At 40.0% G+C, this 72089-nt stretch overlaps 1 protein-coding gene across 2 annotated transcripts; it reads right to left on the bottom strand.

Moving 5' to 3' along the window:
• Positions 1-22343: 22343 nt before the first annotated feature.
• jag1a (jagged canonical Notch ligand 1a) lies at positions 22344-57902 on the bottom strand. 2 transcript variants are annotated; one of them, XM_026931801.3, is made up of 26 exons: positions 57395-57902; positions 56005-56313; positions 49692-49749; positions 46376-46633; positions 45781-45841; positions 44701-44831; positions 44421-44540; positions 41877-41990; positions 40723-40836; positions 40235-40348; positions 38849-38895; positions 37123-37296; positions 35256-35406; positions 33436-33600; positions 33104-33217; positions 32627-32740; positions 31938-32051; positions 31715-31831; positions 31141-31168; positions 30727-30812; positions 29728-29841; positions 29529-29638; positions 27281-27505; positions 26541-26672; positions 25859-26012; positions 22344-25372 (listed from the first exon to the last, which is right to left on the bottom strand). In XM_026931801.3, exons 1-26 carry the CDS (start codon positions 57464-57466, stop codon positions 24903-24905), a joined length of 3666 nt encoding a protein of 1221 aa, XP_026787602.1. In that variant the 5' UTR covers positions 57467-57902; the 3' UTR covers positions 22344-24902. The 2 variants fall into 2 exon arrangements, with proteins under 2 accessions (XP_026787602.1, XP_026787603.1); XM_026931802.3 differs by having other exon boundaries at positions 25859-26009.
• Positions 57903-72089: the final 14187 nt, after the last annotated feature.

Genomic DNA, 72089 nt, shown 5'->3' with positions numbered 1-72089 from the left:
GAATTTTTCCAGAGTTTGTAAATGTTACAGAAAAAAATGTGAATATAAAAATATACTGCGATATCTCAGAAAAGATATCAATTATCTAGTGTAGGATGAACAAAACATAAAAACTTTAAAAAAAAAATAGTTTAAAAAGTGAAAAAAATTTGACTGTTGTGAAAATTAAAAATATTAAAGTTGCGAAAAAAGAGAACGTTGTGAAAAACGTAATGAGAAAGAAACAAAAATATGAACATTTTTTGGAGGTGGCTCATTTATACATTCAGAGGTTATGGATTTCTTGGTTTTTCTACTGAAGTTTAAAGTGTAGCTGCTCCTGCATCTATCTGCTGCCTCATCCTGTTCTGTTTGTGAAACTCACGCAGCATGCTCTTCAGTATTTAATACTAAGACATTAATAGTGTTTGTGAGAGGAGCAGGAAGAGGAAGCCTACAGGTGCACTCAGTCTGTTATTCCTTCGTCTTGGTCTCTCTCTTCTTCTTCTTGCTGGGTTCGGGGAGAGGAGGCAGCGGCGCAGGAGACACGTACGACACGATGCCTGGCTCGGGAGTGTAGTCGTCTCTGTTCTGGCGCAGGAGCGGATTTGATTTGATCGAGTACCAACCCCAGTGAATGAAGCCGAGGCCCGAGCCCATCACTATCAAAACCTTGTTACTGTGCCAGAAGCTCCGGAGTCTGCTCATGTTCACGGCTGTGTGTGTGAGAGAGAGAGAGAGAGAGGGAGAGAGAGAGAGAGAGAGGGAGAGAGCATTGTAGAATTCAGTTTAAGCACACTTACTTTACTGAATTACTCGGAAATCTTCATAATTAACGTGTGATCTTCGACAGCGTTTAAGATTTATCTGTAATACTGAGTTGACTTGCTTAGTTTTACATGCTGGAGTCTTTTCACTTTGGGTAACATCTTCCTACATTACCCACAATGCCGTTCTACCTGCTGATAGTAGTGCAGTGGGATTTAACCGCCGTTTCATTTCTACCTAAAAAGAGAGCGATGCAGCGGCGCTTTAGTCCTTTAGTCTGTCCAGCTCTGTCACTTCCTCATCTGTACACTCTGCTCGAACAGATCAGCTTCTAAAGCTTCAACTTTCACACCAACATCACCGCCTACACCATCGCGCTCGTCATCCCGTAGATCAATAACTAGCTGAGCCGAGTCTCTACCATAACTCAGTGTCACATAGCTGCATTGCATTCTGGGAATTTGTGCCCAGTGTTTGCACTGACAGCTCCTCTACACCGGATTTCTCATTAATATGATGTCGCACTTGCGCTTTTGTATTTAGGAGCGAACATGCCACACCTGACTGTTATCACTTATGTGTGAAATGGCTGAATATTTTTTTTGCTATACAACTATACATATATAATTTTTTTGTTTTATAACTGTATATATAACTTTGGGGTCCCTGGTGGTCTAGAAGCTAAGGATCCCGCGCTCTCACTGCCACAGCCCGGGCTCGATACCCAGGTGGGGAACCAACCCACACAGGGAGTGCGCTCTCAGTGCCGGTCCCAAGCCCAGATAAAATAGGAGGGTTGTGTCAGGAAGGGCATCCGGCGTAAAAACCTGGGCCAAATCAAACAAACAGACCAATGATCTGCTGTGGCGACTCCTCACACGATAGAACATTATATAGAACATATATATCACATATATACATCACACGATAGAACATATATATATAAAAATAAAACTTTTTCCTCTTTATAACTATAGCAATAATAATGCCCCCCCCCCGTGACGTCAGAGTGACACACGACCAATAACTTCTCACAGGAATAATGAAAATATAACACCAACAAACAAACTATCAGCAGACCCATTAAACACCTGACAGATATTTCAATATAAACATATTTAATGCGTTTCAGGTTGGAGTTTCTCTTTAATATTGGACTAAATATCCACAATAGTGCACTATAGAGGATACACACGCACAGCATTGCACTTGTATAAGGAGTAAAGAAGCATTTAGGGTTTAACTTTACAACATTCCTTATATTTCTGTAGTTCTAAGAAATAATTTCAGATTATTTCTATTATTTAAGTTAGATAATTAATAATGTAAAGTCTGGGAATTACGTAACATTCATTTAGCTCGCGATCTAAATGTTATTCACAGTTATTCACGCTTTCGTCACTTATATGATTTTAATACATTTTTAAATAAATAAGATGTAATTCAAGCTCACCTTCAAGTCTCAGTTTTTTCTATGGCAGCCGCCATTTTGGGGTCCTTCACTTCTTTTCGCTTCCGCATTGCAGCAAGTCCCGCCTCCTGCATGGTGATTGGTCATTACTTCAGCAGGGGACAATTTACAGCTCGCTGATTGGGCAGTTTTCAGAAGTGCTAGCCAATCTTCGAGCAGAAGGCGGGTAGTATACAAAATCTCTTTACGTTTTTTTTTTTTTTTTTATTGTAGGTTATGTAAAATAAAATTCACTCATATATTCAATTTAAAGTTCTAAACTCTATCCGTGAAAATGAATTTAACTAGTGAAAAAGTTATTAAAAAAGTTTTGTTTCTATTTTCTGACAGGCAATCGATTCGGGCACACGCGTGTCATTACAGGCTGCTTCTAATTTATACACTGTATGATAAAACTTATAGTGTTATTTTTGGTAAATGTTTAAGATTAGGATTAGAAACAGTAACCCCAATTTTATGTAAATTTCCCCATACATACACTATATGGCCAAAAGTATGTGCACCCCTGATCATCACACCCATATGTGGTTCTTCCCCAAACTGTTGGCACAAAGTTGGAAGCACACAACTGTATAGAATGTCTCTGTGTGCTGTAGCATTACAATTTCTCTTCACTGGAACTAAGAGGCTGAAACCTGTTCCAGCATGACAATGCTCCTGTGCACAAAGCGAGCTCCATGAAGACTTGGTGTGTGAAGGTTGGAGTGGAAGAACTCGAGTGTCCTGCACAGAGCCCTGACCTCAACCCCACTGAACACCTTTGGGATGAACTGGAACACCGACTGAACCCCAGACCTCCTCACCAACATCAGCGCCTGACCTCACTAATGCTCTTGTAGCTGAATGAACACAAATCCCCACAGCCACGCTCCAACATCTAGTAGAAAGATTATTATAACAGCATTATTAGAGCTTATTTTAACAGCAAAGGGGGAATAAATCTGGAATGAGATGTTCAACAAGCTCATGTGCCTGTGATTTGGTGAAGTGTCCACATACTTTTGGCCATTTCTAATCTATTTATATATATATATATATATATATATATATATATATATATATATATATATATATATATGCGTAATAAACTTTGAAGAAATTCAAATAGGAAATTAGGCATTTTATTTACACAATTTTTTTTTTTTAAATAAGAATAAAGAATGCAATGATGTTGAAGATTTGGTCATGTATTTCTATTTACTGAAAGGATTTAAGGTGAGACAGAGATAGAGATAAAGAAGAAAATGTGAAGCATTTCTTTAAATAACATTTCTGTAATGTACAGATATAGTGCACTCTATCTGACCTAGGGAGTCATGTGAGAGTTTGCAAAAGTGAAGGGTCCTGATTACATTTTCTCCCCCCTTCAGAAATTAGCATGTTGTGCATGTTTCAAACAGCAGGGGGAGTCATTAGATCACCTTTCTTTTTTCTTTTCTTTTTTTTTTTCACTGATCTCACTGCACATGAAGGCAGCTTGAAAATATCTGGATATAAATATGCACTCTCACACACACTCAAAGCTGAGAGAGAGTATGATCTACACACAGAAATCTCATTTGTTACATTTATCAAATGATATAGAATGATAAAGAATGAAAGAGTGAAAGAGTGTGTGTGTATGTATGTATTGTGATACAGTTGTGTGTGTTAAACTGGATACAGGATTCATATATGGATTCAGTCAGTAACACACACCCTGTGCATTCCAGGGCAATGAAAAAAGTTGAGTCAGCAAAATTAGCATTCAACATCAGAGAACAGAGAGAAGTGTGTGTGTGTGTGTGTGTGTGTGTGTGTGTGTGTGCATGTTTTAAAAAAAAAGAGAGAGAGAGGCTCTGAAGTTGTTCCGTAATCTCCATAATTTACTGTGCTTCCTGGGGACGTGTTTAATTTCAAAGAGCCACAAAAACTCGAGCCAGTTTTGATTCGCACTCGGCATGCTGGGAAGGTGGAGGACCAGCGGTGCCCTGGGGCCGAACACATCTGTGGGAGCAACATCTGTGGCCACGGATAATAATGTCAAGCTCTCTCTCTCTCTCTCTCTCTCTCTCTCTCTCTCACACACACACACACACACACACACACACACACAGTCTCTCTCTCTCTCTCTCTCTCTCTCTTACTCTCACTTGCTCTAGAATTCAGATAAAGCAAAAAGGCTTTTATCAAGGTTTATGCTCTGTTTTAAGAACTCTGTGTGCTATTTTCAATGTTTTGTCGAATGTTGTAAGACGTCAGTCAGCTTTTTTTTTTCCTTGAGTTTCTGGGTTCAGGGCAGCCAAGGCCAACAGTGTCTCTCACATGGCTCTGTTTGTGTGAACACAGCTGCACAACTGTTTTGGACAAGTGATCTCTCTCTCTCTCTCTCTCTCTCTCTCTCCTTCTTTCCCTCTCTCCCTCAGCCAGCATCTTTCCCACACATGAAATCTGATCAGGATTCCAAGCTGTACCCTCTGGATCCGTCCCGAATCGAAGTGGTGCCTGCCGTCTCGCACTTCTGCATCCTCCTGCCTGTGTTACGCAAGACAGACACATGGAACAGTGCATTTCCCATATCTGCCTTCTGAATGCCCCAGCCCGCACATAAACAAGCGTGTGGTGATAGCACTGTTGTGCACGAATAAACTTGTTACCTTTAGCATGACCTGCAGTGTTGATCATACCTTCTGCGGTTTGTATGAATTCTTCAGATGATCAGAATCAGCGTATTTATTCTCCATGTATGAAACGTTATTGGATTTTTCTACTTGGTGCGTGTGTCAACAACAATTCCGGTAGAATACCAAAATATGGTGAACGAAAGCAAATTTATGCTCTTCTCTAGGAGAGAGAAGCTAGTCATTTATTGCCTAATCTCAGTCTTTAAGGTTCTGAGATTAAGGTTTCGGTTAATACCAGTATTTAAGTGTCTCACTCTTGGTTAGTCTCAGTCTGTGAGGTTCTGTATCTTGGTAAGTCTGAGTTTTTAAGGCTTTCATTCTTGGTTAGTCCCAGTCTTTAAGAGTCTTGCTAAGTCCAGTCTTTAATGGTCTCTTTTTGGTTAGTCCCAGTCTTTAAGGATCTATGTTTTGGGTAGTCTGAGTTTTTTAGGTTCTCACATTAGGCCCAGTCTTTAATGTTCAAAGTCATGGTTAGTACCAGTATTTAAGGTTTTGCCTCTTGGTTAGTCCTAGTTTTAAGGTTCTCACTATTGGCCAGTCACAGTCTTTAAGATTCTCCCTCTTGGTTATTCCCAATCTTTAAGGTTCTATGTCTTGGGTAGTCTGACTTTTTAAGGTTCTCACTTTTGATTAGGCCCAGTCTTTAATGTTCAAAGTCATGGACAGTACCAGTATTTAAGATTCTGCTGCTTGGTTAGTCCTAGTTTTAAGGTTCTCTCTATTGGCCAGTCCCAGTCTTTAAGATTCTCCCTCTTGGTTATTCCCAATCTTTAAGGTTCTATGTCTTGGGTAGTCTGAGTTTTTAAGTTTCTCACTCTTGACTACTCCAAATCTTTAAAGTTCTTACTTTTGGTTAGTTCCAGTATTTGAAGTTTTCATTATTGGTCAGTTCCAATCTTTAAGGTTCTGCCTCTTGGTTAGCCTCAGTAGTTAAGGCTCTATTTCTTATCAGTTCTTAGTCTATAACCTTTCAAGTCTTGGGTAGTCTGAGTTTTAAGGTTCTCACTCTTGGTTAGTCACATTCTTTAAGGTTTTAAATCTTGGCTAATCCCAGTGTTTAACATTCCAAATCTTTGGTAGTTCAAGATTTCATTCTTTGTTAGTCAAAGTCTTTTGGACTCTCATTCTTGGTTTGTTCCAGTTTTTAAGGTTCTTCTCTCAGTTAGTTTCAGTCTTTAATGCTCTCCCTCTTGGTTAGTCCCAGTTTTTAAGATGCTCACTCTCTGTTAATCCCAGTCTTTGTGGTCTTCAGTCTTGGTTAGCTCTCCACTCATACTGGTACACCAATATTCTGCTTGACAGTCTCCAATGTTCTGTTATCACAAAAGGAAACGGTATCACACTGGTATCTGTTGCTTAAAGACCCAAATGTGTCAGTATCTTGCATATCATGACTACATACACTAAGATGTTTCATATCACCAATATTTTAAATAATAAGGACCCAAAAGTTCTGCCTACTGAAAATCCAAATTTCTAATGTTTTGCCTTTCAAAGACCCAAATACACAAATACAATTTCTGTTGAAATGAAGAGCCCAAATACATCAATCAATTCTTTTCCCCTGAGACCCAGTTGCAGGTAAAACATGTAAAGGCACTTAAACCATTTAAATCCTATCCTTTGAGGACACACCATCCAGGGGAAGTGGAGCTTTGCTTGTGTGCGTATGTGTATGCGAATGCACCACAGACACTTCCATTAATTCTGTTTCTGAGCCTCTAATTACTATGTGGGCCTAACACACTGCCTTTGTTCGAACAGGCCACTGCTCCTGGAGTTCTCACGAGAAACGCCCACACACGCTTTAGCAATGACCAGGCAAGCCGCACTCTCCATGGATAGATGTGATTTGCAGTTTGTCTCAGTTGCTTACATTTCAGGAGTGAGCATCTGTGCTCTTAAAATGATACCGCTGTCCATATTCCCATACCCTCCTCTCCTTTCATCTTTCTCTATTGTCATGTTATTGTAATGCAAAGTAAAAGCTCTGTAGTGCTGTCCTGGTGAGGTCAGTGTTCTTTCCCGGATTTCCAAATGTATGAATTTTATGTCTAATGTATGACACTGACATGATGGTTAATCATGAAATTGTTTGCTAAGACCTCGAACACCTTGTATACCTTTTCACAAGAACTCACCGTTCTTTAAACCAGGGCTTCTCAAACAATTTGGAGCAAATTGAACACAATAAATGTCTTGTTGTTGTGAATAACATTTATTAGTCTTTGTTTTTTTGTCTTAAGGGTGTGCTGTATAATGTAAGAAGAGGGGAGGGATCGACTGGATGGTAAACGCATTGTGTGTGTGCGTGTATGTGTTTAAGTATTTGATTAAACCCTTCCATTATGTCTAAGTAATTATCTCTCTGATTGAGACACAGGCCTAATCTGGGTGTTGGATATGTGTATTGGACATAAACGACAGTCTTGTGAGCAAGCTTCATACATGTTTCAGAACAGTTGGATTTGTACAACCTAAAGACGCAATGTGTCATCGGTGTTTATAGTGGTGAGATGAGACAGGATTCCCGTCAGCACTGTGTGGGAGAAGAGAGAGAAGCTTGTCCTTTTTTTCCCTTTTATCTCTTTTTTTTTATTGAGGTGTGACTCTTTCCCATGAGAGAGGAAGAAAAGTGGGAGAGGAAGAGGCTTTGGGCTAGTAGTCTGGGTTTAAGAACACACACACACACACACACACACACCTCTCTAAGCAAGGAGACCCGTCTGGGTGACTTTGCCTGTCTGCTGCCCCTCAGGCTAAACCAATCTCCCCTTCAGTCACACTCAGGTGCTCCTGCAGGACGTGCTTGGACAAGAGGACAGATCATGACCATGTACGCTACGTCATTATCCCAATCCCAGAGCCGGAACACACACACACACACACACACACGTCACCAGATTTCCAGACAGCTGATCCAGAGCAAAGATCCAATAACAATCCATGAGTCAGAAGAGACAACACCGTCTCTGTCTCTGGGCTTAGCCGAATAAATCTTTAAAAGTCTCAGAGATTGATGGTGCATGATCAGTATCTGTCCATCATCCCATCACGTCTGAGCAAATAATAATAACAAAAAAACAGGTTTAACATAACCATAAAAATAAATAATCAGCAGCAGGGTGGGGTGATGAATCAGTTACCACCCTGAAGTTGATTATTTTCCAATAACAGCATTTCCTAAAGTGTTTCATCCCTCCCATAACACAATAATTTGATTAAAAAATGTGTATTATTTAAAGAATTAGACGTCCTACATTTTATCTGTTTACAGATACAATTAATGTTGTGGAACGCCTGCGCAACAAGTTCGTTCACGTTGCAGCTATGAACAGTCGTTCTCTCACCAGCTTCTTGCTTTATTGGAAGACTTACTGACTGTTACAAAGCGCTGACACTGGAGACTCCTTCCATAAATATTACATAAACACTTTTCTCCTTACAGAAATCTTCTATCATATCAACGATTATAAAAGTGATTATACGGTGATATATAGAGCGTCCATCGTACACGTCCCTGTGAATGAGCTGTTGCTATAGAAACGATAACGTATTAGAACAAGCGCATTAATATAAACTTGTGATTTGGAGCTGAACTACTGTCAGAGCTGCTGTTATAGAAAACTAATCAACACCTTCTGACCAATCAGAATCCAGAATTCAACAGCGCCGTGGTGTAAAGAGCAAATGTGAGACAGAAAGACTATTCCTTTACATTTCTTGAAATAAATGCTTGAAAAAAACCAAAAAGCCCAGTTTAAGCTTGAAAGGAGTAAAAAAATGTCTAATAATTAAATAAATTCCAGAAAATTTTAATATGTTATCATTTTTCGCAGCGCTATTCATGATGCATTCAGAGCTAGCCTTAGACAAAATGGCGTCCAAGAAAGAAATAAAAGCCACTTGAGAGTTAGAGGACAGAACGACATGCAGGGTTGTGTTTTTATCTCTTAGTTTGCTCTCACTTGCTAGCTGCTAGCTAGCGTTAGCTCATTAGTCTGCCGAGTTATTATCATATAGCTAGCTAAACACAGTGTAGTTACAGGGATATGGTAGCTAGTCCTCCATCTGCTAATAAACTTCACAATATTCACAAGTGAGCTATCATCATAATTCATGTAAATTCATCATTTAAAACTTTAGATGGATAACTAGCATGCTAAAGAATGCTAAATATGTTAACTTATGTGTTCACAGTTAACTAGCTTCACAGCACAGTGGATAATAATACACAGAAAGACTAATGTTAGCTTAATATTTAGTTAAGTTGCTATTGTATTAACCAGCCAACAAATCCTGGCTAGCTAGATAAGCTGAGATTTCATGCTAGCTACACTTTATGTTAGCATGTTCTTTAGATTCTTACGGTGAGGCGTTTGGGATTTATACTCACACACACACACACACACACACAGACAGACACACACAGACACCTCTGACTATAGTGAGTGACTCATCATGGCAAGATCTGAGTAATGGTTACTCAGGATTCAGCTGGGAAAACGCTGATGGTGCGCAATGATCACCTGCACGATCTGTCGCCTTGTAAAGCTACTGCAGAAAGTAAAAGTTTAGTAGTAAAGAGAGTTAACCCTTTCACACTTTTGCATATGTATTGTTGCTTTTTTTTTTTTTTTTTTTTTTGCATGACCACATTGTAATTTTTGACAGTAAGCTTATTAAGTATATATGCAGAACTTGCTAATGATAATATCACAATTCCTTACGCTATAGTTGGAGATATTAGTCCATTAAAAACAAAGTTAACTAAATATAACTGAATAAAAAAGGCACACAGAGGCACTGATGCCTCACCTTCTGGGATCTAGAAACATTCCCTATAGGTAGACTCACAACTCTAAAATGCCTGTGTTTGTGTGTGTGTGTGTGTGTGTGTGTGTGAGATTGTTATGTCATGTCTTAGAGTACTGTCACACTAGCTACTTTAGATTGAGTTTTGGCACTTTAAAGAGTTTTTGTAATGATTTACATTAATGTCCCTAACTGCATCAATTAACATGAACAAATCATGAATTTCAGCACTAATAAATTATTAGTAATTAAATAGTAATTAGTAATTAGTAGTTAAAGTGAGGTAATGGGTATTAATGTTTGTTTAATCCATGACTAAAAATCTACATAAACAATTAAAAATGAACTTACAGCATGTTCCTAAATGTTGGATAATTCTTTCAACTCTGGTTTCCAGGTGTAAATATTGGAAAGTGCTTCAGCCTCAGGTCTGAATTTTGCCACTTAACATCCGCAGACATGTTCATTAAAGTGTTCGTTCATGCTACATCTATGCGTATTTCTCCCAGTTTTGATACTTAGGTTAAAAATTCAATATAAATGTGCCTATTTGAAATGGATACGTGGCGTTTTATATCATTCTTTCAGCAGAAACAGGTTCATGACGCACACAAACGTTGCTGAATGACCAGATTTATGATTGGTGTAGGGATTGAATAACAAAACGTATGACTGGTCTAAAGGTCTTGATGGAAAGACGTGGGGCTGCTGCTTATAGGACAAATAACATATAAATACCAGCAAATAAATATCAATACCAAATATTTTTTATTGCTAAACTGTGAATCTGTGTGTGGCTTTGTAATGTCTTGTTAAGCCATGGATCTTTGTGACAAGATGCAAGTTAAATTAAGTTTCTACATTAAATAATTGTTTAATAATAAAAAACTTATTAAGTGATATGTAGAAAAAGATTTTTCTTTCACAGCACAACCTTTAATATTATATTATATTATATTATATTATATTATATTATATTATATTATACTAAAGATACCCTGAATAAAGGAAACATCTCATTTTGAGATTATAACACATTTCTAGACATATTTACTACATTTTCTTATATACACACATATAAGAGCGAGCGAGAGAAAGAGAGAGAGAGAGAAATACTATATATTATAGACAATATAGACAAATTCGACATAGTTGTGTGTTAAATAAAGAGGAAACCTTCACTGCAAAAAAATATAACATCTTAGCCACTGAAAATATCTTGAACGTAGCCAAATTTATCTAGTGGTTCTTATGAAATTAGATTATTATTTTATTAAGATTATTACCATTTCTAGACATTTTTACTCATTTCTTATTGTATTCCATGAAAAAACGCTACAAATTAGCAACATTATCCAACAGAATGAGACGATTTCGAGGTAGAAATGAGTAAAAATGTCCAGGTTTTGGTTAATAAACTTATACTTGGTTTATTTTAATTTTATGATGGGATATATTAGCTAAATCTGACTTTTTTGTCCGAGTTTTTGTCTGGTTTGTAGTTCCTGTGCAGAACTGTACAACACTGAGTTTCCATTTCACACACGGTTCCAAGTACCAATAAGAATAAGTTTAATTTCTACAGCACCGTTCTCAAACCTGAGATTGCTTTACAATTCGCAGAAAAGTATCCAAACAACACATTTGTGTACCCGATTTAAAGAATAGAAGGAAAAAGACTGATGCAGCCTGCTGGCTACTGGAAAATGTAGATAAACTAGCTTGCTAATAGCTTCGCCTGCTTTGTTCCTCACACACTGAGGCGTGATCAGCTTTTGTCGCGTCAGCTTTCACCATTGACAGATTTATACACAAGCGGTTGATCCTGTGTCAGCTTTTGACAGTGTCAACAATTCTCGTTACAATGAAAAACAACTGTTTTGCTGGTTTTATTTTTTTCATGTGTGTGTGTGTGTGTGTGTGTGTGTGTGTGTCTGTGTGTCTATGTAGGGTGTGTTTGTTCGTGCATACATGCATATGTGTGTGTGTGTGTGTCTATTTAGGGTGTGTTTGTGCATGTATGTGTGTGTGTGTGTGTCTATGTAGGGTGTGTTTGTGCATGTATGCGTGTGTGTGTGTGTGTGTCTATGTAGGTTGTGTTTGTGCACGTGTCTGTAAGTGTGTGTGTGTAACTGAGCGTGTTGAGAATGACACACCTGGCAGCTCTGCTTTGTTCCAGCCTCGGCACCGAGGCGATTTCCCAGACTAAAACATCAATGGCTACTAATACCCGTGAGAGACCTCACTCTTTCTCTCCTTCTCTCCCTTCCTCTCTCTCGCTTTCCTTCTCATTTGGACTCTTTCTTTCTTTCTTTCTCTCTTTTCATCTCATACACTTTTCCCAGGTGATCGTCATGCAGCCCAACTTTTTCGGCCTTGTTTTGGGGGGGGTGGGGGGGGGGGGTGGGTTTGTTTGGCAACGTGCAGTTTTGTTTTGGATTTTGAGATTGACTCAAGATTATTCACACGGCACACGCCCCACAGCCGTACCTGCAACGACAGGTTAAGAGCTGAAGGTGTGTGTGTGTACGTGTGTGTGTGTGTTTCACACACCCCATTCTGGCGGCTTCTGCTTAAGCTTGGTGTGTAATGTCATGCCAGGAAAATCCAGCCATCGGGGCGAGTGACATCATTGAGGGGAACCACTGATGGGCTGGGATGGGTTCTGGGGGTGGGGGGGTCATAGTGTATTTGTATGTGTGTGTGTGTGTGTGTGTGTGTGTGTGTGTAGGAGGGGAGGGGGATCACTCTTACTAACAGCTGTCAATCAAAGTGATTGTCACATTGCAACTAGACACTTCAGTATGTTGCATGTAACATATGTCGTGTGTATGTGACGAACTTCAGGCAAGTTGCTGCATCAGAACCAGAAATGTGTGTGTGTGTGTGTGTGTGTGTGTGTGTGTGTGTGTGGGGTATGTAAGTTCGAAACGCCTCTATATATTACACCCTCTGCGCCTTGTGCGTCTGTCTCTGTTGCTCCTGGCCTCTCTCCAAGCTTTTCTTCAGCCTGCAGAATGGGAAAAGTAAATTCCCCTCCGCAAAACAGCTCCAAGTCTCAGTTTCGCTGCTACGCCCTGTTCACCGAGTGCATTGCTTTATGATTACGTTTCCAAACAGGGTGGGGAACCCAGACTCGGCTCCATTGAAGAACCGATAACGCCGTGCCAGGAACCTAGCGGATCGAATTCACGATAGCCTTATCGATTATTATCGCTGGTCAGAGCGATCGGCGTTAGCTTTAATGCATTTTCAACACTCGGCATCTTATCGGTGATTGTAGCAGACACACGCTGTATTTCCCCCCTCTTTTCTCCCAGATGGTTCATCTAAAATCCAGCCAGTCTGGACTGAAGCTGCGTTCCATTGTACGCTGAAGTCGGATATTTCCGAGTCGGACTTCCATCTAAATGCGTTCCAGAGCTTCTACTGCAAAAAAAAAAAAGAAAAAGAAAAAAAACATGGATGCCTCCAGTGAACTGATGTTTCCATGTTTATATGACAAATTGTGGAATCCTGTAACCAAAAGCACAGTTACTCATCACTAATGCAGCACACCACAATAGTGAGAGGGCTAGAAGCCTACTGCATGGTTAAAAAATGCAGAAATCATCTGGAAACGTGTTACAAAACTTTTTCTTAAAGCTACTTTTTGAAGCTGTTTTACACATTAGCACAGGCCTATTGGCCATTTTCTGGCGAGCTAGGCTTTACTGACTTCTAGTTTGCAAAAAATGTTCAAATTATGAGAAGTGTAAAGGGAATCATTTAAAATAAACCCACAGTAAATTTCCTAAATTGGAACTTTTGCGATCGTTCCCACAGACAAGTTTCGAGCACAATGCAAATAAGATGCGTTAGCTGCTTTGATTATAACTGCCATAAAAATTTCCAGATTGTTCTACGTAAACACCGACAAGTTTCCTGATCAAATCGTTTTTCTCAAAAACAATCATTTAAATGTACGCTTGACACGTAAGCATGGTCAATGTTATCGGCTAAGCTAGGCTTGATAAGTATATGCTAAGTGCTAGTTTTCAAAACATGTTCAAATGAAAAGGAAATAGTTTATAAAGGAAAATGGCAAGTCATGATTTATAAAGTAAAGTTTGATGAAAAAGGATTAATGAGAACCGTTTACCATTTTGACGTGGCTGCAAATTCAGACTTAGATGATCGCTTTAGTGCCATATTAGCTAAGATTGTTAGCTAAGATTAGCACAATATTCTGCTACAATATTTGGTGATTTCCAGATTACTTAAATACAGGTGGGTTTCCTCATCAAATTATTTTTCTCAAAAACACTTTGTAAACATATATGTTGACGCATGTGCAGGTTTAATGTTACTTCCTAAGCTAAGCTTTGCTAAGCTCATGCTAGTTATCAAACCGGACTAAACCAGCATTACTACACATTACATTTCAATCTAAGAAAACGGTTTAAATCAAGATTAACGAAATCTCGTTATTAACCTCAATCCAAAGCAGTGCTTTTTTTTTTTTTTTAAATAAACTTTACACTGTTACTCACACTGTTAGTCAAAGATTTTCAATAATAATAATAAGAAGCAGGAACAGCTAGCATGTCACTGACCTTTAAATAAAGCGCTAAACTCACAGAGGTGCTTGTGTGATGTGATTTTTACAGGACGATTGTGGTTCAGTGAACAGCTGGTGATAGCTAGCTAGCTAGTTTGGGTTTTTAAAACGGTGTTACATGGACTGAGGAACAATAGTTAGCAGATTTTTTAGCTTTTGCAGAAAAGCGAGAACAGCCTGTTGTTTTCTGTCCACTTAGGGTTAAAATTCACTTGGCTGTTACTTAAAAAAAGTGAAATTAAACACTAATGGAAGCGAATTCCTTTTTCTCATCCGTGCATCCTTTCTCAACCTTTCCTTCTGCGTCCTTTTTTTTCCCAGACAGACCTCTATTCAAGCTAAGTGCTCCTTCAGGCTTCAGTCTCTTCAGAGGTTCAAATCCCACCTTAATTTAATTTAGCTGAAGGCTGTGAGTTTAAACGGACGCTTGAGGAACTTCTTTAACACACGGATTAGATTCTGCTTTAAAGAAAGAGCGTTATGATAAGGATTTTGACACATCGAAGTGCTTTCGAATGTGAATTTATTTAAGAAAAGTGAAAGAAGTATACATATTGGAAAAAAAAGTTTACGCAGTAATTAAAGTGCTCATAATCACTTACTTGACACTGCTGCATCTTTCACCGTCTTTGTGCTCCAACATGTTTCGTGTTTTCTCAGGCAGTACAAATCGAGTGTATCGCCCTGAGTGAAGGACACACACTGTGATCAGGGAGCAGAGCCAATCACAACACAAAAAGGAACGCAACGCAGCTTATAAAGGCAGACGAACCGTACGTGATGCTGCACAAACTCACTCTGCACACCGTTACATTATCGCTCATTAGTTAGTCTGCTAATTGGATAGTCGACTAGTTAGTGTAATGATAGAGTTATTGGCCCACACACACACACACACACACACACACACTCACACACACACGCGCACACACATTTAGCTAAGCGTATGCTATGTATACAGTACCCAAGTGGATGTGTGTGTGTGTGGTTTAAATATGTGAGTTGATTATGTTGATGTATTGAGTGTCAAGCTGAACCTCGAAACACGGCATGATAGTTCCTTACTCGCTCGGATTTATGATGATTTACAAAACACACACACACTTACAGTCCCAAAAGAGGCAGCATTACGCCCATGTTAAAAATACCGAGGTTTCACGATGGAAACCCAATAAACACGAGAGCTTTTTCCATTGTCTCTTCCATTTTTGTGCTTCTGACATAGGCCAGGCTGTGTGTGTGCGTGTGTGCATGTGTGTGTGTGTGAGAGAGAGAGAGACGGAGAGAGTTTAACGACATTGCTGTCACTTGAACAAGCTCAATAATGCTTAGCTTGAAAAAGAAGAACAAATGAGGGGAATCTCAGCAGACCAAAATATCGATGAAAGCGTGAAATTGTTACAGCGTGTTTTACCTGTCAAGGTGACAGACGACCCGTTTGTGTGTGTGTGTGTGTATTTGTGTGTGTGTATGTGTGTGTTTAGTTCTGGCTCTCTTCCGGATCAACCCTATATTCCCAGGGCCCCTAACGCTCCCTCGTTAATATTTTCTCGGAAACTGCCTGATGTTTCTGGGACCCCATGTTGCCTGAGTGTTTTCATACATTTGCGTCAGTCTTCTTGCTTTTATAGTCATTATAGTAATTTTTTTTTGATAGATAAAGTGAGTTTGTGTGTATGTAGCTAGCTTATAAACTTAACATATTAGCATGGAAGCTTTCATTGTAAACATTAAGTTGTGGCTTCCAAATATTAGGTAGATCATTAGCAAGAGTATAGTGTGTAAAAGCTAACATTAGCTTCCTAGTCAGCCATCTTAGCTATGATATTGTAGCTAGTAGTTAGAAGTCTAAAGAGATTAGAAATGCACTGATGTAATAGCTAGGTGAGTTTATGTGTTTCTAGCTAACTGATAAACTTGGCGATCTAGCCATAATGAATTCGGTAATGGGTTTCCGAACATTAGCTAATTATGTAGCCAGCTACCAAGTGTCGCAGCACTGCATATTCTGTAAGACAAGTGTGTAGAAAAGCTATATACATGTCTACTATGGATTTATGTGTTGTAGATAGAGGAACATTCGGTTGTGGTTTCCAAACATTAGCTACATAACTAGCTAGAATACAGAGTGTCAAATCTAACATTAGCATGTTAGTGAGCCATCTTAGCTATCATACTGTAATTAGCTGGCTAAACAGACGACGAGCATGCAGATATAGTAGCTAGGTGAGATTATGTGTTTCTAGCTAATTAATAAACTTGGAAATCAGCCATAATGAATTTGGTAGCAGTTTCTGAACATTAGCTGAGTAATGTGTGTGACACCATAGCAGATTCTGTAAGGCAAGGGTGTGGAAAAGCTGTATACATATCTAAAACAGATTTATATGGTATGTGTAGTGGAGCCACCGAACAGAATTTAGCTGCAGGCATGGGGTAAGCACATTTCACCTCATGGTTTGATTAGCTCCGTGCAGTGCAGGTGAAAACACAGCTATTTGATTTTTCACTCTGCATGGAAGTGGCCTTATGGGCCACAACAGCCTTCGACTACGAACAAAAGGATATTTTTCTCTCTCCTTATTGTTGCTCTGTCTCTCCCTGTTTTTCCCCTCCTTCCATTCTCTCTCTCTGAATTGTGTTTTTAATGGCTCCTCTTAAAGGTTCTCAGTTTTCAGAGTGATTAAAAGTGGCGCGCTACGAAGGCGGTGTGTGTTCCTGCTCTCTGATCTCATCCCGCTCTCACAGCGCTCAATGGAGGGATACAGTACTGTTGTGGTTACCAGTTTATGTGGTTTTGTGTGTGTGTGTGTGTGTGTGTGTGTGTGTAGAGGGGGGATTCTCACTGAGCCTGTGCTTGTGTGTTCTGTCTTGGCTTACGCAGCCAAGTTAAAGTGGGTGTGTGTATGTGTGTGTGTGTGTGTGTGTGTGATTGTGTATCAGGTTTAGATATTGCACTGACACACCGATGCAAAGTGTGGGAAAGTAGGTCTCAGTCGTCTGTAATTAGGACCGTAATGTCTGCGGCGCTGGCCGCAGTTGTGAGAACGGCCATCGTTTTTTTATTTACAACCTTTTCTGTCTCTCTCTCTTTTCCCATCTGTCTCTCTCCCTGTCTTTCTCTCTTGCTCCCTCATTCTGGACATGTCCCAGCCTAAAGGAAAATTGACATCATTCCTTTATGTAAGGGCACTTTGCAGTCCCCCCACCACCACCCCTATACACACACACACACACACACACACTCACACACACTCACACAGGCTGAGTCATGGTGCAGTTTTAACTTTGAAAAACACAGAGAACACCCTCCTCTCCTCTGACAGGGCGCGGCCAGAGAAACAATTCTACAGGAATGAGCCTCAAGAGGTCTCAGCATGTGTGTGTGTGTGTGTGTGTGTGGGAGAAAGGTAGCGAGATCATATAGTGCTCAAATATGCAAAGGCTGATTTGTAAACCTGCCCAATTTGTAAACCTTTGAAACCTCTCCTGACCTGTGTTCAGCTCACAAACATTCAGGTGTTGCAGTGTTTATTGGAAGCACACAAGGTCACACCTGACAGACTCGTGACTTGTGAGACCCTCAGGGTTACATGCTCAAATCTGTGAGCTACTTTGTAAACTGCCCAATGTACAAAACCTTTATGAAAGCTTTTCTGATCTAACCGCTGTGTTTACAGGGATCATGTGACAAACTGACACATGAGGTGCTCAGGTTTAAATGCTTATGCTCAAATATGTGAGAAATACTTCTACTGAGTGACACTGCCCAATTCTCAAATCAGCCAGGAAAATTTTCACACACATTGTTTGTATAAATGTGTTTATGGGGACCAGATGACTAACTTGTGAAGTCCTCAGATTTAATTATGCTTGTAGCTGAGGGTTAATTTATAATATTGCCCTATTTGTAAAACTCTAAAATCTTTCCTGGCCTAATTTGGGCACAGGGACCATGTGACAAACTAACTTGTGAGGGCTTCAAGTTCACATTTTGTTCATATCTGTGAGGACTAATTTGTAAAAACTGCCTTATTTGTAAAACCCTTGAGCTCAAATCAGGCCAGTATGAGTTCCCACACATTCCTGGAACCACATGATTATCTAACTTTTCTTTTTTTTTTAAGATAAACTATCCTCATATACACAAATATGTGAAGGCTATTTTGCAAAATTGCCCAGTGTCTAAAACTGAAATCAATTTGAGCTCACACATTCTTGCATTATTGTGTTTATTAGGACCAGATCACAAAGTGACTTGTGAGGACTTCAGATTTACATGTATATGGCCATCTATGTTGTTATCCATATAAACGTACTCAATATTAACCATATATAAGCTTACAAATATGTAGTTTACGGTGACCATGTGACCTGTAGACTCCTCCAATCTACATGCATACTTTCATATGTGAGCTTTAATTTATAATTCATAAATCTCTGACCTCATTTCGGACCAGGAAATGTTTCATTCATTGAAACAATTCATTGTTGTATTGTTATGTTTATGAACACACCATCACAAACTGAGGTCCTCAGATTTCACATTATGCTCATATATATGTGAGGGGCTCATTTATAAAATTGCCCATTTTTTAAAACTCTGAAATCCATTCCAGCTTGATTTTTGTTCACACACATTCTTGTATTATTGTATTTACTGGGACAACATGACAAACTGCCTTATAAGGACCTTATATATGCAGTATAAGAAAGCTACTTTGTAAAGTTCCCCAATTTATATGTCTGAGCTCATATCGGGAACGATTTCTCAAACCTATTTTTTTCGTATTGCTGTGTTTATGGGGACTGTGAAAAATTGATTTGTCCTCAGATTTACTTGTTAAACGTTAGAGCATGTAAATGTAGGTTTTAGTATCTCATTTTACTGTATTCGAGAGAAAACTTGAACTCTTGAACTGGCATCATTCAGACACACATTGAATGGTTCCTCATGGGCCAAAACCAAAATGAGCTAACTACAGTCTACCCTATTCCCTTATGAGGACCGGGAATTTTGTCGCCACAATGTCTTTTATTGCCATGAGGTTGGTATGTGAACAGGATGCTGCCCTCATAAGATGATGAATACAAATCCATACACACTTAAAACAGAGTCCCATGCACCGAATACTGGTCCTATGCCTCTAAAACAAAGCATATTTATACCATATACACACGCACACACACACACACACACACACACTCATACACGTACACCTCTGAAAAATATCTCTTTACATGAGGGTTTTCATAATATTTCATGGCCCCGACTGTAGCTCTGCTCAGGGTCGTGTCTAGTTTCTGTGACAAATTCGTTAATGTAATGGAACCATTAACGTCCGAGAGGGAGGTACCCTCATAGCCACACACACACACACACACACACACACACTCTCTCTCTCACACACACACACACACACACACACACACTCACATGCAGTTCATTTCTCTGCAGGTTTGGTGCATTAGATGTCAGCGTAAAGACACTGATTTAATAACATAGGTTTCAACTGTTGTACGACTTTTCTTTAAGAACCTTCATATGAACAGAATCCGATCTCAAATTTTGGAATATTTTGTGCCACTAGAACTTCGATTTGAAATTATTTTACAAATTATATCATTTTGGTATGCACAGCTTTAAAACAATTTGAAATTTGATTTTAGACAACCAAATGTTTTATATTGATATTGCAGTTTCTGTTGTTTTTATGTTTGACAATTTGCATTATCATATTCTAGGCTGATGGACAGAATACGTGTCTATTTTTGTCTTTGCTGTAAGATGAAGTCACATTTCTTTCTTTCATTCTTCCTCCGTCACCAAAACATAATGAACCGAATTTAAAATTTTGCCAAAATTTTTAATTCTATGATAACTTTGGTTACCTTAAACTAGAATTCGATTTGTTTTAGTTCAACTTACACAATTTTTAACAAATGATAAAAAAAAAATTAAAAAGTTTTACAAACTTCAAAACCAAATTGTACTGAGAGAAATATCATCATTTCATATCAGATTAGCATTCTAAGCAAACATTAAATTTGTCTTTGTGTATTAAAGTGGTAGGATTTTAAAATTCTAAAGCTACACAGACACTAAACTTAAATGCAAACACAAAATGTTATGTTTGATTAGACCAGCATTTCTGCTAAGTATTATGCTAATTACTTCATACAAACAGGTGACTATAGATAGCAGTTACTCTTTAATACTGAAAAGATTATACCTGATTTTAATAATACAATACTGCAGAAATTTCTGTTCTTTTTGTCTTCCTGATCACCGTTTTAGTATGTGCCCCAAAAATGGAACCAGAAGTGTTTAAACAAAAAAAAAAAAAAAAATCTTGTTTGCTTTTAATACAAAAATACTCATCATACATCAGTATAAAATTTCCGAGTTATCAGTGTGACAGTTATGTCATGCTTACTGGGGAATATCTAATTTCTTTCAATTTGTTATTGTTTCATATGAAACAAAGCCAGATTTTTCTTCTTCCAGAATAAACCAAATGAGACAGCAAGTCCCGTGTCTGACTCGATCTGTACCGAGAACACGCTCATTACACACTGACGTGGTTCTTGAGGGAAAATGGGAGCTAGAAGACGTCCTTTGTGTGACAACTCGGAAAGCACATTTAGGAAATCCGTCTCACGGCCTCAAGTCCGAAATGTTCCCACGACATCAGCGAGACAGCGACGAAATCTTCCATAACGGCTCTCACATGCTCACTAAACTGAGCCAAACATCCACACACACACACGCACACACACACAAGGCCTGTTACATTGGGGAACTGGTCAACAACCTGACCCACGGAAGCCATTGCAGATCTGAATTAAGTCATACGCTACCACTGGGCCTCCTCAGAGGCACTGTAAAGGGGGAGCACGCAATGATTCCAGGCAGCGTCTTTAGGGAGAGACCACGGGGGGTCGGGGGGGTTCGGGGAGGTCGGCGCTTTCTGGCAACAGGAGGTGAAGCAATCATTTGTGACGTGAAGTGAGTGGAGCAACAAAGTTGAGCAAAATTTAACTTTATGCAAATGAGAAGCGATGCCATTTGGCGACTACCAATAGAAGTGAGGGACAGTGATGTGTGACCCCCACCCGCCCCCTATTGAGAAACATTATCTGTTTTTTTTTTTTTTTTTGGTTTCACATATTCTTTCCTACTCAGAGACTCGCTCAGCTGCTACGAGCATGAAGTGTTTCATTCACCCAAAAACAGAACAACGTTGGCGTGTTCTGTTATTAAAATATACACTACATGGCCAAAAGTATTTGGACACCTGACCATCACACCGATATGTGGTTTTTTTGTCAAACTGTTCCCACAAAGTCAGAAGCACACAATTGTATAGAATGTCTCTGTGTGCTGTAGCATTATATTTTCCCTTCTAAGAACTAAGAGGCCCAAACCTGTTCCAGCATGACAATGCCCCTGTGCACAAAGCGAGCTCCATGAAGACATGGTGTGTGAAGGTTGGAGTGGAAGAACTCGAGTGTAAGAAGTACTCGCAATTGTAAGACTTAGTCGTAGACCGGTTTTAATGTCACGCTATATGGTTATATACAAGTGTTTTGTTTTTACAGTTGCTATTTCTGCTGGTTAAGTTTTAATAATTGACAGTTATATTATATATTATACTAATGCTCCGATCTACATAAGGTTTCACCATATAATAACGGTATTATTGCTACATTATCATTCACTGGCGTGTTCAAGTCGGTGACTGTTTTCTTACCTTGGTAAAAGTGTTTGCCAAGTAAATAAATAAATGAATAAATGCGTGTTTAATTTAAAACTGGATAAGGTGCATTAGCTGATGATAATGTTGATTATATCTTGTTTTATCGCTTTAAATACACATTATTATGTAGTCTCGGATTCAATAATGGCTGTAGATTAGGTTAATTAATTTGCTTTCTCATAAACGTTTTGACATTTAATCTTTTATATGTAAAGCTCATAGATTTTACAAATGAAAAGATTTACAAGTAAACATTATTTTAAAAATAAAAAAAACGCCACATCAAACACATTGTTTCTTACAAAGAATTTAATAAATATTACTTTCAAATGACACAAAAAAGACAAGACTCCTTGCAAAAAAATAGGAAAAGTTCTCAAGTTTAACACTCATGTAAAACCGAAACTTGTCTCGTTTTTTGTTCAGAGAGGCCTAAAGAAAGTGTACGATGTCAATGCTGGCCAGCATCACTCAGAGGAAAGAGTTCACTTTGACGGACCTGCCCTTTTTTCTGTCCTAAAATTATTAAGAAAATAACGACACTTTACAAAAACACGACGATTGGACAAATCATATAGAGTTTTGACTTTTCCAGGAAAGTGAAGCTCTTTGAATTTTACGCTCTTCTTCTCGTTTCCTCAGTCGTTTGGGATAAACAAACTGCTGGCTATGAGCTTTAATTTCACCTCACTACAGAAATACTGCTACGGGAAGTGTTGGTTACATTAACACGGTGACAGAACATTCTAGGTTGATTTATGACAGAATATAGAAATACACCACTGCAGAAATGTCTATTCACTTATGTTTGTCTTTGTTGTAAGACGCGTTAAGTCACGTTTCTTTCTTTTCCATCTTTCTCCATCGCCACTTCAGAACGTTCCAGAAATAATCCTGACCAAACCGTCGAACTATAAATGTGTTTCTTTTTTTTTTTTTTTTTTCTTAAACAAAACTTTGTACAGCGCATCTCATTTCATACAGTTAGAATAAAAAATAAAACTATTCTTTCAAGAACACTTTTGGCATATTTTTTTTTTTTTTACAAAATGTTTTTTTGTGTGAAACAAATGTTTTCTGTCAAAAATAAGGAAGTAGAAAGCTTACAAAGCTGTCGAACCTTCGAATCTAAATGAAGCACATAAATAAAAAAAAAAAAAAAAAAGGAATGATAGGCTCTCGAATATTAAGTTAATAAATCAAATATACACAATGATTAATTAAAAAATATGTACATACAAAAAAAAAATCTACACAACATTGATGTCATAGTAAAGTCGACAAATTAAATTCTTCATATTGCAAGGGACTGAAGTTTGACCTGCCGCCTGCAAAACAAAACAATAAAAATGACAATAAATAATAATAATAATAGTAATCGTAATAATAATAATGAAGTTTTGGTTGTTGTGGTTGTTGTGGTGTGGTGTAGCAGGAAACTTCGGGCTAACAGAATGTTTAATGCGGGTTTCATTCAGGGGTGGGCGATGTGATATGATGATAAGATACAATGATCACAATACACTTAGAGTATCGTCAGTGTTTTTATATACCGTGAAATGAGCAGCTGACTGGAAGTTCATCTGTTTTTTTATTTCCTCGGTTTGTTTAATTTGCCTTGTCATTCCTTGAAATGAAATTTTGTCAGACATTTTGTGAAACTGTCTTCAAGTATCACAATGTTAGATTTTTTTTTTTTTTTTTTTGGATAATTGGCCCACCCCTAGCGTCAGATCCAGGATTTTAATTCGTAATCTAAACATTAAAAGAACAACCCGGCGTTTTTCAACCTCATTTCTATTCACTGTATCTGTAGAGAAGAATTTCAACGCGTTTCCCTGCAATGAGAAGACAACAGAAATCCAGTTTCCTCCAAACTCACTTCTAATGCAAGTCTAAGGGCAGCTGTTAAACTCAAGAAACAATGTGAGCCATTACACATAAGACGACACAAGAAAAGACAAATTACACAGATTTAAAGCTCAGATTACAAACACCTTCGATTGAAGAAATCATGAAAGCGTTTTACAAAAATACATATTTCATGTAAATGTTTACAGATGGAAATTCAACAACTGCCCTTAGACTTCCATTATAAGTGAGCCTGGAGGTTCTCAGTACACGGACACATGTAGAGATTCTCGTCTGTAGCATCACACATGATTGATTGAGATAACGTCGAAAAACTTCAGAGAGTTCCTTTAATCTCCACTATTACCGGTGAAACAGCAAACCTGGTCTGAGATCAGCTTTACTTCTATCAGCACCTCCGTTCTGACACACAGGGCTTTTTGCTCTGATGAATCAGGTATAAACCCTCCATCTCTGTGAAATGATCCCAAAGGAAAAAAAAAAAAAAAAAAAACACTGACGTATGCTTGCTGAGTGCAAATCCGTGTGCCTTCGAAATTCTGCTGCACACCAAGGAATTTGAATTTATCCGCGATGCCAAAAAAATCGCGTGTTCATAATTCATCACTACGTAAAGTACCCAAGAAGGCGGCGTTTTGTTTTGTTTTTTTTTTCTTTTCTTTTTTTTTTTTTTGAACCGGGGGGAAAACCGGAAAACTAGCCAACCCACAACAACCTCGATCTGACCCAATTAGTCAGTGTGTCTATGCCGTAAATTTTGCTGTGGGGACTTTTCCTTGTTTTCTCCTTCTTCGCCATTTTGAAACAAAACGGTCCAATTTCCCGTAACACAGACCGAGTCTCCTGCTCGAAGGTGAGCCAGAAAATTTCGGTGCTGACTCTATTGTTTTTCCGTCCGTCCTTCACCTCTGGGTGCAGCCGTAACGGTTGTCACGGTGACTGTTGCCTAGCCCACCGCCGTTTCCTTGCAGCCGCTATACGATATACTCCATTCTGTGCAAGCTGTTCTGGGACTCCAAGTCTCTGTTGTCACGTTTGTTAGTCCAGTGAGCTCGTTTTCCGTGCAGGCTGCCTGGCCGCTCGTCGCACTCCACTGGAGCGTACACTGGTCGCCGCGGAAACCGTGCTTTGTGGAGACGTTTTTCGGTGTCCGGGTCGTCCTCGGGCACCGCCGTCTCCTGAGGCGGGAGTTTCTGTTGTCCGATCTTGGCGCTGACGGCATTTTTCTCGATGCGGTTTTTGATCTGGTGCAGATTCTCGCGTGCGTTGTTGGCCGCATTGTTGTCCTCGGCAGTCGGTGCGGCTGACGGCGCGGAGGTGTACCCGGTTGCCGTGGCGCTCGCGTTTTGCTTGCGACGTCGTCGTACACACCACAATGCTGTCCACGCCAACGCCAACGCCCAGATCACTGTTGCCACGGAAACCAGCACTGGCACCAGGTAATCTAGTAACAAGGAGAAGGAAAATATTCAGAACGTTTTCACAGAAATAGATCCAGTAAGGGGTTGTGATTTATATACGATCACATTATTAACATTTCGGTAATATTTGAGCAATGTTGAGTGAACTGAAAGAATATATTTGCAACTTTTTTAATGAAAATAATCTGTATCTGATCGTCATCACTACAGCCTTAACTGGTTTATCCTCCAAATTCTGTATGTTCTTTTTATTCTGAAGGTTTTCAATTAACTTTCAATTATAATGAACTATGGTTAAATATAATTTACTATAATTACAGAACTATAATTGTATCTTCCTCTATTACATCCAGTAGTTCTTTACATAAACTTCTACAGCGAGAAACTTCTGCTAGTCTCTATTTTTTCATTGGGGTAAAAAAAAAAAAAAGCAAGTTTTTAATCCATGTTCCCTTAAACGAACTGAAGTCCATGAACTAACACCCGACTGTAGAGTATCAGATGCTCACCGTTGGAGCTGCCGGGGGGCCTGTGCTGGACGCGTACCTCCGCGATGGCAGTGAGGATGGTACCGTTAGCGCTGCGTTTGCTCACCACGTCGATGATCCTGTCCGTGATCCCTTTAACTGGAGCGTGGCTGCTGCCGCTGTCATCAGAAACCTGCTGGAGAACACAGCCATTTTAACATCATGCGTTTGCTGATTTTTTTTTTTTTAAATAAAGCATTCCATCTCAATAACTCATGTAGACACGCGTTTGGCTTTGGCTTCCTTCAGTCATTAGTTTAACTTTTATAACTTTGGTATTTGTTTTATGATCTGCATTTGTATGTAAAGTAAACAAAAGCCTACAGTGATTGATCTTGGGCTTTGGTCTCGGTTTGGTTTCTCCCATCATAAATTACTATTATTGTAATATGTATTTTGTTTACCAAAGAAACACAAGACTGTAACAAGTTAATGAGCTGTTGTGTGGCCAAAGCACATTATTTATGCAGCATAAAGGAATGACAGAGCAACTCATTCTCATCATCATCCTCATCATCATCATCGACACACAACATTATAATAGCCTGGGATTCATGTCAGGGGATTAGTTATGGCATGCAATTGTGCGATTAAAGGATAAAGCTGCTATTAACTGAAGCAGCACAGGATTGAGAGAGCGAGACAGAAGTTTCCGGATACATACAATGGCTACGTGTATTTCACTGCTGGCCGTGGTGGAAGGTTCACATGTGATGGAGATGGAGAACTCGGAGGAGAGATTCTTCACCACGTAGAGACTGCGCAGCTCTCTGCACACCTGCTCCACCGTCACGCCCTGACAGAAAGAACATCATCACGTGAAACGAGATTTTACGCAGGCAACGTGACTAAATCTTATTACAACTGTCACAATTATTTTAATAAACAGCAGCAGCTGAAAATCTCATTGGAAAACTTCAGCTAGGATTAAACATCAAACCAGCTGTTAGAGTTATTGCATCATAAAACTCACAAGCCAATCGTGTTTCAGTATGCAAATGAGCGCACGCAACAAAGAGTTTCCATTGAAAATGGGGCGGGCTTTTAGGGTTGGAGCAACTTTTCCGATTTGCTTATTGACACGTGCATTTCTTGAGGAGGGTAAAAGTATTGGCACCCTTTAATTTCTTCCCCGCATAAAGAATTTAATTATTTAATACAGAGATTTATAAATAAATAAATAAATAAACGATTTAACGGTTATATTAATGATGTCTGACACTGGACATGAAAATTTATTTCTGTGCCAACAGTTAATATTTTTTCTTCCACTATTTATAGATAAACTGAAATAAAAATATAATTTAGAACATGACTCTACTGTGCTGCTTACGCATATTCGGAAATGCGAGTATCTTACACACATATCGCATCCATTCTCCTGATATTTTTCACTGCTCTCACCTGTGGCATGATATCCTTCGTGAACGTGAAAGTGACGTTGGCACAGTCGCTCTCTGGGGGGCACCGGGACTGGATGGGTGTCGTTTGACCTGACCAGCACTCGCCTTGCGTGGGGCACGGCCGCACGAAGCAGCGGTCCTCTTGCACCGGGACACACGACTGACCCGCTGGACAATCTCCTCGCCCAGCTCCGACCAGACGACACGGCCTCGGACCACACAACAACTGCGGTGGAAGGAGGAGGGGGGATTTGGGTGAGCAGAAAGATTCTGGATTAGCAACAAATAAGCGTCTCTCTCAGACATGGACACATTTCAGATTCTTTCCAAACGCATTATTAGCATGTTGCATAGGGAGAGGTGATTATTTATGTATATATACCTCCCTTTACACTACACAGTGCACCATTTTGGAGGTTTTTACGCTCTAACGAAATCCAACAATGCACAGCTTAAGGTTAGTATCCGAACAATGTAGCCTAGCGAGTAGAGAATATCCATAATGCACTGTTGTTTTTGTAACACGGAACACTGAATAGGGCACCATTTTGGACACAGCGTTTCCTTAAGTCTGGTTTCCGAGAAATTTCTCTTTGGAGTTGTACATTGTACAGTGCAATCTGATAATTCAGTTCAACCTAATAAAGGAGATTTATCGCCTTTGTTTAAGTCTGTCATTTCCAAATGAGGCGTACTCAAAGTTTGCCAAAGGCTAAAAGCTCGATCAATCAGGCCCACGCTGCGGTTGTGCTGCACACCAACTAGCCTTGCACTTGGGAGCCATTTACTGAACACACATAAATCCCTGCCTCGTTTTTTTTGCCCTATGCGGCGGTGATTCACACAGAAAACTGACTGACGTCAGATGAGAGCGAGGAGCCGATTCCACAGTCGTGGTTTTATTCATCTGGGCGATGTTTGAGGTTAAAGTTTACAGTCAATGGAGGTTTTCGTCCAGAGCTAAACTGTGTGTCTATAAAACTGAGTTGTTTTTTTTTTTTTTTTATATTTACTGCATCATCATGCTGGGTAATTACCTAACACCCTGGACTTTACACCTTTTTTTTATACCCATCACGATGAGAACGGTTGTATATGTGGTTCACACACACCACACATTAATATTTAAGCCTTCACTTGTTGCCCTTTGCTCCCAGATGCTGATAAAACGTCTCTTGGATATCGTTTCGCATTAACGTTAGATAAGCAAACGGATTTGCCTAATGTACAGGATGTGGGATCACTTTACTTTGATCTCACCTAACGACTGAAAGAGAAAAGAGTCAACAGCAACGGGTTGTTATAATATAAAACACACAATCTCACAGCTGAAGTGTTAATCGTTAACCATTGTGAGCTACACGCTAATTCAGTCTTCCTCAGCCACATCGACTTGTGTCGGACTGAACCATCACTTTTACAGGAATAGTTCAGGGAAATATAGACTGCTCCTGCTAAAATGCAAAATGTTCCTTTAAATGTGACATTACACATCTTAACCCTCTGAAGTCACATTTATCAGGCATTTTATTTTAAATATTTGTAGAAAGGCAGAATACAGACTTTCCTCTGATACCACAGTCGTGTTCGTTTCGTATATACACGCACAGGAGCTTTTTCTTAAATTTAACGTAAGAACATGTTGCTTTGTGTGTGCAGTCTTGTTTCCTTTTAAGGAAAAAATATTCTGAGGCTCAGAGCAACAGAAGAGAAAAGCTGTAAATATGGCACCTTTAAACTTTTCATTTTGTTCGCAAATAATTCCAATAGGAGCAAGATTTTATTTTCAAACGTCTGTTGTTTAGAGTTTATTTATACCTGTTTAATGTTTCTTTTTTACATCTCTAAGTTTTCCGGTAAATATAGGTACATTTTTAAAGAGAAAAAAATGTGTGCAAAAAATGTGTGTAAAAAATGTGTGTAAAAAGAATTAAATCAAAAAAGTTTTATTCTATTATTGACTGCTTGTGGCTACACAATTCAACTTTTCTGTTCTTTAAAGATAATGAATTAATGAAAATAAATAAATAAATAAATAATTAAATAAAGAAAGAAAGAAAGAAAGAAATGTATGTATAGAGCAAATTTTTTAAATGTAATTTTTATTTGTTTGTTTGTTTGTTTGTTTGATTGATTGGGCAGGATGTCTATTACTCATTAGTTCCAAGGCCAAATTAAAGAAGCAAACATCAGACACTAAACAGATCTCGGCTGCTGAACTACAGTGTGCTTGTGGCTTTATTTTGTACCTTTGTGCAGGTGATTCTGCTGTTGTGACAGTAGCAGGTGTTACAGTCCTTGTCCCATCTCGCCCCGTCGGCTACGATCCGGCCGCTGTCCATGCAGGGAAGTCTGTTTACTGAAACCGACATGAGTCATGTGACCACTGGGATTAGAAAGGAAAGTGGAATTGTGAACAAGAGCAGCAGTGAGCTGGTGTGTGTTTACCTTCCTGACACCTCGCTCCGGTTCTCCCGGTTGGACACAAGCAGCGGTAGCCGTTAATCTCGTCCACACACGTCGCGCCGAACGCACACGGAGACGACTGACACTCGTTAATGTCTGGCAGAAAGATTATCACGTCATTAATCCATCAGTTATTGTTACTGCCTTATTACTAGTACTTGACATAAACTGCTAACAAGCTACGTTATAATTAGCATGTTATTCAATCATTAGGAGATTATAATGTGTAATTATTATGATCAGGTGACAAATGGCAAACGTTTACGTTATCACAATTCACTATTTGGAATAGTGGCTAAAAACTTCCTTTCCTTTAGCTAATCACTGGAGTTGCATTTCATACCAGCTACAATGAAATCTAGCATATTCTAAAAATCTAGCAAATTCAGCCACTAAATTTCAGTTTTACGGCTTTTATTTAACAACGTGAACAATTGTATTTGGTAAACTCTTGTTTATTAAACTAGCTAGCCTAAATTAGCCTCGAAATCATTCAACACTTCAAGAGGTAACACTGGCTAAATTGAGCATAAAAAGAGATACTGCAACATAGAGCTAAACTTTCCCTCGTAAAAATGTTGATGGCAATAGACTGAGATCATTCTAGATGAAATTAGCTTCAAAACAATGCAATATCCAGAGATACTACTAGCTAGACGTACCTAAAAAAAGTTCAAAGCAACATTAGCCATGACGTCAGAGAAAAATTAGCCATGTTAAGAAAATTCTATGTGAGTTTAAGATGCAAACTAGTTTAACTATGAAATATGTTAACCTGATTCCTGACTTGATAATAGATGAAACTGAACTACATGTACATTTTGAGTTCGTCTCTTGTTTTTCAGCTTGTTATGGCGCATTTTGGCCGAGGAATTACAGCGGGTCTGTGAGAGACAGACAGTAGAAATAAACTGTGTATTTGTGTTAGAAATCTGAGCGCACTTCCTGTTTTTGAAACGCTAACGCAGGCTAGTCACTCACTGATGCGACAGTCGGGTCCGGCGAAGCCCGCGGCACACTCGCACCGGTACCAGTTATCCCCGTCCACACATGTCCCGCTGTTGTAGCTAAAAAGAGAGAGAGAGAGAGAGAGATCAGGTTCAGGGGGTCAGAGGTCAAAGTTCACTCACAGATAAGATCTTCGTCTCAAGTAGAGTGTAACAACCGGTGACGGGAATCTTGATACGATCACTTCCTGAACGTCCTGAGGGTTTGTTCAGGATCGTGTGAGCGCCACATGAAACGTGTAGAAAAGAGCGTGGAAAAGTGTGTGTGTGAGAGAGAGAAAGAGGACATGGGAAAACCTGTGACAGAAGAGAGTTTTATGTATTTAGCTGGAGGATGTGTGTGTGTGTGTGTGTGTGTGTGTGTGTGTGTGTGTGAGAAATGGCTTACCATGGGTGTGGGTTGCAGTCATTCGAGTCTGTAACAGAAGACAGAAAAAACAACGTTTAATAAAAGTGATTCGATTCCCAAAAAACACACCACTGATACACACCATGCAGCAAAAAAAAAAAAAAAAGTAACAAAAGCTCATTGGAAACTGAACCTTTTTAAGTTTGTGCGACATTAAAGGAGATCGATCATGTCGCCAAGGCAACAGGGAAATTAAAATAGATATAAAATCTTTATCATTTTGCTTACAATATTTGAATGGTTATAAAACTGATCAAAACAAGTTTTGCAAAACATAAAATTACTGTATTTTCCAGACTATAAGGTGCTGCTACTTATATAGAAAAGCAATGTGTCATTTTATTATTTTGTATTATTATTATTATTATTATTATTATTACTACTACTACAATTTGCCTATCATGGTGTGTTTACAGTAGCCCTGTTTCTCCAGCAATTACGGTTAACTAACTCTAAAACTCTCACGCGCCTTGCACTCTAGTGTCTGAAAACATGGTACACACAATCCCTCGCTTATTTCAAACAGGAAAGATGACAGGAAGTGATGTCATACTCTGGCTGCAGGTGAGTCCCTCCCAGCCTTCCTTGCACACGCAGGTGAAGCGGTCGCCACTGACAACGCAGGTAGCGCCATTCTCGCACGGGTTGGGAAGGCAGCTGCTGTTTTTCGCTACACACACACACACACACACACACACGCAAATTTATTTTTAGAGATTGCATTTCATGGTCACCCCAAATGCAAAACATGTAGCTAGAAAAAGAAAATAAGTTACCGATATTACAGCTCGTCCCCTCCCAGCCAGAGGCACACATGCATTTGAAGGAGTCTCCTTCATCGTAGCACGTACCGCCATTGTTACACGTCGTCTCGTCGCACTGGCTCTCACCTGGCAACCCGAGAGTCACAAAAGAAACAAAAAACTCAGCCTACGAGTTCTACCAATCACAGAGACGCAAATGTGTGATGTTTCTCAATACGAGAAACATCGCGTGGGTATCCAGGTGAACCCATAATTCATGCGGATCCAGAATCCATAGTGACGTAGCAATGATGCGCGATGTTCGATAATCAGTCAGTAATTACCCCCTCCCCCACCCCTGTAACCCGAACTGCTAGTTCGCCTGGAGCTCGGTGCTCGAGGGCCGTGTCTATTCATAACAAACTTGTTTTATTTATGTGGGTCAGCTGCCAAGCTAGATGTAGTAGCAATCTGTATCATGTTAAACATTCTCGTCACACCACAAGCCAGGTTCTCACCCACAATCTCTAGATGCATTTAATTAGTTATTACCACTTATTAGCGAAATTTCAGTTAGCGAAACACTCTGTAATGAACGCGTACTCACGAACTTCCGAGGTAAACCGTGTTCTTGGAAGGTAACATAGCAAAAATATTCGTAATATTGAGAAACAGCCAATATTATTATTAAAAAAAATAATAAAAAATAGGGCGGGGCTTACGTGAGTGACAGGTCTTGCCCTTCCAGCCGTTTTTGCACTCGCAGTAGAAGTCGTTAACCAGGTCGCGACACACGCCGCGATCGTGGCACGGGTTTGTGCTGCAGTCATCAATATCTAAAAAAAAAAAAAAGACAATGGAACAAAAAACATTATATAAAAATAATTCTGTTTTTCTGAGCTTCACATTTATACCTCTACTGGTTTGCATACTATAGTGTCTTATTTATTTATTTATTTATTTATAATTGTGGTCATATTTACTGCTTAAAAATTTACTTGATGTACAATGTGAAACTTCTCGGTTTATCTGAATGCAATAAAACCTTTTTTTCCCCAGAGTCAGTGTTGCATTTGCAATGTCAAAACCACATTCCTTTCAAGAGCACATATGAATGAAAGCAAAATAGTCTGAAAGAACATGTTCTAACTGATTTTTTATTATTATTTTAAAGAGGAGACACAAGGACATGTGCTTACTAGTTTTGCAGTCGGGTCCCTCCCAGCCGTCAGCGCAGATACACTGGTAAACGTTCACTTTATCGATACACGTCCCTCCGTTACGGCACGGGCTGCTCTCACAGTCATTAATGTCTAAGAGAGAAAGAATGTGTTTTTCAACAACAAGAAGGCAAGGGGTGCCAATACTTTCACCTTCGCCAAATAAAGAAATCAAGATTCTACAAATATGCAAATTAGAAACCCAACCCCCTTCCCCAGTAAACCGGTACTGCATAGGGTTCATTTGCATACTATAACACGATTGGCTCTTGTATCTGATGAAGCAATAACACTGATCATTTTCCACTTACTCTCATGACAGTAGGTTCCAGTGAAACCCTCCTGGCACTCGCAGCTGAAATGGCCGCCGGCTAGGCTACGGCACTGACCGTGTGGGCCGCACACGTTGGACGAGATGTAGCGCACGTTTCCCGGGGTGCTGTTCGAAACCACAGCGACCGTACAGCTGTCAATCACTGTGGAAAAGAAACACAGGGGCGGGGTTAACATGGTCAGATTGCTCTCTGGCAATAAATCAAGGGGAAATTCCAATACAAGCCTCTCCCTGCTTTATATATCATTTAAAAAAAAAAGATCCATTATCTCTCTTGTGTTCTCTCTTTCAAACCCTCGGAGCGTGTATAACCCTGTTACAGAACACACCCAAGATCCTGACAGCTCTGGTAACGGTTCAGATAGCAACGTGCTAAGACTTAGCATAGCCGCCACCTAGTCTGCTCCTGCACCCCCGCCCCGTAAAGTAGCTAAGCTCAAACGTGTAACACAATCTTAAACGTTCCCAAGGCAGCGCGGCCCTGGGGAAGCAATGGAGACATGTTAAAAATGGCTAACACCACGCACTGGTACAATGGAATGGCGTCAATCCGCCGGGTCCCAAACCTGAAGATGGCCTCAGCCACAGTTTAGTGCCATCCTTAAAACCTCAGAACGTCCCTGAATGACATGTTTTAGATATGTGAGACGTGTGATATGACACAATATCAGGGCTAAGCACAAGCTCCTGGGTCTCTTCTGGGATATTTTAAGCCTGTGGAATTGTCAGCGCTACAATTATCATCACTGAGACGAAGAGATGCGGGGAATCTGAGACTATAAAGGTTGTTGCGGTTAATGAAAATGAAAACTACAGGAAAAAAATGTTTTTTTCTTGTGAACTGAAATTAAGTAATATACAAAAGCAAGCAAAGAATTTCAACTAAACAAGAGCTAAAAATATGGCTTCTCAATATAAATGAAATAAAATAAACAGATGGAAATTAATTAGATTCCAATTTTGCTCTCTTACCCAGAAAACTACATCCCGTTTCTAATCATCACAAACTCTACACTAACTTTGCATGCAGGATTATATATTCTGTTAATAAAACAATTTGCATTCTTTAGGTCTTTGCTTATTTTTTGTTATAAAAAGTCCCATGGTCTTTAGTTCATCACCTTTCTGTTACAGAAACTGTACACAGGCAACATAAACATGTTTTGCAATGAGGTTACATAACATGCAATGTGTATTCATGTCTTCCCCTGTCAAGATCAGATACAAAAATACATTATACATACCTAAATACCTTTATCTAGAACTAGATCTTCTATTAAAAAGACTAGGTTATCAAGTATCGCACAAAAAATGTAAACTAAAACGAGAACTGAAAAATAACGCAACTATAATAACCATGCTAGTGCTCTATGTAAACAATTCTGACACTTGAACAAATGAATGCACACACAAATACGCAAACACACACAAACACACACACGGGCTGCACAATATATCGAAATTATCGAAATATTGGAAATGTAAATATCGAGATATGCATATCATAAGGGTGTGCGAAAACTGATTTTAATACTTCAAAAAGTTACGAAAAGTCAAAGTTTATACGCAGACAGCAGAGAATGCTTTCTTTTCCTCGAAAGAACTTGAAACATGTTTGTTGGTAACGATATTTTCAGTTTTTAAATATAATTTAAATTGATTGTACACACTTATAGCATTATTGTACAGCATATCGCGTTATTTAACAAGTTATCACATATCACATTTTTCTTAAATACCATGCAGCCCTAACACACACACACACACACACACACACACGAGTGAATGAATCGGTACCTTCGCAGGGCGTGGTGCGACAGTGGTCTTTGAGATGGGAGCAGTTCTTGCCCTCGTAATCCTCAGGACATTTACAGTAATAATCCGTCGCCAGGTTAAAACACGGCGCGCCGTTCTGACACGGATTTCCCTCGCAGTAGTCAATATCCAACTGGAGAACACAAAACACACAATAACTATGAGAAACTGTGTTATCAGTTTTCTTAATAAACCTGATCCCATAATAGACTAATGTCATTTTTGACCTGTGTGGTAACAGCTAATGTGGTAATCAATCAATAAGATAAACACAGCCAAGCAGTCTAATTAGATCAGAATAAGCACCAGAAACATAGCGAGGCTAAAATACTACCTCAGAATAATCTAACATATTGGCAACAGAATACCTCAGAAGATGCTTAAGAAGCATAGCTAGGCTAATACTACAGAACAAACAACTGAAACAAAATCCAGGCTAACAAATTACCTCAGAATAAGCAAAAGAAATATATCTAGACTAACATGTTACCTCAGAATAGTCTACACAAACATAGCTAGCAACAAGTAACAAGAAATTACTTCAGAATAAACAACAGGATCATATCAAAGCTAAACAAAGTGACCTATTCATTCTAGAGAAGCAGAGGCTAACAAGTTGCTAAGAATTAGCAACATAAACAAGTTACCACAAGATACGCTACAGAAACATAGTAATACAAATGTTTTGCCTCAGAATTAGCAACAGAAACATAACTGACTAATGACTTACCCAAGAATAAGCGACAGAAGCATTGCCAAGCTAACAAGTTTGTGCGAAATAAGCTAAAGAAACACAACAAATGAAACACTGCTAATATTTCACCTCAGAATACTGTGAGAAACAGACACATAGCTGACTTACACGTTACCTCAGAATAATGTTCAGAAACCTAGCAAGGGTAACAAGATGGAGTAACTCGAGTAACCTAGAGAAGCATATCCAGGATAATATATTACCTCACAAGAAGGCTAATATCTGTACCTCAGTATAAACAATGTAAACCCAATCAGGCAAACAAGTTACCTCAGAATAAGCAAGAGAAACTACAAAACTAAGGTGTTACAGCTAGAGAAACGTAGCCAGGTTAATGAGTTACCTCAAGTGAAACAGCTAAACTAAGTTAACATACAGTAAGCTAGAGAAACATAGCCAGGTTAATGAGTTACCTCAAAAGAAACAACAAAAACTAAGGTTTTAACACCCAGTAGGCTAAAGAAATATAGCAAGGTTAATGAGTTACCTCAAGTGAAAAAGCTACATTAAGTTAGCATACAGTAAGCTAGAGAAACATAGCCGGTTTAATCAAATACTACATGTGAAACAGCTAAACTAAGTTAGCATACAAAAAGCTAGAGAAACATAGCCGAGTTAAAAAGTTACCTCAAGTGAAAGAACTAAACGAAGGTAGCATACAGTAAGCTAGAAGAACATAGCCAGGTTAATGTACTATCCCAACACATCAATTTATTTACACAGAATGAAGAGCTAATGCATTATCCACTCAAGATGGCTAAGCAAGCATATGTCTGTAAAGAAAACAAACAGCAGTTAATGTTCAGAAGTGACATGAACGGACTTGACTGTGTTTTGGTGGAGGAATATGGCTAGGGTGTGGCGGGGAGACGATAACAGCTCCCAGCTGTAGAGAAACGATGTTTGTGGTTGTAGCGAGCCGGAGGGAGCTATATAAGCTAATCTGATTGTCACAAAAGAAATTAGATTGCGGTGAGAAAGTGAAGATGATGAATTTGCAAGGAGGTTTAAACGACACAGGCAAGTTCAAGACACGCATCTGACCAGAGGAATGCCGTGGGCGAACTGGGCGTTTGCTCCCCGAGTTTCACTCACCTGGCAAAGGTTTCCAGAGAAACCAGGCAGGCACAGGCACTGGAAGCCGTTGACGTCATCGCGGCACTGGCCCTTGTTCAGACAGGGCTGACTGGCACACTCGTCGATATCTTTCTCACAATGATCGCCTGTGAATCCCGGTGCACACACACACTTGTACCCATTTACCAGGTCCTGAAAGAGACAGAAAAATGTTTAATTAGCATAACATCTGCACAGGCTAGCTACACTTAGCATAGCATACTGCCATTAACACGAATTGCTATGTCTACTTTTATTGGTTTGATGTTAGATACACCTTGAAGCCATTAGTCATCTGCTAATATGTTTTCTGTGTAACTGCTAGCATAAGCATGCTAATTTGTTGTTGCTTTGCTAGCATAAGCATGCTAATTGTTTTTTTTTTTTTCCTATTCTTTTTTTAAATAGATTACAGATTCTGCATATTAATACAAGCATGACTGGGCAAATCTATGTGGTCTTAACAAGCTAGCATACCTAGCTTAGCGTTATATAGCACAACCAAGTTAGTGTCATGACATGGCGAATGAGTTAGCAAAAAATAAGCTGTAGAAAGATATTTTCCCCAAATTGAATTGGAGAGATTTTTACTTAGCAATTAAAATGTAAAAACATAACACTATTAGCGCCAATCCCGTGTTTGCTTTTGTTAATTTCACAGATTAGCACTGGTTTATCGCTAACTACACTCCAAAACCTTTGCAGCTTGTGTTATTATCTTTTGCTAATGTTTTCTCAGCACCTGCTAGCATGAACATGCTAAATTTTTTTAACAATGAATACAATTCTACAAACTATACAGATTCTGAGTTTGCACAGAATGAGCTAACATGACTAGCCTAATGTGTTTCCTTAGCATAAGAAACAAGACTAATGAGTTAACATAAGATAAACTAGCAAAATGTGGCAGAAATTTAACAGTCGAAGAAATGGAGGTGGAGCAAGAAATTTTTTTCAAGAGAGAAATGAAAGAGAGAGAGAGAGAGGGATAGAGATTTTTATTTAGTATTTTAAATGCAAAGCTGTTACATTACACCTAGCATAACATAACTCAATTAGCGCTAATGACCATGTTTGCTTTTGTTAATTTCGCAGATTAGCATTGGTTTGTTGTTAAATGTGCTCTTTTAGGTTCGGCTTATCTTCGCTCCAGCCAAAGCGTTTGTGGAAGAAAAGGGTCAGTGAGGTAAAAGACGGAGAAAAGAAAGAATGAGCAAGAGAGAGAGAGAAATGAAAGAGAGAGAGAAATGAAAGAGAGAGAGAGAGAGAGGGAGGTGTGGGCACAAGGGGAGGAGGAGAGACGGAAGAATAAAGGCGCTCTCTCTCTCTCTCTCCCTCTCTCTCTCCCTTTCTCTCTGGCAGGAGACAGGAATGTTTATGGAAATCTGATCTACTGTGTTCATCCAGCCTTCCTCCCACCCGCACTCTTTCTTTCCCTCTCACTAACTCTCTCTCCTCTTTTTTTTTCTTCCCAGATGGCTTTCTTTCCCTCCTGTCCTTTCTCCAATGAATGACTCAGCAGTCGCTATTTTTGAAAAGAGATGGGGAGAGGTGATAGGAGGGGGAAAAAAAAAGCCAAAACCCATGCCAAAAACTTGACGAAAGACCCCCAAAACATTGACAAGCCATGTTGGTGGGTACAAAATACCACACACACACACACACACACACACACACACACACACACACACACACACACACCTACCTTACAAGATCCTCCGTTCAGACACTGCCCTTGGCAGTCGTTAACATCTGCAAATAATAAAAAAAAACACAAAGAAAAACAGTAATTAATCAAAATAGTCTGTTTCAGCGGTGACTCAAAGCAAACAGCTACAGGCTCTTACTGCTATCGAAGCAGCTCTCGATAAGCTACGCTGTCAGATTTCCAGAGCTTTTCCTCTGATAAGGATCAGGAGGAAACCGTGTGAGAGGGAAAGCGGGTGAGCTGCGGGGCTGGCAGCGCTGTTTGAGTTGGACGTTAATCGCTAACAGCTCGCTAATGGGCACTGATAAGACATCGCACAATGTCATTTATCAGACTGACTAATGCCCGCACTCGATCTGGACAAAAACATGATAACACACTTCCAACCTTAATATTTTAATTGGCCTGAAATTTTACACGAGCACGAACCTGATCATCTCGATGTCGTCATGTGATCGTCAGATCATCATGGTTTTCCCACTGGCCTAATTACAGCTCTAATTACAGCCTTCGCTTTTACACGCCATGTACGCCATGTTAGAGAGATAGCCTGTTAGTGCTCCAGTATAATCCAGGCAAGGAGGAAGGGAGGAAGGAAAGAAGGAAGGGAGGAAGGAAGGAAGGAAGGAAAAAAAGAAAGAAAGAAAACATGCATGGTGAAAAGGAGAAAGAAAAAGATACAAACAGAAAGGAAGAAAGTAAGAAAGTAAGAAGTGAGAAAAAAAATGAAAGAATAATAAAGAAAGAAAAAAAACAATAAATAAAGAAAAAAGAAAGAAAAAAACTTGTTAGGCAGGGTTAAAGTGAGCCAGAAACAGACGAAAAGAAAGGAACAAAACTAGAAAACGTCATTATAAAAAGGAAGAAGTGAGAGAAAAGAAAGAAGGAAAAATAAGAAAGAAGTTATAAAAGGAAAAAGGCAAGAAGAGGTTAGAAAGAAAAAAAAACAAAGAAAACAGAAGTGAGAAAAAACAAGGGAAGAAAAAGAAAGAAAGAAAGAATAAAAAATTAAATAAGATAAAAATGAGAGAATGAAAAAAGAAAGCAAGGAAAAAGTATGAAAGAAGAGAAAGCAGGACAGAAAACAAGAAAGAAAGAAGGAATGAAAGGCAGACAAATAGAGTGAGAAACAAAGAACAATAAAGAGAAACAAAGTAAGTAAAAAAAGAGAGAGAGAGGAAAAGATGATGAGAGAGAGCTGGAGAGAGAAAGAGAAAGTAATTAAGTAATTAAGAGTAATTAATCCACCACAGAACCAGGCTTTTAACGATAACAACTTCATGTTTATAAAAAGTAAATCATGTCATGGCTTTAGATGAGCAGCGACGGTGGTGAAGCTGAAACGTGACGGAGGCGACGTGTTGCTCGTCCTCGGCTACTTACTGATGTCACAATTTGGTCCTGTCCAACCAGGGAGGCACTCACAGAAGTATCCTCCAATCAGGTTTCGGCATACGTGGGCGTTCACACACGGGTTCTCAGCACACTCGTCAGCATCTGCAGAATGAGAGAGCGAGAGACTAGTACTGTGTGTCTGTGTGTGTGTGTTCTGTACATTCTTACACAGATAATAGAGAGAGAGAGAGAGAGAATTATCTGTGTAAGAATATTATGTATATATATATATATATATATATATATATATATATATATATATATATATATATATATATATATATATATATACACACACACACACACATACACACACACACACACACAGAGAGAGAGAGAGAGAGAGATATAGACAGACAGACACACAGAGAGAGAGAGAGAGAGAGAGAGAGAGAGAGAGAGAGACACTGAGAGATAGACAGAGACACACAGAGAGAGATAGACAGATAGACAGAGAGACAGAGAGACAGACTGACCAATGAGACAGGTTTTGCCGATCCACTGCGCAGGACAGATGCACTTGAAGCCATTGACGAGGTCCACACAAGTCCCTCCGTGATTACACAGGTTAGGACTGCAATCGTCTTTGTCTGAGGAAGAAGACACGGGTTTATGCACACACACACACACACACACACACACACACACACACACACACGAGTGAGTGTTATCTCACAGTGTATATCTCACACATATACAAACGCACAGCGAGCACAGGCTCTGCTCCATCTGCAGCCTAGCCACAGGCCTGTGCTTGCTTAGGATCTGTCACTGATCCGTGTCTGGATTATGTCCTGTCTCAAGATTGTTCCAGTTCTCCCACAACTCGTGACAGGGTGACAGAGTCCACTGTCCACTATAGGTGTCTATCTATCTCTCCTTCCGAGATGATACAATAATCATCTCATCTCATCTCCTCATCTCTCTGCATGAGACAGTCTGTATGAAACACTGTATGAAATGAAGTTTGTTTGTTTGTTTGTTTCTTTCTTTCTTTTTTTTAGCATGAGAACATTTTGTAACAAAATTTGACCAAAAAAGTGTTCTGACTTTTACCCATAGTCCTCTACTTTTACCCATAGTCCTCTACTGTTTCACCACATAAAACAGGAAAACAAAATCAAAATAAAGAAAAGGATTTTAGAGGTGCGTAATTCTTACAGTGTGATTTGTGTACAGGTAGTCTAGCTAGAATTAAAAAAAAAAAAGAAAAAAAGAAGAGAAAAAGAATTAAAAACAAGAAGACAAAAACAAAAGCTGGAAAAAGGACAAAAAGAGGAATTTTTAACTGAGATAGAAAGGGGAAAATGGGGGAAAGAATACTGAAAAGAAAAAAAAAAGAAAAAAAAAGTTTCTTAAATTTTTTGCACATTATGCACATAGTATAGCTATCATGAGGTTTATGATTTTTTCGACAATTATCTATTATAATGAATTTTAAAAGACCTATTTTTTTTGGCTAATCCTTGATGTATATTGTTTTTTAATGTTTTTTTTTTTATATATATAACATTGTTATGAGGTTTTAAACCCCTTTTTCATCGTGTGAGAGCTGTACATCTCACCCCCCCCCCCCCCCAAACACACACACACACACACACACACACACACACACACCACCAGAACTCACTGATGGCGCAGGTCGGACCGGTCCACCCCGGAGCACACTGGCACTCAAAGCCCTGGCTGCTCTCCATACAGCGTCCCCCGTTCAGACACGGCTCCGACAGACAGGCGTTATCCGCTACAGAGAGACAGACAGAGAGAGAGAGAGAAAGAGAGAGAGAAAAAGAGATGGTGTTTAACAGTTCAGATGTTCTGGAGCAGAGGGAGAGGTCCTGACTCTGGGTTTTCCCCTTTCAATCGCTCCCTCCCTTCCTCTCACCCTCCGTCTTCTCCGTCTCTCCCTCCTTATTTTCTCTCTCTTTATCTGATGCAGCTAGCGGACTGGAAAGCCCCTTTGGCCTTTCTCACACCGAGACAGACAGACAGACAGACAGACAGACAGACAGAGAGACAGAGAGACAGAGAGACAGACAGACAGACAGACAGAGAGCAAAACACAGAGAGAGAAAGAGAGACTGATGGAAAGTGATAAAAAAAAACAGGTCATAAAAAGACTACAAGAAAAAAAATCATTAAAAAGAAAACAAGGGAAAGAAAATAACTTCAAATAACAACTAGAGAATAACAACTAAAGAATGAAGAAAATAACAGCTAAAGAATGAAGAAAAATAAAGATGCAAAAATAAATAATCTGGGAAAACAAGAAAAAAAACAAAGGTAAAATAAATCTTTAAGAGAAGTTATAAGACAGAGAAGAATAATGGACAAAAGTCAAGAAAAATAAAAGAAAAAGGAAAGAAGAGGGAAGAACGAATAGAACAGAAAAAAGAGAAAAGACAAAAAAAAGAAAAGCTGTTACTGCCCATATGGATCATCCAAAGTTGTGGATCAGGAAACAGCATGTACACACACACACACACACACACACACACACACACACACACACACACACACACACACACACACACGGAATAATGGCAGAAGGAGCCCCACATGTCGGAACATATTCCTCTGCCCATATCAATTAATGCAAACTACATTCTTTGGCTTGGAGACTGATTGTGTGTGTGTATGTGTGTGTGTGTGTATGTGTGTGTGTGTGTGTGTTAAGCTTGGCTGGGACCCCCTTGTTCTCCTGTACTCCTCCTTGTTTCCTCTTTCTCATTCAGTCACTCACTGGAGGTCTGATGCTGGTGGTAAAACACAAATGACAGAGAAAAGGCAGGAGGAAACGAGACGAGGTTGAAAAAGGAGGAAAAAAAAAGAAAAACGGAAAAAAAAGCCCCGGTTCTCCTACAAAATTAAGGAGGAGTCATCATTCCTTCCTGTGTTTTCTCTCTTTTCATGCAGGGTCTTCTTCCAGCTGACCCTCAACACCCTGCGCTGCCAGAGCCCATTAATCAGCATCACCCACACTACATTACCCACAATGACCCGGGGCCTGTGGGGAACTACATTACCCACAAGAACCACACCACACTGCCCTTAACGAGCCTCCAGGTTCCTAACAATAACTAACAACGAGTTCATTCTCCAAAACACAGACCAACCGTGAAAAAGAGAGATACATAATACACTGTGTTACAAGCTGAAAACAGAATACATGCCTTGTAAGCCAGGACAGCACTGTTGCTAGGCAACCGAGCATGCAGGCTAGCTACAATGGCTGAGGTAAATTTTTAACTAGCTGTCCTGCAGTCTGTATACAGGACAATGTAAAGGCACAGCAACAGCAAAAATGAGACAAAACTGTTGGGAATATTAACATTTACCTCAGATGTGTTGTCATATTATTAAGAAAAGACTCGGTCTGGGTAAAATTACACTTTAATTACACTTAGCATCAACCACTAAACAAACTTAATCAAATCTGCATCACACGAGATCTCCGTTAGAGCTATCAGAAAAGTTTACAGCAAAACAGGGTAGTTTCTGTTGAATCGTCTCACAAAACTCAAAAAAACAAACACCATCATATTCGTTTTCTGAGGTAAATCTTCAATGTAGGAAATCACATAATTCTGTTCACTGGACTCGAGCTTCTTTTAAATTTCGACAAACTTAGGGACCAAACTTAGCTAACTCAGCTAAATACTTAGCTAACAGTCGTATTTATGCTTGGAATTCTTTTCCCAAAGTCGTTCTGTGGTTACAATTACTAGCTAATGTAACGTGATTTCACAACTTGACTAGCTTACACGGCCAACATGCTACCGACTGGTTTGGCTATCCGCTGAGGCTAACTTAGCTAGCTAGCCATGTTACACGTTATTAAGTTAACAGTAGTCCAGGCATGTTGAGTACCAGAAAAATGGTCTAACATAGAGAAGAAAGGTGACTGATCGATCGATCAAACTTCCATCAAGAAAGCTGACTAGCTAAACTAGTAAACGATAGTGAATATATAAAGTCACATGCTAAAAGCAGCATGCTATAAGTTATGACGTATGTCGGTCAAGGATCTTTTTGTTTGTTTATTTTATTTATTTATTTATTTTTTAGAATGCTGCTCAATGACACCCGCACCCGCACCCGCACCCAGGGCACCATAATGGACTGGTGGGTGGACGTGTGTGTGTGTGTGTGTGTGTGTGTGTGTTTGTCTCACCTCTCTCGCAGTTCTGGCCAGAGTAACCCTCAGGACAGGCGCAGTGATACTTGTCTGGTCCCGTATTACTGCATGTGCCTCCGTTCAGACACGGCTGCCGCGTGCCACACGTGTTTAAGTCTAAACCACACACACACACACACACACACACAATCAGAGCTCGATCTACACCCCATTTCAATGGTCCACTGATGTTTATGGTAGTGAGAGCAGTAGATATGTGCTAATAATTGTACAATATATCGTCATACTGCGCATGTTTTCATGGAAACTGGACTACCTTTGTCACAGAGCTGTCCTCCCCAGTTGGTGTCACAGAGACACTGCCAGGGTTCCTCACAGGTACCATGCACACAGCCGGGGTGTGGGATACACTGATCACAGTACTCCCCCTGCCACCCATACAAACACCTACACAGACAGAGAGACAACGGTTAATGAAACTCAGAACTGCTCCTTACGGTTAGACAAAGATAATCCAGAATCTTTGTGGAAATTTGTAGACCAAGAGTAATTTAATGAGGCCAATGATTTAGCTAGCTATCACATAACCATTTTATACAAGATAAAAGTGCAGTGACTGTGGAAATGAGACAGAACCATCAGGAATGTCAACATTTCCCTCAGATATACATTTAGCATCAACTGCTAGCAAAATTTCTGTTGGTTCCATCATACCGAAGATGTCAACATTCAGTGTCATTATTTTCCTGGCTAGCAAGCAAGATGTACTTGCTCTTTTTGTTTATGCATGAAGTAAAAAGAAAAAAAAAAGCATAAACCTGCTTTTTATATGATAATTTGGCTAAATATACCACCTATCATTTATTGTTTGCTGTTTTCAATATGGTGAAACCCAAAGAATTTGGTTAGTGGTGTCTGCTATTGAAGCAATTCTGAGTGTACCGAATCTCTTCCTAGTGATTTACTAACACAACTGAGAAAAATGTTGATATTCTGTCTTACTTCCACGGTCACTGTACTTTTAGTTTGCATAAAACAGTTATATGATAGCTAGGTAAATCATTAGCCTCAGGCATCAGCAGGCTTATGCTTGGTGTACATATTTCCCAGTTGCCTCGCAACACTGTTTTCATGATTTTAACCACATGTTGAGTGTATTGTGTTTTCCCAAGCCTCTCAATTGCTCTGTGCACGGATGGGATTCTCTCTCATTCATAAGTCACTTTAAATAAAAGTGTTTGCCAAATTAATGAATAAATTGTAAACTGACGTGTGCGTGAACTATTATCCCTCCGTCCACGTTCCCATTATTACTCACGCTTGAAATGGAGGGAAAACTTCTATACACAAAGCAGTGGGATTTGTTTGGTTTGAAAATAGTCAGAAGTTCATTTACCTGCACTCGCCAGGCGCCTTACAGGATCCATGTTTAGTGCTACAGCCTTGCTTACAGATCGCTGAGAAAGAGAAAGAGATAGAGAGACAGACAGAGACAGATCATTACTGTTACTGCTGTCTGACTGACCTGTTATCACAGTCATGCATTTTCTCTGCTATCAGCTTAGCCAGTGAGTCACTGTTCACTGTTCTGGGTGCAACAAGCCATGATTTCATTTCCCCCTCGGGCCAGGAAAAAAGGATGAATGAAGGAAGAAGCGAAATCTCCCATCACAGCGCTAATCCCTGTTGATCCGACTGCGGATCTGCATCCAGACGCTACAGAGTTGGGTTGGGGGGTTGTAGTAAGACTGCAAATCCACCATCAATAGCGCTAAACTAACTATGGAGGGGGCATCGGTATGACATCACTGATTAACAGACAGCGATAACAACAGCCTGACTCTGCACCAAGTGTTTACAATGTAGAATAAAGTACAATAAATTAAACAGCGTTAAATTACGTCTTATTATATTCTGAGAATATCGCAGGTATAATTGTTGCTTCTGATGACAACATAGTTAGTGTCTGCGACTGTGGCTAACTGTCTCACCGGTGCTGCATTCGGGGCTAGCCCAGCCCTCCAAGCACGTCTTGTTGCCATTGTGGTCACAGTTATAGTGGCCGAAGAAGTCGTCTCGCGGCCGGCAGAATTTGTTGCAGCCGAAGCCGTAGTAGTGGTCGTCGCAAGTGACACGGATCTGATACTCGAACTGGGCCACGGCACCGTTGTGTTTCAGGGTCTGCCACTGTCGGCTCGGGTTGATCATCCCCGACTGCATGGCCCTCTCGATCACCTGGCCACTGCTACCTGAGAGCAAGAGAAAGCAAAACGTGTGGGAATTAGTAAAATACTCTAAATGCTATACTGAAGGAGGCATGGCCTCTGTTCTGTCCGTACATGGCCTCCCACTGCTCAAAGCTTACACCTCAAAGTTAACAAAATCACTTAAATGCTGATTTAGAGTGCTCCCACAAAAGTAGTCGAGTTACATGAAATATAATGGCATTGAGACCAATTTGAGTACAGTTCTGTCCTCCAATAGCACTGAAAACAATCAGACCATCGTTCCCACCCCCTTTGCCAGTGTAACCAACCAATCAGAGTGCAGTTTCCACCCCCTTCGGCCAGCGTAACCAACCAATCATGGTGCAGTTCCCACCCAAAATGCCAGTTAAACCAACTAATATGCCATAGTATCCAATCGAATTGGAATTCCTATCCTGTATTCCTATTCCTGTGTTTGATAAGTTTACAAGGGGTTCACACATTGTGTTTTTATTATTTATTGTGCCTTCATGATCACCGCTGTCACTTTTTATTTCCCTAACACGCCTATATCACTGATACACACACACACACACTCACACACACACACACACACACACACCCAACCCATAAAAAGAGCGCAAGTGTGTGAGTAAGTGAATAAGTTAGAGAGAAAGGGTGGAATGGCCAGCAAGAGTATGAGACTATGGTGTGTGTGTGTGTGTGTGTGTGTGTGCTTTTTGGCCTGTATGTGATGGCAGCTGCAGTTTAATTACATTTCTCTACACCGTGACGAGGAAAATATTCAACATGGCTGCCACATCATACAACCCAAATGGTTACATGCACAAACTTTTCCTAAAAGTTGGTCAAGAGGCAGAGTGTGACTTTAATCCCCCTGTCACCTGTGTGTGTGTGTGTGTGTGTGTGTGTGTGTGTGTGGCATAAGGATGACCTGTAGTCATTTTTTCAGAGCAGTCTGAAATCCCGCATCAGCGTGAGGCATTCGCTCAGCAGAGTGAGAAGTGTGTGTATGGTTCACGTGGTGTGTGTGTGAAGTACGTTTGGAGAGAGGTGATGGACGGACAGTTGGAGCCGAACTGAGAGGTGAAGTGTGACCTCACATCCCTCGCATACACATGCACACACTAAGGGAGCTCTCAGCTGCGTGTCAAACGCAATGCATGCACACACGCACGCACACACACACACACCTAAACCATTACAAATAATCGAATAACGACTAAAATCTCAACAGAACCTCTCTACACCTCTACCCTTGTTAAAAATGCCGCAATCTATGTATGTGTTATTCAGAAACACCTCCATTTTGTCCTGTTGTTTCCGAATATCACTAACATTAGCTAACTTAGCAAGTCGGCTAGCTAATAGCTAACTGCTGGTAAACTAGCTTGCATTTGTCACCATTGGACGTGAGTGGGATTTCAGTGTGTGCGCTGTCATATTAGCAAAGATTTATTTAACAATTAGCCAAACTTATCAAAATGTAATGCTACCATAACCACCACCATCTGTTCGTCATTAGCTGCACTTGTAATCAAGATGTTATTTTATTCTTATGTTGAGCTGGAAGTGAAGATGGAAACACACTCGCGTTTAATGTACAGGGTTCTGTCCGTTAAACAAATAAGTAGTAAACAAAATAAACTTAACCTAGCATAAGACAAGCATAACACACAGATTCTGTGGCTAAAACTTTCTGGTTTCCATGTTGTTATTATCAAATCATTAGGTTCTAGTCGTTGAGCCTGTTTTGCAAAATCACCAATCAAGATCGTATGTAGCCCTGCCCCCTGACTTTCACTCAGAAGTATTGAGAAAGCCTCTATTTTGACTGAAATAAATGCAAATTTAGTGCAAATTAAATGCAAATCTACAGCATTAGAATCCAAAAGTAATTTTGAGTCAAGGTGATCACGGGCATTCTTAAGATCTGCTTAGTGTAAAACGAGAGAGAGAGAGAGAGAGAGAGAGAGAGAGGGAGAGAAAGTGTGTGTGTGAGGGAGAGACAGAGAGAGAAAGGGAACCTGAGTGATAGAGTGTGTGCTTTAATGAGGACGACTCTACATTAGGCGAGTGCTAAAGGCCACTTGATGTGCTGATGTGAAGAGAGAGTCAATATTTGTACTGCCCCCCCACACACAAACACGCGCACACAAATACACACACACACACACACACACACACACACACAGCTCTTGGCAGGTCTGAGTAGCTTCCAGATATTTGGGTGGACTTCAAACTCCCATTAATTTCTGAACAGAGCCCACACACCTTGGCGCAATTGCAAAGTTTGTGATCATGAGTCATTACTGCAGAGAATCATGGGTACTGTATTTTTTTCACCTTTATAACAGAACACACACACACACACACACACACAAACACACCTCACAGAAACACAGACAGAGAAAAGTGCTAATGGTTATCAGGTTTTCAAGTAATAAGGCACACTGCACAGGACACAGGTCTCTCTCTCTCTCTCTCTCTCTCTCTCTCTCTCTCTCTCTCTGTCTCTCTCTCTCTCTCTCACACACACACACACACACACACACACACACACACACACACACACACACACACACACACAAACTTGGACTGTAAATGGAGTTGTCTAAGTGTTATATGCACTGTGTAGAAAACGAGCATCCTGTTATTAAACCGCTGCCTGCACCTGTCCTTAGTCTTCAGTCTTTCAAAACATTTTTATGGAAGACTCGAACAAATACACATACACACACAGAAAAACTGTACTCAGCTACCCATCATCGCTTTTCTTTCCCGTTTTCCTGTTCATGCCCGCCTCAGCATTTCGATCATGTTTTTCCATTCCCACAGTGTTTACTCAGTGATTATGTGTGTGAGAAAGAACGAGAGCGAGAGCAAGAGAGAGAGAGAGACCGCTATCTGGAGAGAGAGAGAGAGAGAGAGAGCGAGAGCGAGAGCAAGAGAGAGAGAGACCGCTATCTGGAGAGAGAGAGAGAGAGAGAGAGAGAGAGAGCGCGAGAGCGAGAGCGAGAGAAAAAGAGAGAGACCGCTATCTGGAGAGAGAAGAGTAAATAAAAGAAAAAACACTTACTGCCAGTGCTTGAGTCGTTGTTGAAGTCCAAGGCCTCCACGATCAGTGTGTATGACCTCTGTGAGAGACAGAGAGAGAGAGAGAGAGAAAGATAGACAGAGAGAGAGAGGGAGAGACAGGTTAAAACCATGCATACCCTTTTCCCTCTCACACTCTCAGTACCAGCTGAGACAAAAATCAAGAATCAAGCATTACATCTTACAGTGTTATAACATTTCTTTAAAGTCATCAACCATCCCTGAATAAACATGCATTCTCGCCACTCAAGAGACTAACTTCCATCGTTTACATGGCTAAACACACACACACACACACACACACACACACACACACTCTAAACACCACAATATAAACATAAACCAAATACAAATTAAGTCAAACTTAATTCTTGGTGGTTTATTCCTCAACTTCTTCCTTTTCCCTTTCATTGGATAAAAGGGTTCCAGAGATAAAAGACAGAACTCCAGAAGCAAAGACAGGGATTCCAGAGGCAAAGGTCAAGATTCCAGGAGCCCCAAGGAATTATTCTTAGGCACACAAGATTCGCTATGCAGATGAGGGATTCCGGAAACAAAGGAAGGATTCCTTTGGGACAGAGACAAGATTACTGAGGCAAACAATGGATTTCAGGAGCAAAGGAAGAGTTCCTGGGGAACAGAAAAAATACTGGGGGCGTAGGAAATATTTCCGGAATTACAGAAGGATTCAATATGCATCAAACAACCGTTCCTGAGAGATCAAGAAGGAAGAATCGAGAAAGAGACATGACAAGCATTTTTTGAGGCAAAGCACAAGAATCCCGAGGCAAAGGATAAGATTCCTAGACACCGGAAGGCTTCTGGAAGCAAAGACAAGATTCTGAAAATGCCAAGAAGAAATACTGGAGGAAGAGACAAAATTACAGAGGCAAAGGAAAAGATTCCCAAGGCATAAGACAGGATTCTGGAAGTAGAAGAAGAATTCCAGAAGCAAAGACAAGATTCTGGAAGCACCATGAAGGGATCTAGGAGGAAGATACAAGATTCCAGAGGCAAAAGAAAGGATTTCTGAGGCAATACACAAGATTCTGGGAGCAAAGGAAGAATACTGGAGCAAAGACAAGATTCTGAAAGCACCAAAAGTGATTCCAGAGCCAAAGTAAGGATACCTAAGGCAAACACAATATTCCACATGCAAATGAAGGATTTTGGAAATTAAGCAACGACTGGATTCCCAGAAGCAAAGGGAGGATTTGGGAAGTGAAAGAAGAATTCTGGAAGCAAATTCCAGAGGGAAAGTAAAAATTCCAGAAGCAAAGACATGACTGAGAAAGCAAAAAAATTAAATTGGCAAAGTGTGCAAAAACAAATGAAAAACAAATAAATAAAAAGTCTCGTAAAATGTTTTGGCACAAAAATGAACTTTATATAAACAGCTCTGATCTGGGAGCAGCTGTTTTGTGCGTGTGTGTCGAGTCAAACGATGGCTAGTAACATGCACTTAGGTTCCCAAGCCAATCAATTTCAGCTTCTTGCAAAAGCACACCCCCCCACCCCCCCTAACACACACACACACACACACACACACACACACACACACACGCGCGCGCACACACAGAAACCCCTCGGGGCGATAGTGAACTAGCCTGTTCCTGCTTTCTTTTCTCTTTTTTTTTTTTTTGCTCTCTCTCTCTGATTATAGCAGGCAGTTAAATCAACTTCAGTCTGTGAAGATCGAAGTGTGTGTGTGTGTGTGTGTGTGTGTGTGTGTGTATTGGGGGGGTGGGGGTGAGGGGTTCCTTCGTAGCGGCTCGCTTTTGAAGGCCTTTGTCACTCTTAATGCCACTGTCTCTCTCACCGATATCAGATAACAAGTCACACAGCAGAGTGTGTGTGTGTTTTGTGTGTGACTCTGAAAGAATGCGAGCGTATTGTGCTGAAGGGCCGGAGGGCCAGTGTGTGTGGGTTAGGAGGAGTGGATAGAGTGTACGATTATGTGTGTGTGTGTGTGTGTGTGTGTAAGATAGAGGGTAAGTGTAGCCCCTCTCTCCTCTCTTCACACACTCTCTCCAGCTCTCACACATTCTCTCTCAGCGTAGCACAGCTCAATGAAATACTGCAGGAGATCATCCTCTCTGCCTCGCCAACAAGAGCCCTCCACACACACACACACACACACACACACACACACACACACACACACACACACAGCATGGTACAGCCTAACACAAGGCTCATGTTGGACAATCCCAGTCGGGGTAATGGGCTCCGGCTGTAGCAGGAGTGGGAAAAAAAAAGCCCCGTGCTCAAGTTTAAACAGCCCCGCCCCTCACAGAGCCCGCCCCCAGACATTTCGCAGCTCTAGGCAAGCTACGGTTTTGCGGCCCCACCTGATTTGTTGACATAAAACAAGACAGAATACAACCGCAAAAGTGAAACATCTACCAACCGAAGAGGACGAGTTGAGACGAACATCCAAATGAAAGGAATTTGTCTAAATATGGGTGGGACAAAATAATAACTTGTTGTGCTGCTGTCTCAATAGTCGGACTGATGAACTGCTTGAGAGTGAGAGCCACTAGCCAATAAGAGTGCGGCATTTTTCTAGGCCATTTTACCATTAACCTGTTATACTACCTGCAAACCTCACTCACATAAAATAAAAAAAAAAGTAAAAAGAAAGAAAAGGAAACCCAGTGACAGCCCTAATAAAATTAATATAAATATGGAAACTTAGTAGGAAGAGTAGAAATTACTTGAAGAGAACAGACCAAAAGAGTGTAGAAAAGAACTAAATAGAGGAGAACTGAAGTTCAGGGATTTGAAAAGAAGAGAAATAAGAGATGAGAGGAGAAGAGAGAAAGCTAATAAAATCAGAAATGAGAAGTGAATAAATGAAGTAAAGAGAAGTAAAGAGATGAGAGGAGAGGAGACACATGTTCTGCACTGCTCCCGTTTCTCAGTGATCACGCATAAGCTTTCCTAAATGAAGCTCTCACACGCAATGCGTACTCACTTTTTCACTGTCTCTGAGCCAAAGTGACTGAAAGAGAACAAAAACAAAATAGAAGTAGGCAAACACACACACACACACACACACACACACACACGCACACTCCCATGAACTGTGTGCACCAATCTAGTTCACAGGGTCTAGTGAAAATCTCTCTCTCTTTCTCTCTCTCTCTCACTCACACACACACACACACACACACACACACACACACACACACACACACACACGCACGTTATAGCCTCTTCAGCACAATGTCCTCCTGAGCTTCCTGTCGCCTCTCCATGCCCCACCGCACTGTGTGTATGACCCACCAGGCTTTATTCACCCTAATCCGCCCGGCCCTACGCCCAGCGCTATTGTTTACCGCTAATACATACAGCCGCCGGTGGCCGGGAATGGAATACTCACACACACTCACAGCATTACAGACACTAATTGAGGACGAAATGGAGACAGAAACCCACACACACATACACACAGTGGACAGCACACATCAGCCATTTATACAGATCGAAGACAAAGAACAGAAAACACCGTAAAGCCGTTTGGATCGAGGATGCAAGGGGAGGGGGGACAAAAAAAATTCACATCCACTAACACAGGAATGGTCTGAGTTAAAAAGAGGGATACACACACACACACACACAAGCTTGTAAAATGGGGGATGTCTGGACATTGTCCACACACCGACATGTATGTTACACATTCTCTGTCTGCAGATGTATGCTAACTTGCATGTCAAACAATGCTCTAGAGATTCCGTTTTCACAGAAGTCAGGCATAAATACACAATTTACAAATAAAAATAGAAATGCAAAGAGTTGCATAACCTTCCATTAAAAACATGGAATTACATGGAACAACATTATATATTGGTAAATGCACGAAATTACAGGATGCAACATATACATCAGAATTTCATGGAACTGGCTGGAATTCTGGTACATTCCATATTAATGCACAATTTCCTGGAATTGTAGCACGTTAGATAAACACAAAATTGCATGGAACTGGGGTACATGCCATTAAAAAAAAACAAAACAAATGATTACATATAGAATGTATGACAATTCCATAAATCAGAATTTCATGGAATTGCCTGGAGTTGTGGTACATTCCATACATGGAATGGCATGGAAATGTGGTATGTTCACCATAAACACACAACTGCATAGAATTTCAGTATATTCAATATAAATCGGAATTTCATGGCTTTGTGGTGCATTCCATATAAGCAGAGAATTTCATGAAACTGTGGGATGTTCCATTTAAAAAAAGCTCACATATAACTGCATAGAACTGTGCTACGTTCCAAATTAATCCACAAGTCCATGGAATTCCAATACATTCCATATAAATTGGAATTTCATGGAATTGCCCAGAATTGTGGTACATTCCATATAAAATGCAGAATTCCAATTAACAGTGGTATGTTCCATACATGAAACTGCATGGTACTGTGGTATTTTCCATATAAACACACAACTGCATGGAATTTCAGAATTTAATGGAATTGCCTGGAATTGTGTTATATTCCATATGAAACACAGAATCCTTCTGAATTGCAGTACGTTATATAATAAGATAGAATTGCATATGGAATTTATGACAATTCACTAATTCAAAATTTCATGTAATTGCCCAGAATTGTGGTACAGTCCATATAAAACAAAGAATTCCAATGAACCAGGTGTGTTCCATAGACCTAACTGCATGGATTTTCATCACGATCCATATGAACTCAGAATTTAATACAAGGAGTTTTATATAAGCGCGGAATTGCGGTATATATTCAACACACCATTGTGGATAATGTGGTTAAACTCTGTGGATAATGTGTAATATCATGTCTAGCAGCCTCACTTAATCTAACATGTTTCGCCTTTTTTCGCCAATCTTTGAGCACTTCCTTGGTAATATATAGCTACACATATAAAAAAAAAACAACTCATAACCATGTTGATGAAGTCGAGTTAATTCTCGACCATTAAGGCAATAGCAGGGGGATTATAACACCACCCTGAGTTCTGTTCATAAATGCTCTAGGAGGTGAGGCAGTTCCTGGCTACAACACATCCGAACTGAGTAACTGGGAACTCCCTGAGCTAACAACTCCAATGGTGCGCCGTCCAAAACCCATCGCCAACCGACATAGCGACTGCATTTCCCAAGCAGGATCCAGAAATGAAATAATAATAAAAGAAAACTGGAAAACTGGTGTACTGTTGGAGAGCGGTTTCCTCGCAACCACCCTAAACATGCACACCAGCCTTCCAGACGCACACTCGGATGCCTTGGGCACTGCTGATGATGCAAAAAAAGTACAACATAGGGATCAAAACACACACACACGCACGCACACACGCACACACACACGCACACACACACACACACACACACCCGCTGTGCTCCCTTCTAAACCCGGCTCTTTGTTGGGTTCATTGTGCCGAGGGTCAGACCGCCACTGCCTGGCGCTGCAATTGCTAGGTAGAGATTGAAGGGAAAAGAAAGCATGCAAGATGACAATGTCTAATTATTCTCCATTCAGGATGAATTTTTGGAGCTGGTCTAGACCATTCGACAGACGGAAAAGGGGGGTGGTGAGAGGTTTTGAAGGATGGCTGCCATGGTAACAAGGCCTAATTGGCCCCCTCAGACTTGACTTGGTCTGACCCGGTATTGACAGCGAAGCCCTTTGGGGTCGCGAAAGTAAAACATGACACTACGAACAATCGTTCCATTCAGGATCTAAAGACGTGAGGAAAAGTGATAAAAATAAAGACAAACAACAACCAAAAACATATTAGCATTAGAGATATTTAAGCAAGCGTGAGTATTAAGTTAACTTAGTATGTCTAAAGGAATTCAGGGAACTGACAAGAGAACAAGTCGGGAAACCACACAAAGGGGGATAAAAACACCACTAAACACATCAGTACTCAAACTGTTTGATGATAGCTGGTGTTATTGGTAATCAATACAGCATGTTCCGGTTGCCATTGTGTGAAACAGTGCTTGGAAGATGAGGAATGAGGTGATAAACTGATGTGCTGTTTACATGAGGCACCATTGTTTGAGTCTTTGATCTAGCTAACGGTCCTGATAGTGAATCTACTGTCCGTAGCGGCCCCTCCCTCTTCCACTTCCTCTTCTCTCGATGCCAACACATTCCCAGTGTTGGGTTATGAAGAGGAAACAGTGAGCAAGCAAATCGAAAATCACCGCAAAGGAACGTGAGCATGAGAACCACTCTAAACAAGTAAGCGTCAACTGTTCACTTATACATATTTATATACCGAGGCACTGAGGCAAAACTCACCGGCCAGGCGAAGCTGAAAGACAGCACGATGCGAGCCTTGTCGTTTTCCGCCAAGCTCTTGGGTGACACAACGTTCCCACCGATCACCGGAGTAGATCCACTGCCAAAACTGCACGGCCCACCGGGGGTCACCCTGGACTGGTACTCCTTAAGGCACAGGCGGAAATACGTGTCACACTCGTCCCGCGTGCATCTGTTGTTGTCCGCTGTGTTTCGTGTGCCGTCGCAGCACGAGCCGCTCTGCAGCTCCCCGTTGATGTTCCTGACTGACAGCACACGCAACTCAAAGTGGCCTGATGCTTCACACAGCTGGGAACAGGAACAAGAATGGAGATTGTTAAGGAAAAAAAAAACAGACAAACCCTTTATTTAAAGATCGAATTAGTGGTTCATTTTACGACATTTATAGCATGTGAGACAATGGGCACGTCCAAAACAGCATGGTAGGACGCGGTCCAGAAATTGGAACAGACCCTATATTTGTCATTCATACTCAAAAATAAAAATGCTATAAAGGGGGATCTGAAACAATACAGTAAAATTAAACTTCAAAAAAAAAAAAAAAGAAAAAAAAAACTTTTTCCACCAGAGTGGACTTTGTGAACTGTTTTTCTTGGTGACACTAAAAACTTAAAAATCATTCATCCACCATAAAATAAAAAAAAATGATATTATTTTATGAAAGGCATTTTGTGGTGCACTCTTTAAAAAACATGAAAGCTCCTGTGGATTCTTATTGAACTTTTTTTTTCTTTCTTTTTCCATGAATGTTTCAAGAATCTTTGCAGCCAGGTTTCTGGAGGCACTTTTAAGGGATCCTGCTCTTTTTTGAGACAACTAAATTAGTTTTCTTCTCTAAAACATCTCCCAAGAACTGCTTTGTTTTGTTTTTAGAGTGTTTTTAAAGCAAAAAAAAATGAAAGATCATTCACTCTTTTTCAAGAAAAGTTTCCAAGAACCATGGAATGAAAAGTTTCTCAGGGATCCACAAATAAAAAAAAAGTGAGGTGAAGTTTCTACTAGACAGCTCTGAAGGCTGGGAATGTTTCAAGAATCTTTGCAACAAGATTTCTGGAGATAATCCAGAGAACCAGTAAAAGATGTTATTTTGCTTGTTTGTTTGTTTAGTTGTTTGTTTGTTTGTAGGGTAGGTGCATGCTATTTTGACAGGATGTTCAGTATTTTGAGGTCATGGCGTAGTTGTGATAAAGAGGTAACTTCTCCCAAGTGGTAGAAAGGTGCGCAATTAAAAATGTTCTAGTCAAAATGACGCTATGAAGACGCAAATTTAAAAAAAAATGACCTGGGACACTGTGTCTTGGCAGATTGCATACCGGTTTGTGGAAGAAGAAGTGCGTTACAGCAACGCACGTTAACGCACAGAACTTACCTTCATGCAGAAGCAGTGTATCAGGAGATGAACGCAGGCGGCGGCGGTGAAAGTGGAGCTCCGTCTCCGCATTGTGCCGCCTCTCCTGTCCTCTCCTGTCCTCTCTTATGCTCTGCTCTCCGCTCAAACTTCAGCCGAAACTCGGCTCGCACAGAGACGCACTTCCTCCGCTCCGGTGTGCACATGCACATGCACATGCACGGGCGCACGAGCACAAGCACAACGCGCTCGATCCCTGTACCGATAATAAATTCCTCCGCGTCAAGAAAGTCACCAGCGCCGCGCGTGCACCTTCTCGAGGTCGGCTTGTTATCCGCCACTTTCTTTCTTTCTCTAATTATTATTCTTATTCTTATTCTTTATGTCCTTCAATCCTTATCCCTTTTGCTCCCTTTCTCTGAGATTTGTCTTTGAAGTTTTCCCCGTTGTCCCGTCAGGCGCCACGATGCGCTGCTTCTGCTCGGACTGCTGCAGGAAAAAAAAACCTCTCCGGTTGTGGGAAAGCGAGCTTTCTTTCTATCTATCTATACCGCGCGTTCACGGGGTGGGAGGCGGGGCCAGCGCGGGCGCCTCATTAATATTCAAAATGAGGGCGGGGCTACCGGGGTGCGCTCGCGCCCACTGGATTAGGTTTATAGCCGTGCTGCTTAGGTCAGGTGTACAAACCGCGGATTATTTCCACATTTAAAGTATGAAACACTACAGGTAGAAAAGAGGGCTGAGAGGAAACATGTTATTAAGAGAAATAAGCTTCATATCTTGTGTGGTTTGAATATTTAAAGCCTGTACTACTCTGTCACGTGACCCACCTGTCAGTCACTTGTGGACAGTTTCCTCAGATTTACCTCAGACAGCTGCGTTTTTCATGTGAGTATTTTTGTAGCTAATAGAAACCAAAAGTCGGTGGTTAAAGCCCAAAATGAGTCAGTTATGCAATGGAGAAACTTTAAAGCAGTGAAAGGCCTTGTTATTATTATTATTTCTTTAGCCTTATTTGCTTATTTTAGAAACAGTGTAAGCCGTGTAAACACAGTAAGGCAAAACTAGCTAGCTAGCATACATGTTTTTCTGTATCTGCAGCGTGTCCCAAAAGTCCCCGTACAGAGCGGACTGTGTTTGCCAGCACCACAAAGGTTGTGTCTTCGTCAGTGGATGTTCGTGGATGTTCATTTCTCGGTTGGTCTGCAACACTTCCAGTGTTTTTGAATTTGTTAATAAGTTTGACGACAGTGTCGCGTATGATGCGCTCACCACGTTTCCTGTTAACGTCCATCGCAACTTTGCGACAGCTTCCCGATCCAGCCATGAGAACGATTTCAATACCTTCTTCTTTTTCTTAAAGGCTATCTGAAAAAAATACGTATAATATAAACTAAGTATGAAAAATTTCGAAGACATTTTGCTAAAAAGTGTTCATTTCCCCCTATATATGGAGACTTTTGGGACACTCTGTAGTTTGCCTTCGCAGCCGACTTAAAGAGTTTTGAGGAAAAATATTAATATTAAATGTATTAATTTGTTAACAAATGAATACACAGCTACTAACAAGCTGGTTAGCATTAGCTTGTTCACACAGGCTATACATTAACTAAGGTAAGACTGCTTCTTTCATTTACACGCAATGTTTAGATCAAAATATACAGCAGTATAACGTAACTACTGTTCTTGTTTTCTTTAACACCGTTTACAGCTTACATTTTGGAAAGGAAGTAACCGTGTTACGTTGTGCACCTGTGCAGCAAGGGCTGCGGACTTGGAAATCCTACATCAGCCATGTGTCTTTGGTGTACTAGAAATATTTGTGGTGTTCACATGCCGCATACTTTAGTGCTTCTTTAGAAACGACCTGCTTTAGTGTGGGGTTTAGTATGAGTAGCCATTTCAAACACAGCCACAGCATGCTAAATTGAAACCCCATGGCTGCCTGCTGTTTAAACCTATTCTCTGTAAATATCTTCCAGGTAAGTCTCACAGGTAAGTAGTTGACTTACTTTACCTTCTAACACATGAAGGGTTTAACTGTCACCAAACAGCTCAATTTTTCAACACATTGTGCCTCAATTCAGTAGCTTAGGAATACAGGAATAAAAAAAAATCATATATTACTGCCTTGCGTAATTTGCAGTGGTTAATAGTTTTTCATAAACTGTATAAGTGTGCTCGAGTTAATATACAACTCAACAAACCCTGGATAAACTGGGGGCTTTAAACTTTCATTACAATTAAACGTGTAGCTCAAAGTCAGACACCGAACATACCTTGGGGTAAGTGATTTATTTCCTTATCTATCATATCCACCTGATCTCTGAAGAACCTGCCATTTTAAAGCCCAATTAATAAGCGCTGACGTATATATAATTCATCAGCTGGGACCAGGCTGTAATCCCATAGCTGGAGCTACAGTGACGGGCGCATCTGTAATGACAGCTGGCTTGGGATGACAAAGCTGCCCCCTATTTGGAGGTGCACACCCTCCTCAACCCATTCCTCCACTTCCCTCCACACCTCCAGGAGGAGAAGAATGACAGAAAAAAGGTGGAGAGTGAAAGGAGCAGCAGTGACGGGAGTCTGTTATGAACCAGGGATGTCCATGGGGGCAGTAATCTTTATTCTGTGATTGGAACAGCTGTGTCTTGCTGCCTTTAAAGAGGAGCTATGAATAGATAATAGTGCGGATCCTGAAAGGGGACCCCCCTCCTGCCCAGACCCGCCTCCTCATCTGGGCGGGGCTGATGTGGATAATTACACCACACACAGTGGAGACAACAGCGGAAGGGAATAATGCAAGAAAGACAGACCACTTAGACTGAATAGAAAGAAAAAAGAGCTTTATTGGACATTTAGGGTCCTTTCCTTCCTGAGATAGAGAGATAAAAGTAAGAAAAAGATGGAGCAGAATGACTATTGAGGGAGAAGACATGAGATAGAGATGGAGTAAAAAATGAGAGAAAGATGGAGAGAAGCAGTGCAAGCGGCAGAGTTGGAGGAGGAATAAACAGTGAGACCGAGTCAGAGAGGAAGGAAGATTAAAGAGAGCGGGAGATGGACAGATAAGGAAGAAAGAGAGAAATGGAAGAAGAGAAAGCTTCAGATAGGAAGAGATGGATAAGGGGAAGAGGGCGATAAAGAAGAAAGAATGAGTGGGAGACAGAGATGGAGGAGGAAGAAAGAGAATGAAAGAAAAGCTATATTAGGATTGATAGAAGGGTTTGAAGAAGAAAGAAAAGATGAAAATGAAGAAGTAAGAGAGAGAGAGAGATGAAAAGAAGAAGGAGGGAGAGCTTTCAGCAGCCATTTGTTGAAGAATTATTAGAATTATATGGAGAAATATAGAATTTTATGGAGAAGCGTGACCAATTACAGCACATATTTGCAGTATCATTGATGGATATGAGACTTCTGTCTCATATTTCTCAAAAATACCCAAAATCTTTACAGTGTGACAGAGTCCAACCCCATCCCCTGTCCAATGTGCTTGTGTCCAATCACATTTTTGCCTGAAGCATTTCCACACAGCTAATTTCGCTCGGCCAACTGGAAAACTGGCTGATGTGCGTTAAGGCCGTCCGTCCTGGGAAACGCCTGCAGCCAAAACATGAATCACAGTTTGTTAAGCAGGACAAGGACTCACTGACAGTTGGGCCAGAGAGAGGATCTGCCACGAACAGCATGGGGGTATGGCATCAGGATCGTAACACAAAACACCAAATGGTGAAACATGATGAATATTATTAAATATTGAAACAAAACCAAGCAAAAAGAGGGAGAGAAAGAGTGCACAATCCAACCATGAGGATATTAAAATGATCTCAGTCTAGTGAATAGCAAAGCAAAATGTCCTCCATCAAAATGCCCACAGCATAGACCACTTTTTTTTTCTTTTTTTTTTTTTTTTTTTTTTACAATGACAAGCTGAGCTGAATTGAATAGAAAGGAAAGAAAAATCCCCAGTGATTAGTTCTTTAGCAAGGATTTCCAAAGACGCTGTGTTTCTGAGACATAAGAATCCACAATGTCATCACAGAAATGCTTTTTCTATTGCACCATTCAGATCACATTCCTCCAGTGCCTGTCATAGATGCTGGAATGACATCAAGAGTGGGGGGTGGGAGAGGGGCATAAAGTGGCATGGTTAGCAAATGTTGTTCTGTGCCACTAAATTTTAATTAACAGCAATAAAAAAAACATGGAAGAATTGGTATAAATCCAGGGTGAATCTGGCGCTTATCCTGGGAACACTGCGCACCAAGCAGGAATTTACCCTAGATGGGACGCCAGTCCATCTCAGGGCATCATGCACATACTCATTCACATACTCATTCACATTAAGGGGAAATTTAGTGTAGCCAATCCATCTACCAGCATGTTTTTGGAAGCTGGGAGGAAACCGAAGAACCCAGAGGAAACCCACATGGAAATGGAAGAAAAAATATGGTGAGTGGTGCCAACTCGCTGTACCACTTTTTTTTTTTTTAAACAAAATGCAGTGCTTAGTAGGCTAAAATAGAAATAACAAAATTGCATTCCACATGGGATGCTGGTGGGAAGCATAGCTTTTAGGCTACGTGTGGATTTTTACATTTGGAGGAATTTGTGCGCAAGTAGTGCTACAAATTCGCAACATACCTGACATCTTAACTGTGATTGATAGCAAAACATTAGCAATTGCAAGAAAAATGAACAAGATAGAAATGGTTCCATGAAAAGAATTTGCAAGTTTTTTTTAGAAGAGCCTTTGGTGCAGATCAATTCAAGCACCATTAGGCACATTTAAATTTTTAGGCAGCAAACACTTCCTGCTATTCTGGTAAACAAATTTTAAAGTTTATTTGGTGGTGTTTCTTGAAAAACACTTTTTAAGTTGTTGATGGACTAGCAAGCTTATGAATCAAATGATAGAATGTATAAGTTCTACTGACAAGGCCAAAAATATGACATGGATGCAAAGGAATCTGACCTCTTCATGCTTTTATCCCATGAGAACCTCCTTTTTTTCTCACGCTGCTCCCACCTTTTTTGTGGTTGTGAGCTAAACAGGTCAGGGTGGATCAGGTTGGACAATCATAGCAGAATAACAAAAGTATTATTGCCCAATTCAATGCAAAACATGACACATTATTGCTGTATCCGCCCAGTCACGATGCTGTACTCTCATTGGTGGTTTCTGTTTTGCTTCATCCATGGCTGCTACTGATGGATGATGACTGTAGCCTGAATTGATCCACCCTGACCTGTTCGCTCATGATGCAGAGGAGTGGCGCAAGTCATTCCGCTGATTTCCATGAACTCCACGTTTACTCTCTATGGCATGAAGAGGCGTTAAAAAAAAAAAAAAAGCCAAGTGTTGCATTTTACACATAACTGTAACATTTTACACATTTTACACATAACTCATTAAAACGGCTTTTTTTATTGATATATGGAGATAGTTTACAAGAAAAAGTCCCCACACTCAATACAAAATATGGTGGTGGCTTATTAATACAAGTGGATCATTGTTTTGAAGATTGGTGGCATAAGGATAATTTGGCGCAAAACCTGGTTACCACTTGGTCATAGATAACAAGATGATGATGATCCCAAACATGCTTCCAAATCAACCAAGTCTCTGTATTTTAAAATCCTGTGTCTTGGATTATAGAGGGATGTGTAAAAAAAAAAAAAAAATTAAGATATGAAGAGGTATAAAATATTCTGCATAAACAATGGTCTGGGATCCTCTACAAGTGTCTACAGACATTACAGGAAGAGGCTCATTAGCCTCTACAGAACAGAATTCATGGTGCTGGTAATTGTTCAGCCAATTAGTAATATTTAAGAAAACTTCATTTTTGATTGAATATTGTTATTATATTATATTGTTGTTATATAAAGCCATTCAGTTTTCACTTTTGTAAGCTAATTGCAGGCAGGCAGATGTTATTCATTTTATATTTTTCTTCCTCATTTTCATGAAGTGTCAATAAATTTGTAGTCAACTGTATATGGCCATATATATATATATATATATATATGTGTGTGTGTGTGTGTGTGTGTGTTTATATATACATTGCTACCTGTCTGTCTTGACATCCATGGCCTGTCTATCTCTATTTCTGTCTGTCTTTATGACCATGCATATCCGAGTGGTTCTGCCAAAAGATTAAGCTGAGTGTTTGTGAGTGTGTGCGTGTGCAAAAGTTCCCACAGCCGCTCCTCTCTGACCTGCGTGTCACTCTCCTGTTAGCAGGAAAGTTGCATAACAGGATGGCTTTGGTGAGAAAAGTTTGAGAGCGAGTGAAAAAGTGTGTGTGTTTGTGTGTGTACGTGGAGAGAGCAAAAGAAAAGCAAAATTATTTTTGTGGCACACTGTCATATCCCTAGGGATGAGCCTCGGGACTGATAACTACTCCTTTTTCATGTATTTCTTGTGTGTTTTTCTGTGTTTACACCTAATACCCTCATTATAAATAATAACCATGCTCTTTTATTTAATCAGCTTATTTGCTTTGGCAGTTACTTTCTAACATTCTTCGAGCATTGTTTAGCTGAGAGTGAGAGAGTTTATGACTAACCCAAGAGGCCTTTAATGGCTCATCTACTTTAGGCACCACTAAGTATTCACACAGCATGTGTGTGCATGAGTATGAGAGTGTGTGTATGTGTGTATGCTTGAACAGGTGTGAGGCCTGACCTCATAGCAGTCCTCCACTTTCCCAACTTCTAATGATTAAACCTTCTGCAATACTGTGCGTGTGTATGCATGTTACGTTACACTTGAAAATGTTTGTGCTGATCCATCATCATGCATTAACACAGTGAAGCTGAAATCTAAATAAATCAAGTTTAAAGTCATCAGTCTGAAGCAAAGTTTTGGCCAAAAATGACATTTGCACAATGTTCCTTTTTCCCCCAAATGTAGTTGATCAGCCACGACATGTTTTTGGAGTTTGATTTCTTTGGTTCTACACTGGAGACAAAGATATAGGCGATGTAGTTTGCACAGTGCTAAACTGGTAGTTATAAGCTTCTAATATGTGTTAGCTACATGAGCCTTGCAAAATTACAGAAGCAAAGTTGGGTGCATGGAGGAATCTTTTTTTTTCGTTGTTGTTGTTGATGATGAGATAAAATGCTGAAATAGGTTTACACAATATCTTAAAAAAAAAAAACAAAAGATAGAAAGAAAAACAAATCAACATTTAGAAGATAAATTTTGGAGGAGGAAACATTTGATTTCCTGAATGAACTTAGATCTGGATAAAGGAGTCATGGGTTCAGGTTCCCAAAAGTATTATTAAGTTAAGATCATCTCACCTGGTAGAGAGAGAGAGAGAGAGAGAGAGAGAGCTCCATGTGATGGTTGCTCTACCATCTAGCAATGATCTTTGTGCTGTGATGCCTTTGGGAAACTCAGCCCAGATCTAGGAACAATATTTGCCGTTTAAATAATATCAGTGAGATAGCTCCCTAGGAAGGCGTAATTTTTGTGCAGTGTTTGTGGCTGTTACATTTGGAAGGCGTTCATTATTTTGGGCAAATTTGAGAGCAGCATTGCATGTGAGCTTATCAGTGCAGTCAATGCCATAATTCTGTTATACAGAATTTCATCAAACATAGCTGTTTTATGGACGTTTATTAACACAACTAAATCACTTGTATTTGTGTTGGTATATTTACAGACATTGTTCTGTGGTTAAAGTTAACTAGATTACACAATCTCACAGCTTATGTAGCTAGAAAATGAGGCAACTTACTAGAGGTTAACTTGCTAGTTATTGTAACACATTAAGCTTTGTTTTTTTTTTTTAGCAGACTTGAGCCTAGGCTTTTCAGTAATATAAAACTATCAGCCGCTAGTACAGAATCCAAACTCAGGTATAGTTTGATTTGCACAGCAGTCTTGAAATTTACAGTGAGTCACACTGTGTAAGATGATGGCATAAAAATCTTGTTCAAATTCTGTGGTAGATTGTGCAATATCAGTTATGTTCACAAGTGCTGCAATTCAGTTTATACAGTTAAGAATCTTTCACAACAGTCCTACATTGTGGAAAAGTGACGACATACTGCTATTAAGGACTTTTTAAATGTGAGGCACAGCAGAGATCACATTCTGAGATTTTGGTCCAAAATGTCTGACACTGCCAGAACTTGGACATCAACATGAACTAAATCAGACACTGGCGAGCACAGCATACTAGGTGATCTTAGACGACTAAAGAAATCTTTCGCAATTTGAATCTTTGGTCCATGAAGAAAATCACATTCACTCTCTTAGGTTGATTAACTAGCAAGTGATAGTGAATAAACAAATATTAATTGCGTGGTGTGCTAAAAGTTATTAGGTATGATGACACTGAATGGCATCCTTTGAGGAATGAGACAGGTACCTTTGAAGAATGTTTCTGCTAAAGCAACCTATGGAGATTTTATTAGTTAAACTGGTAATCTTGTATCAAGAAAACTCATGCCAGCAGTTCTGTGCTTGGACTGAATTCTACCTCGCTCATACATCACCCTGGATAAAAGCATCGGCCAAATGAACGAAGGTAAATGTTAATGCAGGATTAGCTTCTGCCCTTCAAAACCTTATGAATGGATACTAAGGACCTGCTTCTGCTGGAGCAGAAGTCAAGTCGGTAGAACTCGAATGTCTGTTCACCATCTTATTTCTTTCTTCCCTTCTTCGTGTACCTTGGCAGTGGAAAGCGAAAACATGGCTGCTGTTAGCTAACCAACACTGTGTCAGCCTCTGGAGGTTGTTTGGGGACAAAACAGAATTAATTGAGGCTGTTTAAGTCTCTTTGCTTTTGGAGATGAAATTGCTTGAGAGGAGCCAGACACAGCAAATACTTAAACACACACACACACACATACACACACACACACACACCCTTGAGCTTATCCTGCTGCATCCTTTTTTAACTTTTCAGTAGAAGACCCTTGGGCTTGTTTAAAAGGTTTAGAAAAAATTCTGTTTAAAGTTCTGATTAAAAAAAAAGTCTTAATGGGTATTTAATGTACATAATTTTCATATGCAGCTCTGTTAATGCAGTGAGGTTCTGCCTTCACATTATTAGGGATCAAATCTTCTTTTTGGTTTTCCCACGCCAAAAGATCAGGTGAATATGGAATTAAGATTCCCAGACAAATACTCACTGAATTGGTGGCTCAGAGGTTGGCCTACTGATTGGAAGGTTAGGAGTTCAAATCCTAGCACCACTGAACTGCCACCGTTATGTCCTTGAGCAAGAACCTTAACCTTCAGTTGTATCCTGTCTCAATTTTAAGTCCCTCTGGATAAAACATCAAATGAGCAAATGGAAATGATAACATGGATTTTTCCTTTCAGCTTAGAGAGGATTTAATCAGCGGATGATGTCCCATTCAGGGTGTGTTCCTGCCTTGCACCCAGTGTTCCTCTGGATCACATAGGCTCCGGATCCAATGCGACCCTGACCAGGATAAATAAAGGAATGAATGATACATTTGGTAGAGCCTTAACATAGCTTACACGTAACTGATCCTTAACTCATCTTGTAAACTTTTTTTTTTCTTTAATCCATGTATATGTTGGCCTCACTCAAGGATTCATTGTCATCAGAGAAACTTTTAAAGTGATTCCTTTTTTCTTCTTTACTCCCAAAAAAGTTAAGTCATGTTTGTTGTTCTTGTTTAACGCTCTTTAGTTTTGTACTACAGCTACAAAACTAATGTAGCTAACAAGCAGTGGAAGTCTATCTCACCCAAAATCTTAAATAAAATCCCATTAAATAAATAAATACGTAAATAAATAAATAAATAAATAAATGAATGTCCCGTTCCGAGTGTATTCCCACTTCTTGCTCAGTGTTCCCAGTGTACGCTGGATGACCCTGAGCAGGTTAAAGTGGTTATGGAAAATGAATGAATGAATAAATAAAATGTGTGAATATAGATTTTCATCTGCACCACTTCCAGCTTTCCAACACAATTCCACCCTCAAACATTTGGAGGTAGCTCCTGAAGTGATACCAGACTGCAGTAAAGAAAAAAAAGTGATTTTGGTTGTCCAAAATGGCCACCCCCATAAAGTTTGTTATTGTTTATAGAAGACAGGAAGTCTCACTATGACCAAACCACATCAGCAAAGCTGTGTGACATCACAGAATAACTGGATGTGGTTTGGGCTGTACACAATAGACTGCCATTACTCGTTTGCTGCATTTGCCAAGTAGCTGCATTGCAAAATTAAAGAAGCAAAAGTCAGACACCAAACATGTCTTCCATGATTGACTGCATTTGCGGTAAGGAGAACATTGTGTACCTTTAAGGCCTCGCCAAACCATTTCGTTAACTCTGGATGTATAAGACACTGAAATGGCTAGTTCATGCATTAGCATGTGTCAAACCCATGTGTGTTTGTGTGTTTGTACGTGTGTGTGCGCATATACACATGGAGAATATGTTAAACTCTGCTTCAGGATGTAAAAATTACCCAGCTGGATGAATCACCCTTTCCAAAAAAATAAGTAATAACAAATAACATCTATGACATTTCGAGAGCGCATGCATGGAGGAAGCAAAATTATTTGTCAGTGGGATTCGATGATTTGATTAAAATAAAACAATCTTTAAGTGTGCGGAAGTTATGAAAGACAGATGTCTTGTGGTTCGATACTTTTATGGGCAACCAATACTGGAATATCAAACTGACATTTAGAAAATATCTCATGATTTATAACCACTCAAGGCAACATAGGATCAGCCTTTGGGTAAATACTGTAGGCTACTGAAAAGCACATGTGTTCCTGACACCACACACATACGCACACACACACACACACACACACACACACATCTTTCCAACGTTTTAAGCGCTGTGCCACAAGAATGCAGGACATTACTGTTGGGTCGCACAGAGCGCTGAGCTTTTCTGGGTCAGATAATAAAGACTAATGCTACAGCATTATTACAAAACAGCAGGCTTTATTAAGAGAAGTCAATAGAACACTAAATAAATTTTCATTGTTTTGGGGATGTTTTGTGTCTTTGAGGGACACACTACTAAAGTCTGACAGTGCAGGAACGCTTACAAGACGACATCTAGCTACAATGAACTTTCTTTGTTAGATCTGTAAACCATCTTGCTGACATTTCTACCTGTCCTGTAAAAACTGATGACCTCAATGCTCATGTGTAACACACATGATCCCTCAACCAACATTTAAACTTTGGTTGGAAACAGCAGATTTTATTTTTTTTAATATAATGATTTTTCTTTTATAAATCTAAATTTATGATTATATTTGTACCCAAATTAGTGATTACCAATTCCCATCCTTTTATATCTTTCATGTCTTTTTTTTTGTGTGTGTGTGTGTGTGTGTGTGTGTGTGTGTGTGTGTGTTTATGTTTAAGGGTGCAAATAGCCGTACTATGTGGCCAGTGCTATTTTCACCCAGGTGCAAAATAGAAACTAAAAAAAGTTTTACCATGTAATTTCTTTTGATTTCATCATGTTTGGAAGCTGTTGCAGACCAATGCAAGAAAAGATATTCAAAACTAGCAGGCTAGTCAAAACCCAAGCATCACTGACAACACTAACAGATCAGACAGCCTTAGTAGCCTCAAGTATCATGCTAACAAAACCAACACCACCTCCACTAGCTAATATTAATGACTCATAGGTGATTAAAAAAAACTTTTAGATACTTACAAATTAAATATTTCCTCAAATGGATAGCTGCAGAAAAATACATCAGCATTTTCATTCTGTTTGCATGGTTTGAGAAAATGTTCACATTCCATGATTTTATAATGTACATTTAACACGAATATCAGTGTATTGAAAGGATTCTATGCACTCTAGAAGTTGGAAAATTTCTTAAAATGGTTGATGTAGCACTAATTACATGTGAATTGTAAAGTTTGAGAACACAGTAATACACTGTTAATGAGTGCAGAGAAGCTCTTGTTATTGTTGGCCTTTGCCCAATGACAACAAGGCGTGGTCAACCACCCAAACCACATATCTATATTCATGCCAACGATGACATTCGTTTCTTTTTTTGACATTTACCCTTTTTTCTACTAATTTTGTTGTTTGACAATTCCCACTCGTTAGCTCTCCCCTATCACGTGAAAGCTTCCAACCCAAGAGGCTTGTATGAGACACATGAAGCCACTGTATCTTTTAGCTGCAGGTTGTGCTACATCGCAGGGCAGCTGAACACATTGGAAGGAAAGTGCTAACTACTCCCTTCTGCATACAAGGCCAATTAATGGTCTCTTGGTTACGATGAGTGTGGCATCAGCAGTAATCAGTGGAATTTGTAATTTCCCAACAATAAAGCCAGCACTTTCCTGTTGTGCCACTCGGGACCCTGACATTTTTCATTGTTTGTTCAACAGCAAAGTGGGTAGGGCAATCAATGTGAAAAAGATGAACAGGGTTTACAATGGGACTGATCCACCTTCTCCTCTAACTCTAACCCCTAAGATGCTCTACAACACAGAACAACACACTTATCCAGCCTGAAACACACTGAGTTGTTTCCATCTTCTGGACATTTGGTAGGAGGAGCTGGATCAGAGCCAACTCCAGCTGCTGGACATTCGGTTCTGCAGCATGGGGTACTTGCTTTATTTCCTTTAATATTTTTTGGTGCCAGATACATGTTTCCTATTGCAGCTCCTAATCCAGACAGTAAAACTCACCATGCTGGCTACGGTGATGCGCTGCATGGTATGCACAAGCAATTTCCTTCTGGAATTTTCATTTTTATCAGAAGGATGTTGGATTTGTGGTCAAATGGGTGATTTTGGATACATTCAGTAGATAGCTATATTATTTGTGTGGTCAATTTGCCCTGTCCAGAGGTGACCAGAAAAACCATGGCAACCATGATAAGCCAAGATAGAAACGCCCACTAGCAACCAACATAGAAAGTGAGCAAAAAGGCAAAAAGTTGCTGGCAGTGTAATAAATAATATATCAACATAAACCACTGTAGGTTCCCATACTGTTACTGTACTATACTATATAGGTTACTATTTAGAAATAGTACGTAGTGTGTTACTATGCTGTACACCAGTGACTCACAAAAGTGTATGGAGACCGAAGTGGGTCACAACAGTGGAAATTTATGGTGAGCAGTTAATGGATGTGGTCTTGAGTTTGTCGTGGGCTGACCGTGTTTAGCCTGTAAAAAGTGTGTGTGTGTGTGTGTGTGAGAGAGAGAGAGTTCAGTCTCTCTCTCTGTTTCTCTCCCTCTCCCCCCCGTCTGCCTGCGGAAAACAATAAACACTCGGAAACATGAGCCGGCGACAACAGCGGAGTTCAAAACGCGCATCTGGACCGCAGCGGGGGGAAACAAGAGAATCACTGGGAACAAACCAGAACGGGCCTCAATGAGACACACACACACACACAGACTCACATACATGATACAATCACACACAGGCATGCACAAAGACACGCAGGCATGCACATATACACACAAATAGATACACATATACATCCCACAACATCTTGAAATTGTTTTGTCATATTATATGCATGCACGAGGAAGGAGAGATTGCAAATTATACCACACACGCACACACACACAAATTTGGATCAGAGGTTTAGCCATGACTTCCCAATGTCTTCACACAACAGCTCCATACACTGGGGTCAGAGGGCAATTAAGGTTACTGAGCGTGTGACCTCTCGTCACCCCCGAGGCTAAACTGCAAAGATGGCGGAGAGTTGGTGTGTATGTTAGAACGGGGCTTTCCACCTCTGTGGGAACCTGTGCAGGCTCTGACAGCAGAGAGATGAAAAATGTTAACCTGATAAGCCTCAATCTGAAACCAACTAGTGGATACAGGATGTGTCCGTTCCCATGAATGTGTGTGTGTGTGCGTGTGTGTGTGAGTGTGTGTGTGTGTGTGTGTGGTAAGAGTGTTATATGAGACTTTAATATGAGTGAGCTAGAAGTATGCATCTGCCAAGGTAAAATTTTCATGACACAATAATTGACTAACATTTAATAATGGTTTACAATATCGTGTTTATCTCTGTTGTTGGTTAGCATTTTAAGTGTAGCTGAACCTCAGTAGCACATAATGCTGTCAGTGTGGTCATGTTTATCCGAATGTTTACACAAATATTCCACTTGAACAGTCCACTCTTGTGGTATTTGAAATTTTCTGACTGAGTTTTGTGACTCAAGATGGCGGAACTAATGGAAGTTCGGGTTGCAGTGTTGCAATGCTGAGTGCAATGTGCCAACATGTCTGAGGAAAATGTTGATACTCCTGTCAATATGACATCAAATGATCCATATTATAGACTTTTTGCTAGCTAAATTGTTAGCTGTGACTATCTAGTCAACCATATTTCCTAGTTGCCTTGTAATAGTGCTCTCATGATTTTCACCATCTGAATTGCAAGAGCGTCATAAGTTCAGAGTTAGATTTGATCTGACTCACGTAGCTAGCTAATGAACTAATAGCAAGTTACAAATGTTGTCCTGAATGGGTAACCTAACTAGTTTGCTATATTAGATGCTGAGTTATTATTGTAAATATTGTGACCATAAAGTGTATCAAATTTAACAGCTAGTTAGTTGTTCTGTTTAAATTGAAAGATTTTTATCTCTTGTCTTCTCAGCTCAACATTTGTTCTCTCTCTTTTTGATCTACACTAGACGTCCATCAAGAGGTAAAAAAAAAAAAAAAAACCTCT

The sequence above is a fragment of the Pangasianodon hypophthalmus genome, chromosome 26 (genome assembly GCF_027358585.1).
Source record: "Pangasianodon hypophthalmus isolate fPanHyp1 chromosome 26, fPanHyp1.pri, whole genome shotgun sequence".
NCBI lineage: Eukaryota > Metazoa > Chordata > Actinopteri > Siluriformes > Pangasiidae > Pangasianodon > Pangasianodon hypophthalmus.
This window is presented reverse-complemented; position numbering and strand designations above follow the sequence as displayed.

Coding starts and splice junctions, on each gene's coding strand:
- jag1a (XM_026931801.3), bottom strand. CDS start 57,466: ATGCGGAGACGGAGCTCCACTTTCACCGCCGCCGCCTGCGTTCATCTC. Junction 45,842..46,375: donor TAGCCCCGAATGCAGCACCG/GTGAGACAGTTA, acceptor TCTCTTTCTCAG/CGATCTGTAAGCAAGGCTGT. Junction 37,297..38,848: donor TGAACGGAGGATCTTGTAAG/GTAGGTGTGTGT, acceptor TGTCTCTTTCAG/GACCTGGTAAATGGGTACAA.